This window comes from Musa acuminata, chromosome BXJ2-4 (genome assembly GCF_036884655.1).
Source record: "Musa acuminata AAA Group cultivar baxijiao chromosome BXJ2-4, Cavendish_Baxijiao_AAA, whole genome shotgun sequence".
NCBI lineage: Eukaryota > Viridiplantae > Streptophyta > Magnoliopsida > Zingiberales > Musaceae > Musa > Musa acuminata.
The window spans coordinates 19,828,919-19,901,007 of record NC_088341.1 but is presented as its reverse complement, the minus strand read 5'-3'; the positions used below and the strand labels follow the sequence as shown (position 1 = coordinate 19,901,007).

At 38.5% G+C, this 72,089-nt stretch overlaps 1 protein-coding gene across 22 annotated transcripts; it reads right to left on the bottom strand.

Annotated features, from left to right (window-relative positions):
- Nucleotides 1–45,885: 45,885 nt before the first annotated feature.
- On the bottom strand, nucleotides 45,886–69,845 carry LOC103998495 (probable serine/threonine-protein phosphatase 2A regulatory subunit B'' subunit TON2). Of its 22 annotated transcripts, XM_065104179.1 has the most exons (8): nucleotides 69,427–69,695; nucleotides 67,463–67,831; nucleotides 67,188–67,286; nucleotides 55,787–55,930; nucleotides 53,416–53,461; nucleotides 52,745–52,846; nucleotides 47,855–48,047; nucleotides 45,886–46,398 (listed from the first exon to the last, which is right to left on the bottom strand). In XM_065104179.1, the coding sequence occupies exons 6-8, from the start codon at nucleotides 52,842–52,844 to the stop codon at nucleotides 46,161–46,163; spliced, it is 531 nt and encodes a 176-aa protein (XP_064960251.1). In that variant the 5' UTR covers nucleotides 52,845–52,846; nucleotides 53,416–53,461; nucleotides 55,787–55,930; nucleotides 67,188–67,286; nucleotides 67,463–67,831; nucleotides 69,427–69,695; the 3' UTR covers nucleotides 45,886–46,160. The 22 variants fall into 22 exon arrangements, 18 of the variants coding, with proteins under 18 accessions (XP_064960251.1, XP_064960245.1, XP_064960249.1 ...); XM_065104173.1 differs by having other exon boundaries at nucleotides 53,299–55,930; XM_065104177.1 differs by lacking the exon at nucleotides 53,416–53,461 and having other exon boundaries at nucleotides 55,775–55,930.
- Between the last annotated feature and the right edge of the window lie 2,244 nt (nucleotides 69,846–72,089).

Genomic DNA, 72,089 nt, shown 5'->3' with positions numbered 1-72,089 from the left:
ATACTTCCAATCCTTGGGTAAGGATGTTTTGGAAGTGGATGCATCCAAGTTGCTAGTTGGAGATCGGGTTTCATTTAAATTCAAGGAATCAAAATTAACATCATCATCAAAATCGTTTTTCCTAATTTCGGAAATCTCATTGAAAACAACATGAATGGATTCTTCAATGATTAAAGTTCTTTTATTGAAGATACGAAAAGCTTTAGAAATCGAAGAATAACCAAGAAAGATTCCTTCATCGGATTTAGCATCAAATTTTCCTAAGTTTTCCTTTTCATTCAAGATAAAACACTTACACCCAAAGACTTTAAAGTATGAAACATTGGGTTTTTTGTTGTTCCATAACTCATAAGGAGTTTTGGTGAGTAAGGGTCTTACTAGAACTCTATTCAAGATATAGCATGCGGTGTTTACGGCTTCGGCCCAAAAATATTTGGGTAGGCTATGTTCATTTAACATGGTTCTTGTCATTTCTTGTAAATTTTGATTTTTTTTTCTACTACTCCATTTTGTTGAGGATTTCTTGGAGTAGAGAAATTATGGTTGTATCCATTGAGTTCACAAAATTCTTAGAAATCATGATTTTGAAATTCTCCACCGTTATCACTTCTAATTGACGAAATCATAGAACCCTTCTCATTTTGAACAAGTTTACAAAACTTGGTAAAATATCTAAAGCATTCATTTTTCTATTTTAAGAAGTAAGTCCATGTGTATATGCTATAGTCATCCACAACGACGAAGGCGTATTTACTACCTCCTAGGCTTGATGTAGAGATTGGTCCGAACAAGTCCATATGGATCAATTGTAAGGGCCTAGAGGTGCTTATTTGATTCTTAGATTTGAAACTGCCCTTAATTTGTTTACCTAATTGGCAAGCATCATATACATTATCTTTGATGAACTTGATATGAGGAATACCTCTTACAAGTTCTTTAGATGATATTTGAGTGATTAGTTTCATGCTAGCATGACCTAATCTTCTATGCCATAGCCAAGCATCCTCATTCAGAACCGAAAAACACATTTCATTACACAAATCATTGATGTCAATAGTGTATACGTTATTTTGTTTTAATGCAATCATAGACATGTTTTTGTGTGGTTTTTCAATGATGCAAGCATTAGATTCGAATCTGACAATGTATCCTTTATCACATAATTGACTAATGCTCAACAAGTTATGTTTTAAACCATCAACTAACAAAACATCTTTAATAAAGAAGTTGGATTTGTTACCTATGGTTCCTTTGCCAATGATTTTACCCTTGTTGTTGTCTCCGAAGGTGACATAGCCTTCGTCTATGCTAGTGAGCTTAGAGAATTGAGATGGATCTCCGGTCATATGCCTTGAGCATCCCCTATCAAGGTACCATCTCTTGCTCCTAGCTTGCGATGGTATAGGTTTCTACAAGAAAGGATGATTTTTAGGTACCCATTTGCTTTTGGGTGCCTAAAAAATAGATCTACATTGTTTATCATGTTGCATAGAATTTATCATGGTTCCTTTAGGAACCCAAATTAATTTATTCGGACTAATTTTCTTGAATGGACAATAATGCGTTTTGTGTCTAAGTTTGCAACAAAAGTTGCATTTGCTTTGGTGTCGAACATGTAAGATGGGGCCTTTTATGAAGGTGGTTGGATTTTGGTGAGGACTTCTCACAAATCTAATTCCACTTCTTTTGGGAACGTGACCCTTGTTTGCAAGGATCATGTTCAATGACTTGCTACCAACCTCGAATTTCTTCAAGGTGTCCTTAAGTAGCAAGTTTTCCTTTTGGAGAGTTTCTAGATCATGGCATTTTATGCATGAACTTAAACTATCATGATATTCAGTTTTTAACTTATCAAAATTACAAGTAAGACTATCATGCTCCTTTTTTAGCAATTTGTATTTTCTACTAATAATCTTGCATTCATCAAATAAGTCATGGAAGGCATTTAATAATTCATCAAATGATAAATCTGCATATATTAAATTTGTTACCTCCTCTCCGATGGCCATCAAGGCGTAATGAGCAACTTGCTCGGTGTTGGACTCCTCTTCTTCTGATGCGCTCGAGTCATCCCATGTTGCTTTGAGTGCCTTCTTTTTTGATGTTCTCTTCTTGACTTGGGGACAATCACTTTTGTAGTGTCCCGGCTTCTTGCACTCATAGCAAATAACTTGGTCCTTCTTGGGTTCAAATTTATTTTTTATCTCATTCTTAAACTTGTTTCTTTTAATAAATTTTTAAATTTTTTTTGTTAGAAGTGTCAAGTCATCATCACAGTCCTCATCACTTGAGTTTTCTCTCAAGTGGTCTTCTGAAGTTTTAAGTGCCATATCCTTCCTGTTCTTTGGAAGGATGTCTTCTTGCTCTTCATGAGCTTTGCAAGTCATCTCGTAGGTCGTTAATGACCCGATTAGTTCTTCAAGAGGGAAGTTACTTAGATCTTTTACCTCTTGAATAGCAGTGACTTTAGGATCCCAACTCTTAGGAAGGGATCTTAGAATCTTATTTACGAGCTCAAAATCCGAAAAACTTTTTCCGAGTCCTTTTAAACCGTTGACGACATCCGTGAAATGGGTAAACATGTCGCCAATGGTTTCACTTGGTTTCATCCGGAAAAGTTCGAAAAAATGTAACAGAAGATTGATTTTTGACTCTTTCACTCTACTTGTGCCTTCGTGAGTCACTTCGAGTGTGTGCCAAATATCAAATGCAGTTTCACAAGTCGAAACACGGTAAAACTCATTTTTATCAAGTGCACAAAATAAGGCATTCATGGCCTTTGCATTAATAGCGAAAGCCTTCTTCTCCAATTCATTTCAATCGATCATTGGAAGAGAAGGCTTCGAAAATCCGTTTTTGAAAAGATTCCAAAGTTCAAAATCCATAGAAATAAGAAAGATCCTCATTCGGGTCTTCCAATAGGTATAGTCCGTCCCATTGAACATGGGTGGATGTGTAATAGAATGGCCCTCTTGGTTTCCGGCGTATGTCATCTTTCTTGGGTTTTAATCCGTTAGAGAGTTAACCTCGCTCTGATACCAATTGTTAGGATCAAGAGCACTAAGAGGGGGCGGGGTGAATTAGTGCAGTAGAAATCTTACAACGATAAAGCACGTTCGAACGATAAAAACGATTTTGGTGTGAAAGCCGAATCTAAGATTACTTTAACTTAAGATCAATCGAGATGACGTTAAAATCAATCTATGAAGGTAGTTTGCAGTTATGATGAAAACCAGAGTGTAAGTGTAAACTGAAATACGACGTTCGTACGAAGAAGCTGATTTACGTCTAAATGTTGATTCGTAAATCACTTGATTAGGCGAGATGCAGTTTAAGCAAGTATATAAAGGCAGTTTGCAGTTATGATTGAAATCAAAACATAAATGCAAACTGAAATATGATGATCGTACGAAAAAATAGATTTACGTCTAAACGCTGATTCGAAAGTGCAAAGCTTGAAACCCGATCGTATATGCGCAGAAAGCAGTAAGCTTTAGAGGAGGTTTGCAGTAAAGATAATATGCTCAAAGTAAATGCAAACTGAGATTTAGAGTGGTTTGGTCAATCTTGACCTACTCCACTTTTGGCTTCCTCCACCGACGTCAACTAGAGGCCTTCCTTCAATAGGCGAAGGCCAACCACCCTTTTACAGTTTCACTCCTTTTGACGGGCTTAGGAGACAACCCTTACAGAATTTTCTATCCTCTCTTTACAATTCAGAACTTGGAAGAATAGAGGGAGAAGAACTTTTGGCCTTTACAACAGTTTTGAGCTCTAAGAATCACAGAAAAAGATCAAGATTTCGGTGTTAGTTCCTTGCTCTTTCAGTGCTGAATGGGTGGGGTATTTATAGGCCCCAACCTAGTTCAAATTTGGAGCTCAAAACTGTCAATTCCTGGAATTCCGGGATCAAGAGGTTGCACCTCCTGACTGGAGCGGTTGCACCGCCTGGTAGAGCACGAAGACTGAGCTTCTGGGCGGTGCTACCTCTTGTCAGGGGCGGTTGCACCTCCTTGCAGAGCTCGAAGACCAAGCTGAGGCGGTTGCACCTCCTGACTGAGGCGGTTGCACCTCCTGACTAAGGCGGTTGCACCGCCTGGCAGAGCTCGAAGACCGAGCTCAGGCGGTGCCACCTCCTGTCAGGGGAGGTTGCACCGCCTAGTCTCGCTCGGAGACTGAGCCCCAGGCGGTGCCACCGCCTGGCTGGAGCGGTTGCACCTCCCAGTCTCGCTCGGAGACTGAGCCCAGGTGGTGCAACCTCCTGCCTTGGGCGGTTCAACCGCCTGGCAGAAATCAGGGTCCGAATGGGTTGATCCATTCGGCCCAAATTGGGTTTTTCAGGGGCCCAATTGCCCCAAGATTAAGTTAATGGGATCACCTCCCATTTCCAACTTAATCATTGTGCTAACTATGATTTTTACTAAGACATTTACTGCAACTTGCTCCGGTGCGTCAATCGCTTCTTCCGGCGAGCTTCCGGCGAACTTTCGTCGATCATCCGATGATCCCTTGGTGATGCTCCTGCGGACTTCCGGCAAACTCCTGGACTTGCGACGATTCACTTGGCGAGTTCCGACGAGCTTCTTTGGCAAGCTTATGGACTTCTCGGATTTGTTCTCGTAGAACCTCCGACGACTGTCCGAACTTCCATCAAACTCTCGAACTCCCAACGTGATCATTGTCTTGACTCCGGCGCAACTCCTACTGCATGTCTTACTTTCATCGTAGTTTATCCTGCACACTTTAAACAAAACTTCGATCGAGACAATTAATCCTAAGCAATTAACCAAGTTGTCCGGCATGTCATTGGTCCCTCGACGCTTCGTCCGATTCTTCTGTGCATCGTCCTCTCTTGTAGCCTATTGCCCAATCGGCCAGTTGACTCCGCAACTCCGATATCCTTGGCACAATACCCGCTCTTCTTGGCCCGATGCCCGAGTCCACGACCCGAAGCTTTCTGTCGATACGTCGACCGACATGCCTGTTCTTGAACCCATGATCAAAGGTCCAAACTGATATTTCTGTCCATCCATGATCAAAGAATAACGGTTCTTGAACCCATCATGTATTACCCTTCGATCATACTAACAAGGTCTCCCCAACAACATATGACCAGCATACATAGGTACCACATCACACCAAACTTTGTCCTTATATCTACCAATTGAAAAAAAAACTAACACTTGCCGATTTACCTTTACTACACCACTATCATTCAACCATTGTAACTTGTAAAGTTTTGAATGCTTGATAGTAAGTAATTTCAGTTTCTCCATGAGCAAGGTGCTTGCCACATTTGTACAACTTCCACTATCAATAATCACATTACACAACTTGTTAGCAATCAAACAATGAGTATGAAACGGATTTTCACGTTGTTCACCATGTTCATCATTTTTATTTTGCAAACTAAGTGTGCATTGAACAACTAGATTTTCACCTTTAGCATACTCTACATCACTAGCATCCTCTAGAATGTCATCATCATCCTCTCTCTCACTTTCAGATTCAACAATTCTATCCCTCATGATCATAACTCTCTTATTAGGACATTCACGTGCCACATGTCCATGACCAAGGCACTTCAAACACTTAATACCTCTAGTTTGATTAGGTAGATTCTCACCTTTACCCTTGTTGCCTGATTCATTCTTGCCTTTAGTTTCATCAATTTTAGGCTTAATAATGGGTTTATCATCCTTTTTATTCCAATTTGGTTTCCAAGAAGAAGAACTTGAATAAGGTTTTGAATCATACCTTGTGCCTTTTCTTTTGAGTTGCCTCTTAATCTTCATGACCACATTCACCATGTCCTCAATCTCCAAATAATGTTGCAACTCTACAAGATCAGTAATGTTCTTGTTTAATCCACTCAGGAATCGAGCCGTGGTGGCCTCACGATCTTCCTCCATATTAGCCCTTATCATGGCTATCTCCATCTCCTTGTGATACTCATCAACACTCATGGAACCTTATGTCAAGGTTTGTAGTCGTTGATGCAAATCCCTATAGTAATAGCTAGGGACAAATCTCCTCCTTATGATTTGTTTCATCTCCAACTAAGTATCCATGGGCCTTTCACCATTTCTATGCCTATCTTTACACAATTGATCCCACCAAACAATAGCATAATCAAAAAAATTCAACAACGGCTAATTTTACATTTTTCTCTTAGGAGTAGTTGTGACATTCAAATATCATCTCCACTTTTCGTTCCCACTCCAAATAAGTAACTGGATTATTCTTCCCTTGAAAAGAAGGAATTTTCATTTTGATACTGCATATGTTTCTGTCCACACCATCAAAACGTCCCCTCCTAGTTTGTCTCCTAGGATTAACATATTGACCAATTAGAGTAACTTGGTCATCATCCACATCATCGCCACCATCATATTCATCATTGACAAAGGTTGGTTGTCTCCCATGCCGTGGTTCACCTTGCAATCTATTAATTGCCTCATCATGCCTTTCTAGATGATCTCTTACATCTCCCATCACTTTGAACATACGTTTAAATTGTTGCTACATTGCTTGAACTAAAATATCATTTAATGAAGAACTCACTTCTTTCTCTTTAGACATATATACAACCTAAAAATCAAAGTTAGAACAACCTCACCAATACTCCCTCACGTGTTTTGCTCTAGATTTAATTAACTTTACTCGTGTTTCATATAATTTTTGGCTTTTCTCGATACTAATCTCACCACTCTTACCTTTTACCTCTCTTGTTTTGTTATTTGAGTTCTTAGATCAACTAAGATACCTAAACAAATAATTCAGATTATGGCAATTCAAAAATAGTGAAATTGGGTAGGTTTAAAAGCAAACAAAAGATAGGCCAAGTTAAAGGTGTGTGTAATGCAATTTAATTATAAGCAAAGACTAGAATTCAAATACCAATTGAACAAAGGAATTTTTTTTTTTTTGAATGAAGAAAAATTTCCAAACTGAAACAAGACTTCAAATGAACAAAGATAGAATTCTATAATTTGCAAGAAATCCTTGAATCCATAATTTTTTTTTTATAATTTTGATCTCTCTTTTTTTTTTACCTTTGATTTTCTCTCTTTTTTTTTTTGACTTCTTGATCTTTTTTTTTTTTTTACTATAAAGTGCGGAATTACAAAGAAGAATAGTAATAACACAAGAAGCACAACAATGAAGATGAAGGAAGAACAATGATTATAGATATCATGCAAAATGAAGAAGATGAAGAAGAGAAAAGAAAATTCTAAAAGATAGCAAATAAATGGATATGCAAACCTCAAACTTGAACCTGGCTCTGATACCAAATGATTGAAATCATCAACTTAGCAACTATACACCTCGATAGCTAAAGAGTTATGATACATATGGAATGCAAATTGACCCCCTCCAACGAATTGAAATAAGACGGATCATTCAAGATTAAAGTTAGGGAAACTATTCTAATCACTTTATCAATGAAAATTTGATGAAGTAATTAGAATAGCACTTTGATTCCCTTAAAATGCCATAAACTAAGAAGCTTGATAAGTTGAAAGGAAAAACAAAGATTTTTGGGTTTTGAACGTCACAAGCAGAAAAGCTTGATAAGTTCTAAAGTTCATGCGAGAACTTAAAAACAAAACACTCACCGGTATTGAAAGTTGAATACACTTCTGAATTATCCTGCTTACAAAGGGAGTTAGCCTTGTTTATATAGTACAAAGGCCAAGTACAAAGGGAATGAATCCATTAAATACACTGAATAACATTCATATTCCTAATGCATGAATGTAGATTACTCATGAATCTACCTTGAATTGATTTGAATGATTATTCATGAATAAGCCCATAATTCTTAATATGGTATAATATGTTCGAATGACCTTTATTCTTCAAAATGGGCTAAAAATATATCCTTTTCTCAAGATTGGACTTTCTCTTCATGATGTGGATTGAATCAGGTTGACCATTTTAGGCTCTTCTTGTATCCATAGAACTTTGACCATGTTTTGACTAGCTTGCTCCTTCCAAATGTCTTCCACTAAATAAGTTAAGATTTTTTTCATCCTTTTAGCTTTAGCTCTTGTCATTAGTCCTCCATGAATAGTTAAAGGATCCTTAGCAGAATTATAATCAACTTGCTCATTTATATCACATTCTCTCTTAATCTAAATGACCTTGACCAAAGATTTGTTTGAGCAAGAATACATGGTATATTCCTCTCATGATATTTAGAGCGGATGATCCACTATTGATACTTAATAGCTCTCGTAAGGTTGGCAGTCACTCCTGATGATCGGTTGTGCTAAATCTAAAACTTCTAAACATATAAGTTCGGTATCAAAGAGTGAAGTACTCATACATGACATCCTTGGTGTCCCAAGTCTAAGGACCAAGTATACCACTAGGATGAAGGAATCATTGTCTGACAATGAGGTATTATCAACCATCCAACATTCCATGAGCGGATCAATTAGTGAACTCATTCTCCAATAAGCACCTGCACTATAGCCCTAGTATTCCCATACAAGTAGCTATAAGACCAGTCGCCTCCATCATATGAACGGATATACAGCACACCGGTCTATCCAGTTATCTCGATGTCCCTCTTGAGTGACCTATGACCATGATTATTTAAGGTCTGTATTTAAAGGTGAATCGATCTCATTATCATGATCTCATCATGATTTGCTTCTCATTGCACAAATCCATGGACATCACAATATATTTATGCAACAATTAATTTAAAATAAAAAAATTTCATAATAATAATAAGCAAAAGGAGTGCATGTTATGTCACATGTGTCATCACTCATGTGATTGGCTTGTAGGGCACCAATGACTAGCAGTAACTGAGGACAAATAAGTCTAAAGAATTGAATTCCCCTGTATCATCTAGGGATTATGACGTAGTGGCCTAGTATATCCATAGTCGATAAATCGAGTGAATTATTATCTCCATAATAATTCACTAATTCAGAAGGAGTTTTGACAGGGATGACTCACGGGTAGCTCGATATTGGGTTTATAGGGTCACACACATATGGTAGGTGTTGCGACGAGTAGAGGTTCGGATATGAGATATCCATTGGAGCCCCTATCTTATTGAATATCCAATAAGCCCCTAAATTATTAGATCCTATGGATGAGATCTAATAAGAGTCAGTGAGAGATTATTGGGTAGAGACCCACTAATCTAAAAGGCTTGGGTAATTGGATGGAGATCCAATACCCAATATGGTAGGATCCATTAGGGTTAAGTTGATAAGAGGTCTCTATAAATAGGAGGGAACCAAAAGGTCATAGGCTAGGCATTTTTGGTTGTCACTTCCTATTATCCTCCCCCCTTCTCCTCTTTAGCGAGTAGCCCTTATTTGGGGCATATAGAGATTTAAGTAGTGATTCGAGGAACATCTTTGTAGTCTATATCGTGTGGATCACCGCTAGAGATGAGGACAGTTGACCTCCTTCATCCTCTCTCACAGATCTACAAGAATTCAAGGATGTACGATATCTCTAGATAATACAACTATTTCACACGTGGTTTTCAATTTCGTGGGTTTTTGTACACTAATCTTCGCACGATGATGAATCCTTTTTGTGGAAATCTAGGATTTTTATTTTCTGTTCTTCCGCTACGCATGTAATGTTTGTTAGGATCAAGAGCACTAAGAGGGGGGGGGGGGGTGAATTAGTGCAGCGGAAAACTTTCGACGATTAAAAAAGTGTTCGTACGATAAAAGTGATTTCAGTAAGAAAGTCGATTCGTAAATCACTTTAAATTTTGATTAGGCGAGATGCAGCAAAGATATAAATGCAGTTTGCAGTTATGGCTCAAATCAGATAGTAGGCACAAACTAAAATATGATATTCGTATAAAAAAACTGATTTACATCTAAATGCTGATTCGTAAATCACTTGATTAAGCGAGATGCAGTTAAAGCAAGGATATAAAGGTAGTTTGCAGTTATGATAGAAATCAAAATGTAAGCGCAAATTGAAATATGATGATCGTACGATAAAACTGATTTACGTCTAAACGCCGATTCGGAAAGTGCAAAGCTTGAAACCCAATCGTATATGCGCAAAAAGCAGTAAGCTTTTGAGGAGGTTTGCAGTAAAGATAATATGCTCAAAGTAAATGCAAACCGAGATTTAGAGTGGTTCGGTCAATCTTGACCTACTCCACTTTTGGCTTCCTCCACCGACGAGGTCACCAACGTCAACTAGAGGCCTTCATTCAATAGGCAAAGGCCAACCACCCTTTTACAGTTTCACTCCTTTTGACGGGCTTAAGAGACAACCCTTATAGAATTTCCTTTCCTCTCTTAAAAGATTCGAACTTGGAAGAAAAGAGGAAGAACAACTTTCAACTCATACAACACTTTTGAGCTCTAAAAATCATAAAGTAAAATCAGAATTTCGGTGGTATTTGGGTACCCTTTCAGTGCCGAAAGGGTAGGGTATTTATAGGCCCCAACCCAGTTTGAATTTGGAGCTCAAAATTGTCAATTCCCGGAATTCTGGGATCTAGCGGTTGCACCGCCTGACTGAGGCGGTTGCACCGCCTGGCAGAGCTCGAAGACTGAGCCTCTAGGTGGTGCCACCTCTATCAAGGGCGGTTGCACCTCTTGCCAGAGCTCGGAGACCGAGCTCGGGCGGTGCCACCGCCTGAATGAGGCGGTTGCACCGCTCAGCTAGAGCTCGGAGACCGAGCCCAAGCGGTGCCACCTCCTGGCTGGGGCGGTTGCACCACCCAGTCTCGCTCAGAGACTGAGCCTAGGCGGTGCCACCGCCTGGCTTGGGAGGTTCAATCGCTTGGCAGAAATCAGGGTCCGAATGGGTTGATCCATTTGGCCCAATTTGGGTTTTTCAGGGGCCCAATTGCCCCAAGATTAAGTTAATGGGATCACCTCCCATTTCCAACTTAATCATTATGCTAACTACGATATTTCCTAAGACATTTACTGCAACTTGCTCCGGTGCGTCAATCGCTTCTTCCGGCGAGCTTCCGGCGAACTTCCATCGATCATCCGATGAACCCTCGGTGATGCTCCTACTGACTTCTGGCAAACTCCTGGACTTGCGACGATCCACTTGGCGAGTTCCGATGAGCTTCTTTGGCAAGCTCATGGACTTCTCGAATTTGTTCCCGTAGAACCTCCGACGACTGTCCGAACTTCCGTCGAACTCTCGAACTCCCAATATGATCATTGTCTTGACTCCGGCGTAACTCCTGCTACATATCTTATTTTCATCGTAGTTAATCCTGCACACTTATCTCAACATATAGATTAGATAACAAATGACAATTGACTTCATCATCAAAATCCGAGATTCAACAATCTCCCCCTTTTTGATGATGACAATCAATTGATAATGGAGTTAACCTTAACTCCCCTTGTCTATATGTCATACTTGAGATAAGTCATTCTTGAATTCAAAACCTTTGAATTCAAGAGAAATATTGATAAGTTAAAATTATTTAAACTTATCAATACTCCCATCATGATTCCCATCATGATGTTTCTCTCTGAAGATGATGTCAAGGCTTGACATTCATTTTCAAATTTTACATAACAAGTTTGAATGATGGTAATAGTAGCAATTCATCATATTGTAAGATATCAACATGTAAAACTACGAAGTAAGATTTTGATATCATTACATAATACAAACAAGGCATAATACAAATTATAGCAATCATAGCATCAATTCATATATCTCTTAGTGATGCAAGCATGGCATTAATACTCATGTATTTCTCCCCCTTTGTCATCAACAAAAAGTGTGGTAATTATGATACCAGGAGAACAATATAAGCAAATTTTGAGCATAAGTGTGATAGTTGTTCATGCCTTTACTAGGTTCATGTTATTTTCCAATAGTAAGTGATAGGAAATCAATTATACAAGCATATAAAGGAAAGCATGATATGTAGATTGCTTTGAATACTTCTTCCTTTTTATTTGTTATAATCTTTTTGCATGAAGGAGGAAGGCTATTTGTGATTTTACTTTGAGTGAAGTTAAAATCGTTGAGAGATTAAATCATGCTTCATTTTTACAAGGATCAAGATATGTATGTGAAACAAATCTTTGCAAGTAAAAACACTATCATCCATATTTCAAGATTGAATTTATAAGCAGGAATCATTTCATCAAATCCATTTCAGAAAAATATTTTTCATAAGTGTATGAGAAAATCCGATTGTTAGGATACCAATTGTTAAGCGAATCCGAAAATAAAATTAACACTTTCATGCATTCGGACAAGACTATGCTATATATATTCAAATACAATCATGAAGACAAAACATGCTTATTGTTATGGAAATTTTTGTATTCAACACATAATTTCCAACATGTTATTTAGGCATGTAATGGCAATCAAGTGATTTGATCATTCAATAAAGTCCAAAAAATAATTTTAACTAGTTTTTGTATTCTGACACATCAACATTCCTAATTCTCTTCTTATGAAATCAAATTGTTCTTCACTTAGAGTTTTTGTAAAAATATCAACTAGTTGATGTTTAGTGTTATGGCAATAATAATATCATGGCAATGTCATGACTCATCAACTGCATTGGTATATCATTTTCTCAAATCATATTTATCATGGAAACCAAGGCACAAGGTTTTCAAAGTAGTTATAAAAACATTTAGTTTCAATGTAAAATCCGACAATGAATAACGAGATTAAACAATGAGAGATGTTTGTAACTCTGCATATGCTCACAAATAAATACATCAGGTAACCATATCAAGGATCAAGGCAAAGGGCATCATGGTGAGTAACATAAAGAGTTTACAATAACAATAGGTGATTGTGTTCATATATACACATACAAGCTCATTCAGGAGGTGGAAAATTAAAGTGTCTAAATAAAGAGTCAAATTGTCGATGAATTTGCTGCAGCTCAGATAGGATTTGATCTTGTCGATGTTCAAGTCGTTCTTGTCTTTGTTCAAATTGGTCCATCCGAATCCTAATAACTTCGACAGATGATGTATGAGCTTGCTCAAATGAATGTGTTTCCTCAAAGGGGCAGATCGGAGGAGATTGAGTACCCCTAAAGACTGGTATTTCTGGTTCTGGTTCAGGTTGAGGGGGATCGGTTCTTCTAGGCATTCTAACCCAGTTACCGTTTCTATAAACACATCTTAATTGGTGAAGTAGATTTTTATTTATTATGCTAAACCTTTCTACTTTTATTACTTCTTCTTCCGGTGGTATTGGAATATCGTAGGCTTTCAGTATTCTAGTGATTATACCACCATATGGATGCATCATGTCTTTCTTAGATAGTTCTAACATGTTTTGCTAGATAAGATAACCAAGACAGATGTCATGTCCTTTCATGATCCAATACATAGTTCCTAATTCTATTTGGCTTGCTTCATCATGATGGTATTGTTTAGGGAGAATGATGCTAGTTAGGATATGATGAAGTACCTTAGTGTTTAGTGGCAGTAGATGTTCACAACTTTTAGGAACAAATGCTAAGTTGGGATTGACGAAAATTGTTCCTAAGGCTTCAACATATGTTGTCCCAACAATTTCATCATCCCATGATCCTCTAAAGTAAAGTCCTCTATTTTTTATGGGAATACCTATCATGTCGCAAATGAATTTATCCGTAATGGAGATGTGTTGTCCTAAGAGATAGGTAGACATTCTTTCTTCTTCATCTACTTGTATATTGTTGTAAAACAATCTAACAAGTCTTAGATAGATGGGTTCACTAATTTGTAAAATAGGGAGTAGATCTAAGTTGGCAAACCATTGGATTGTCTCTAAGTCTCTTAGTTCATTTAAATCTACATGTTTTCCCTTATTGACACTCCTAAGTTCGAAAGAGGAAAACTTTTCAGCATGATATTTTGAATCGAAAAGGGTAATATCAAAATCTTCCACTAATCTCCTCTTCCCTTTGTCCCTTAAGGATCTTCTAGACCCCATAACTACTGCTATTTAAGAGGATAGTAATAAGCAAGAGTAAATGAATCAAAAACAGAATTTAAGGGGTTCTTAGAGAATACCTTAGTGAGATCTTCAATAGAAGGAGAGATTATTGATCTTTTGCTTCAAAATGAGGAGTATTTGGGATGCTATGAGGGGTGAAATAGAGGTGGCGAAGCTTTGGAAGAGTAAAGAGGGGAAGGGAGTGAGTTGGGGTCGGTTCCACCGCCGGCCCTAGCTCGGGTTAAAAAGAGGCAGAATTGCGGGCGGTTGCACCGCTGGCTGGGGCGGTGCAACCGCTTGCAACACGTGATAGCTGGAGGCGCTACCTCCAGCTGGGGCGGTGCCACCGCCTGCAGGCGGTGAGCACTTGTTCTGACTGTAGTGTGATCTAATTTGAATGTTTTTTTTACTTGAGAAGAATTTTCATTTAGAGCAATCAACTTTACTTACGTAATTACGTAAGAATTTTCATTGTAAGATAAGAAATTTTGCATGATCAAGATAGATCTTGTGACGTGCATACTCTAAATGTCGTGCACATGTTTGTGATAGATTGTTCAAGTTGGTAAGCCTTGCAAGTTCATGACAAACTTAGTAAGTTCATGATATAGTTGGATTCGAAAGTAACGAACGGATGAAATCAATGGGTTTGAAAATCTAGAGGATATGTGAAGTGAGAATCATGGGTTTCCAATTCTGAGAGATCAAATAGGAGTGTATCTATATCGCATTTGTGATTTTAATTTTCTAATCCTCTTCTATTATTTAGGCTAGAGATCATCACGACTTCTTTTTGGATCTCGGGTCATGAATATCGAGAATCCAAAGAGCAGGATATTATTTCTTGCTCCCATCTTATGATGTTTTATGTCTTTACAAGAAAGGATGATCTTTAGGTACCCATTTGCTTTTGGGTGCCTCAAAAATAGATCTACATTGTTTATCATTTTGTATAGAATTTATCATTGTTCCTTTAGGAACCCAAATTAATTTGTTCGGACTAATTTTCTTGAATGGACAATAATACGTTTTGTGTCCAAGTTTGCAACAAAAGTTGCATTTGCTTCGGTGTCGAACATGTAAGATGGGGCCTTTTATGAAGGTGGTTGGATTTTGGTGAGGACTTCTCACAAATCCGATTCCACTTCTTTTGGGAACGTGACCCTTGTTTGCAAGGATCATGTTCAAGGACTTGCTACCAACCTCGAATTTCTTCAAGGTGTCCTTAAGTAGCAAGTTTTCCTTTTGGAGAGTTTCTAGATCATGGCATTTTATGCATGAACCTAAACTATCATGATATTCAGTTTTTAACTTATCGAAATTACAAGTAAGACTATCATGCTCCTTTTTTAGCAATTTATATTTTCTACTAATAATCTTGCATTCATCAAATAAGTCATGGAAGGCATTTAATAATTCATCAAATGATAAATCTGCATCTATTAAATTCGTTATCTCCTCTCCGATGGCCATTAAGGCGTAATGAGCAACTTGCTCGGTGTTGGACTCCTCTTCTTCGGACGCGCTCGAGTCATCCCACGTTGCTTTGAGTGCCTTCTTCTTTAATGTTCTCTTTTTGACTTGGGGACAATCACTATTGTAGTGTCCCGGCTTTTTGCACTCGTAGCAAATAACTTGGTCCTTCTTGGATTCAAGTTTATTTTTTGTGTCATTCTTAAACTTGTTTCTTTTAATGAATTTTTTAAATTTTCTTGTTAGAAGTGCCAAGTCATCGTCACAGTCCTCATCACTTGAGTTTTCTCTCAAGTGGTCTTCTAAAGTTCTAAGTGTCATGTTCTTCCTGTTCTTTGGAAGGATGTCTTCTTGCTCTTCATGAGCTTTGCAAGTCATCTCGTAAGTCATTAATGACCCGATTAGTTCTTCAAGAGGGAAGTTGTTTAGATCTTCCGCCTCTTGAATAGCAGTGACTTTAGGATCCAACTCTTAGGAAGGGATCTTAGAATCTTATTTACGAGCTCAAAATCTGAAAAACATTTTCCGAGTCCTTTTAGACCGTTGACGACATCTGTGAAACGGGTAAACATATCACCAATAGTCTCACTCGGTTTCATCCGGAAAAGTTCGAAAGAATGTAACAAAAGATTGATTTTTGACTCTTTCACTCTACTTGTGCCTTTGTGAGTCACTACAAGTGTGTGCCAAATATCAAATGCGGTTTCACAAACCGAAACACGGTTGAACTCGTTTTTATCAAGTGCACAAAATAAGGCATTCATAGCCTTTGCATTAAGAGCGAAAGCCTTCTTCACCAATTCATTCCAATCGATCATTGGAAGAGAAGACTTCGAAAATCCATTTTCGACAAGATTCCAAAGTTCAAAATCCATATAAATAAGAAAGATCCTCATTCGGGTCTTCCAATAGGTATAGTCCGTCCCATTGAACATGGGTGGACGTGTAATTGTTAGGATCGAGAGCACTAAGAGGGGGGGGTGAATTAGTGCAGCGGAAATCTTTCAGCGATTAAAAACGAAAGTTGCGTTCGTTCGATAAAAACTATTTTGATGCAAAAGCCGATTCTAAGATTACTTATGATTAAGTGCAGTTTATGTTTAAACACAGTTAGCGTCTAAACGTAGTTTGCGTCTAAATGCAGATTGCGTCTAAACTCAGATTGCGTCTAAGCACAGTTTGCGTCTAAGCGCAGTTTGCGTCTAAACACAGTTTGCGTCTAAGCGCAGTTTAAGCAGAAGTATAATGTGCTGCTATTGTACAGCTCAAAAAGTAATCTGCAAAAAGCAGATTTACGTCTAAACGTAGATTTACGTCTAAACGCAGATTTACGTCTTAAACGCAGATTTATGTCTGAACTTTGAAACTCGTTCGTAAAAGCGCAGAAGACAGTTCGCAGTTATAAACAGATTCAAGACGTAAATGTAAGCTGCAATGTAAAGATCGTACGAAAACACCTTTTGACGTCTGAATGCAGATTCGGAAAGATTAGAACTTAGAAACTTGTTCGTAAAAGTGCAGAGAGCAGTAGCTATGTAGGAGGTTTGCAGTAATGATAAAGTGCTCAAAATAAACGCAAACCAGAGATTTAGAGTGGTTCGGTCAGTCTTGACCTACTCCACTTTTGGCTTCCTCCACCGGCGAGGTCACCGACGTCAACTAGGGGCCTTCCTTCAATGGGCGAAGGCCAACTGCCCTTTTACAGTTTCTCTCCTTTTGACGGGCTCAGGAGACAACCCTTACAGATCCTTTCTCTCCTCTCTTTACAACTCAAGACTTGAAGAACAGAAAAGAGGAGAACTTTTGGAATTTACACAAATTTGAGCTCTTAGAATCACTGAAAAGATCAAGAATTCGGTGTGGATCTGTATATTTTCAGTGCTGAATGGGTGGGGTATTTTTATAGGCCCCAACCCAATTCAAATTTGGAGCTCAAAATGATCAAATCCCGGAATTCCGGGATCAGGCGGTTGCACCTCTTGACTGGAGAGGTTGTACCGCCTGGCAGAGCTCGAAGACTGAGCCCAGGCGGTGCCACCTCTTGACTGAGGTGGTTGCACCTCTCTGCCAGAGCTCGAAGACCGAGCTCAGGCGGTGCCACCTCTCTGTCAGGGAGGTTGCACCGCCCAGTCTTGCTCGAAGACTGAGCTCAGGCGGTGCCACCTCTCTGTCAGGGAGGTTGCACCGCCTAGTCTAGCTCGAAGACTGAGCTCAGGCGGTGCCACCTCCTGGCTGGGGAGGTTGCACCACCCAGTCTCGCTGGGAGGCTTAGCCCAGGCGGTGCCACCTCCTGGCCTAGGCGGTTGCACCTCCTGGTGCAATCAGGGTCCGAATGGTTAGCTCCATTCAGCCCAATTTTAGTCTTTCAAGGGCCCAATTGCCCCAAGATTAAGCTAATGGGATCACCTCCCATTTTCCAACTTAATCAATGTGCTAACTACGATTAGATCTAAGACAATTTCTGCAGCTTTGCTTCGGTGCGTCAATCGCTTCTTCCGGCGAGTTTCCGGCGAACTTCCGTCGATCATCCGATGAACCCTCGGTGATGCTCCTGCGGACTTCCGGCAAACTCCTGGACTTTGAGACGATCCACTTGGCGAGTTCCGACGAGCTTCGCTTGGCAAGCTTCTGGACTTCTCGGATCTGTTCTCGCAGAACCTCCGACGACCGTCCGAACTTCCGTCGAACTCCCAACGTGATCATGAACTTGACTCCGACGCAACTCCTGCTGCTTGTCTAACTTTCATCGTAGTTAATCCTGCACATGTAAAACAAAAACTTCGATCGAGAAAATTAATCCTAAGCAATTAACCAAGTTGTCCGGCATGTCATTGGTCCCTCGACGCTTCGTCCGATTCTTCGGTGCATCGTCCTTTCCTGTAGCCTATTGCCCAATCGGCCAGTTGACTCCGCAACTCCGATATCCTTGGCACAATACCCGCTCTTCTTGGCCCGATGCCCGAGTCCACGACCCGAAGCCTTCTGTCGATACGTCAACCGATCCACCGGCTCGACATCCAATCTTCTGACATGTTCCTCCGGCACAACATGATGTTCCTGCTTTAATTGTCTCATCCTGATCGAGGCATCCTGCGTCACTCAAAACGCAGATTAAATCATAAACATATATCAAGTAGTTTCATCATCAAAATACGAGATTCAACAATCTCCCCCTTTTTGATGATGACAACTACTTGATGACGGAGTTAAACTGAACTCTCGGAGTTTAAACAAACTCCCCCTATCAATATGCCATATTGATAGAAACTCTTAGATTCAAAAATCTAAGCAACATATCATAAACGGAGTTAACCTTAACTCCCAGAGTTTAAACAAACTCCCCCTATCAATATGCCATATTGATAGAACCTTGAATTCAAACTGAATTCAAGTCATTGCAATATTCATCATGAATACTTGCAACACGTCAACATGAACATATGCATAAACTTATGTCATCAACATACTTTCATCAACATACTTCTCCCCCTTTGTCATCAACAAAAAGGAGAAGTATCACAATCAAGCGTTTGTGATATTGGTTTAACTCATTGCATGAAAAACATAATATCAAGTTTTATCATCATGCAATTTTGCTAGAAAATATAGCAAGTTTTATAGCATACAAGATAGCACTTGGTATGAAAATTAGAGATGTTCAAGATAGCAAGTTCTACATCATACAAGCTAGCAAATTAGAGATGTTCAAGAAAGCAACTCTTGCTTCTTGAAATATGAAAATTTTGTCCACTTTGCTAGATGCGCAAGTTAGCATGTTTTGCTTCTTGAGATAGGCAAGATAGCACCTTTGTTCTTTTTTGTTTGGCAAGCTTGTGATGTTCAAGATAGCAATTTCTTCTCTTTTGTAATTTTTGCCCCCTTTTTTTTTTGAATTGTGCTAGCAAGTTATCTCCTCCTTAGTCATTGTCAAAAAGAAGGGAAAACCCTTTCTGTCAATTTCTAAATCATGACAAAGGTGAGTAATCATTCTTATTTCAAAATTCCATAATTGAGATAAACCTTGAATTCAAATCAAGGCAATTTTAATCAAGGTTCATATCATATGCAATACATTACGTAGAAAGCATAAGTATTGCATGCATCCTTTTAGCAACAAATCGGAGCATTTCATCACATGGCAAGATATCATCAAGTAGAATTACGATGCAAGTTCTTGATATCTTAACATGATGAAAATTCAAATATGGCACTTATAGTATCAATTCATATATTTCTCCCCCTTTATCATCAACAAAAGGAGAAGTAGCTCTAGCTATTTTAAAATATATGCAAGTTTTTATAACATGAAGCTATATTTTCATCACAACATATAATCCCAAAAGCATAGCAAGATTCTTAGGTTCAATCATGGCAATTCAACACTTGTTTCATGTGCAAGATTGCACTTGCTTTTCTTTGCATGTTCTAACTAGCAAAAGCTTTCTCCCCTTTGTTTTTGTCGAAAAGAAGGGAGAAATCAATGGCCAAAAATTTTTAATTATTATACAGGCCATATTACAAAATCTTGTCATGATATCAAGAAAGTTCAAAAAGGACATGATCCATTCAACAAATCCTTTTAATAGGGCAAAGGAATTATATAACCAAGAATCATGATTAAAATATTTCAATATCATAGATCAAGTCATGATTCGTGATTCATCATAAAGCAAATTAATTTTCAGTCATCACATAAGGCATTTAAAGAATTTTTGAAACATAAAAGAATGATTAATTTAAGCATGTAATGTTTCAATCAAAATCAAGTCATGAATACCAATACTTTCATATTGTGAGTATCAATTCATGAATACCAAAAGATATTATTTGTGATTTCAATTTTGCAAGATCATGATTATGATTTAGACATAACTTATTCAAATCAAATCGTCAACTTGAAACTCATAATCAAGTCATTAAAATTAATTTCGAAATTCATAAAATATCATGAAATCAAAAGACAAGTTGCATTTCATTTGAAGAACTCCTTTTTGATAAATGTAGGGAGCATAATGAACGATCTTGATTTATAAAGAGCTTCATGTTATAATTATCAAGATCATGATTTTAATAATTATTCTCTTTAGCAAAGAATCACAAAAGCACTTTATTTTTGCATAAGAAATCTCATTGTATTATGATTTATAAATTCTTTTTCTGCACATGAATCATAGGAGATATGTATGTGAAACAAATCTTTGCAAGCAAAGACACTATCATTCATATTTCAAGATGGAATTTATAAGCAGGAATCATTTCATCAAATCCATTTTAGAAAAATATTTTTCAAAAGTGTATGAGAAAATCCGATTGTTAGGATACCAATTGTTAAGTGAATCCGAAAATGAAATTAGTACTTTCATGCATTCGGATAAGATTTTGCTATAGATTTTCAAGTTCAATTATGAAGATAAAACATGCTCATGATCATAAAAATTTATGTATCCAAAACATATAATTTCCAACATGTTATAGTGTAAAATCATCATGGCAATTAAGTGTTTTGAACATTGAATCAAGAATGTCCGAAAAATAATCTTAACACGTTCATGCATTCGAGCACATTTTTGCCATAGTTTTTCAAATATACTCATGAGAATAACACATGCTTATCATCGGCTTAAAATCTCATGCATAAAATTGTTAATCAAAATATTTAATTTCATCATTATGCATTTCTTCAAATCAAACATGATCTTTAATCAAAATCGAGAAATAACAATGGAAATCAACGTAATGCACATTATTTCTTCTTAACCATGATTTAATATTTTCAATCAAGATCATTTTATTTGTTTATCATAAAATATGCAATATTATCATTTTCGAAATTACTTAGTATGATCATAATAATAATATTTTTTTTAACATGTAATTTTTAAGAAAATTAATTCTAAACTAAAAGAGAAAAATACATCATGAAAGCATCAAGTAATTTCAAAATAAATTAGGGGGATTTTGATTACCTCATTATTGTAGGCTGTTAAGGCGTAGTTTGCCGCCTTGCTTTTGACTTTCTCTTCTTCGGAGGAGCTCGATTCATCCCAATTTTTGTTCTTCTTCTTGCGTTTAAAGCAAGTAGTTCGATTCTTTTTGCTTTTTAATTTTCGTTTCATTTGTAGTTTAAGTTCACCATCACTTGAGCTTATGCTCGAGTGGTCTTCAAATGTTCTATGTCCCAAATCCTTCCTGTTCTTTGGAAGGTTGTTTTGTTCATCATTGTCCTCATCACTTGAGTCATCGCTCAAGTGGCATTCATTTGTCCAGAGTTCCAAATCCTTCCTGTTCTTTGGAAGGTAATTGTATTCAACATGTTCATCATGTGCATTGTGCACCATTTCATATGTCATCAATGAACCAATTAGTTCTTCAAGTGGTAAGTTGTTTAGGTTTTTAGCTTCTTGTATTGCAGTTACTTTTGAATCCCACTTCTTAGAAAGAGAACGCAAAATCTTGTTTACGAGTTCAAAGTCCGAAAAACATTTTCCAAGAGCTCTTAAACTATTGACGACATCCGTGAAACGGGTGTATATGTCGCCTATAGTCTCGCTTGGTTGCATTCGAAAAAGCTCGAAATCATACAATAAAAAGTTAACTTTCGAGTCTTTAACACTACTAGTTCCCTCGTGCGTGATTTCAAGTGTTCGCCAAATGTCAAAAGCTGTTTCGCACGTAGAAATCTGATTGAACTCATTTTTGTCCAAAGCGCAAAATAAGGCATTCATAGCCTTTGCGTTTAAAGAGAAATACTTCTTCTCCAAATCCGACCATTCGTTCGTCGGTTTAGAGGGAAGTTGAAAACCGTTTTCAACGATATTCCATAAATCCAGATTTAGATAAATCAAGAAAACTCTCATTCGAGTTTTCCAATAAGTGTAGTCCAATCCGTTAAAGAACGGTGGACGAAAGACCGAAAAGCCCTCTTGAAGAGCCATTTCTCTCGGGTGTAAATCCGAAATGAGAAATACCCCGCTCTGATACCAATTGTTAGGATCGAGAGCACTAAGAGGGGGGGGGTGAATTAGTGCAGCGGAAATCTTTCAGCGATTAAAAACGAAAGCTGCGTTCGTTCGATAAAAACTATTTTGATGCAAAAGCCAATTCTAAGATTACTTATGATTAAGTGCAGTTTATGTTTAAACACAATTAGCGTCTAAACGCAGTTTGCGTATAAAATGCAGATTGCGTCTAAACTCAGATTGCGTCTAAGCGCAGTTTGCGTCTAAGCGCAGATTGCGTCTAAGCGCAGTTTGCGTCTAAACACAGTTTGCGTCTAAGTGCAGTTTAAGCAGAAGTATAATGTGCTGCTATTGTACAGCTCAAAAAGTAATCTGCAAAAAGCAGATTTACGTCTAAACGCAGATTTACGTCTAAACGCAGATTTACGTCTTAAACGCAGATTTACGTCTGAACTTTGAAACTCGTTCGTAAAAGCGCAGAAGACAGTTCGCAGTTATAAACAGATTCAAGACGTAAATGTAAGCTGCAATGTAAAGATCGTACAAAAACAACTTTTGACGTCTGAATGCAGATTCGGAAAGATTAGAACTTAGAAACTTGTTCGTAAAAGCGCAGAGAGCAGTAGCTATGTAGGAGGTTTGCAGTAATGATAAAGTGCTCAAAATAAACGCAAACCAGAGATTTAGAGTGGTTCGGTCAGTCTTGACTTACTCCACTTTTGGCTTCCTCCACCAGCGAGGTCACCGACGTCAACTAGGGGCCTTCCTTCAATGGGCGAAGGCCAACTGCCCTTTTACAGTTTCTCTCCTTTTGACGGGCTCAGGAGACAACCCTTACAGATCCTTTCTCTCCTCTCTTTACAACTCAAGACTTGAAGAACAGAAAAGAGGAGAACTTTTGGACTTTACACAAATTCGAGCTCTTAGAATCACTGAAAAGATCAAGAATTCGGTGTGGATCTGTATATTTTCAGTGCTGAATGGGTGGGGTATTTATAGGCCCCAACCCAATTCAAATTTGGAGCTCAAAACGATCAAATCCTGGAATTCCGGGATCAGGCGGTTGCACCTCTTGACTGGAGAGGTTGTACCGCCTGGCAGAGCTCGAAGACTGAGCCCAGGCGGTGCCACCTCTTGACTGAGGCGGTTGCACCTCTCTGCCAGAGCTCGAAGACCGAGCTCAGGCGGTGCCACCTCTCTGTCTGGGAGGTTGCACCGCCCAGTCTTGCTCGAAGACTGAGCTCAGGCGGTGCCACCTCTCTGTCAGGGAGGTTGCACCGCCCAGTCTAGCTCGAAGACTGAGCTCAGGCGGTGCCACCTCCTGGCTGGGGAGGTTGCACCGCCCAGTCTCGCTGGGAGGCTTAGCCCAGGCGGTGCCACCTCCTGGCCTAGGCGGTTGCACCTCCTGGTGCAATCAGGGTCCGAATGGTTAGCTCCATTCGGCCCAATTTTAGTCTTTCAGGGGCCCAATTGCCCCAAGATTAAGCTAATGGGATCACCTCCCATTTTCCAACTTAATCAATGTGCTAACTACGATTAGATCTAAGACAATTTCTGCAGCTTTGCTTCGGTGCGTCAATCTCTTCTTCCGGCGAGTTTCCGGCGAACTTCCGTCGATCATCCGATGAACCCTCGGTGATGCTCCTGCGGACTTCCGGCAAACTCCTGGACTTTGCGACGATCCACTTGGCGAGTTCCGACGAGCTTCGCTTGGCAAGCTTCTGGACTTCTCGGATCTGTTCTCGCAGAACCTCCGACGACCGTCCGAACTTCCGTCGAACTCTCGAACTCCCAACGTGATCATGAACTTGACTCCGGCGCAACTCCTGCTGCTTGTCTAACTTTCATCGTAGTTAATCCTGCACATGTAAAACAAAAACTTCGATCGAGACAATTAATCCTAAGCAATTAACCAAGTTGTCCGGCATGTCATTGGTCCCTCGACGCTTCGTCCGATTCTTCGGCGCATCGTCCTTTCCTATAGCCTATTGCCCAATCGGCCAGTTGACTCCGCAACTCCGATATCCTTGGCACAATACCCGCTCTTCTTGGCCCGATGCCCGAGTCCACGACCCGAAGCCTTCTGTCGATACGTCAACCGATCCACCGGCCCGACGTCCAATCTTCTGACATGTTCCTCCGGCACAACATGATGTTCCTGCTTTAATTGTCTCATCCTGATCGAGGCATCCTGCGTCACTCAAAACGCAGATTAAATCATAAACATATATCAAGTAGTTTCATCATCAAAATACGAGATTCAACAGTAATAGAATGGCCCTCTTAGTTTCCGGTGTATGCCATCTCTCTTGGGTTTTAATCCATTTGAGAGTTAACCCTGCTCTGATACCAATTATTAGGATCAAGAGCACTAAGAGGGGGGTGAATTAGTGTAGCGGAAAACTTTCAATGATTAAAAAAGTGTTCGTACGATAAAAGTGATTTCAGTAAGAAAGCCGATTCGTAAATCACTTTAACTTTTGATTAGGCGAGATGCAGCAAAGATATAAATGCAGTTTGCAGTTATGGTTCAAATCAGATAGTAGGCGCAAACTAAAATATGATATTCGTACGAAAAAACTGATTTACGTCTAAATGTTGATTCGTAAATCACTTGATTAAGCGAGATGCAGTTAAAGTAAGGATATAAAGGCAGTTTGCAATTATGATAGAAATCAAAACGTAAGCGCAAACTGAAATATGATGATCGTACGATAAACGCCGATTTGGAAAGTACAAAGCTTGAAACCTAATCGTATATGCGCATAAAGCAGTAAGCTTTTGAGGAGGTTTGCAGTAAAGATAATATGCTCAAAGTAAATGTAAACCGAGATTTAGAGTGGTTCGGTCAATTTTGACCTACTCCACTTTTGGCTTCCTCCACCGACGTCAACTAGAGGCCTTCCTTCAATAGGCGAAGGCCAACCACCCTTTTACAATTTCACTCCTTTTGACGGGCTTAGGAAACAACCCTTACAGAATTTCCTTTCCTCTCTTAACAGATTAGAACTTGGAAGAAAAGAGGAAGAAGAACTTTCAACTCATACAACACTTTTGAGCTCTAAAAATCCCAAAGTAAAATCAGAATTTCGGTGGTTTTTGGGTGCCCTTTCAGTGCTGAAAGGGTGGGGTATTTATAGGCCCCAACCCAGTTTGAATTTGGAGCTCAAAACTGTCAATTCCTGGAATTCCGGGATCTGGCGGTTGCACCGCCTAGCAGAGCTCGAAGACTGAGCCTCTAGGCGGTGCCACCTCTATCAGGGGCGGTTGCACCTCTTGCCAAAGCTCGAAGACCGAGCTCAGGCGGTGCCACTGCCTGACTGAGGCGGTTGCACTACTCAGCCAAAGCTCGGAGACTGAGCCCAAGCGGTGCCACCTCCTGGCTGTGGCGGTTGCACCACCCAGTCTCGCTCGGAGACTGAGCCCAGGCGGTGCCACCGCCTAGCTTGGGCGGTTCAACTGCCTGGCAGAAATCAAGGTCCGAATGGGTTGATCCATTCGGCCCAATTTGGGTTTTTCAGGGGCCCAATTGCCCCAAGATTAAGTTAATGGGTTCACCTCCCATTTTCAACTTAATCATTGTGCTAACTACGATATTTCCTAAGACATTTACTGCAACTTGCTCCGGTGCGTCAATCGCTTTTTCCGGTGAGCTTCCGGTGAACTTCTGTCGATCATCCGATGAACCCTCGGTGATGCTCCTGCGGACTTCCGGCAAACTCCTGGACTTGCGACGATCCACTTGGCAAGTTCCGACGAGCTTCTTTGGCAAGCTCATGGACTTCTCAGATTTGTTTCCGTAGAACCTCCGATGACTGTCCGAACTTCCGTCGAACTCTCGAACTCCCAACGTGCTCATTGTCTTACTCCGGCGTAACTCCTGCTGCATATCTTATTTTCATCATAGTTAATCCTGCACACTTATCTCAACATATAGATTAGATAACAAATGACAATTGACTTCATCATCAAAATCCGAGATTCAACAATGTTGCCCCCTAGATTTCCCTACAGTAAATTATTTCATAGGCCATTAAAGATCTGATGAGTTTTTCAAAAAGAAAGTTGTTCAAGTCTTTTACTTTTTGAATTGCCGTTACCTTTGGATCCCAACTTTCTAGAAGAGACCTTAAAATTTATTAACCAATTCAAGATTAGTATAACATTTACCAAGAGTTTTTAAACCATTGAAAGCATCAATAAAATGAGTGTATATGTCACCAATAGTTTCACTTGACTTCATTCTAAATAATTTAGAACTATATACTAAAAGATTAATTTAGATTCTTTTACCCTATTTGTGCCTTCATAAGTAACTTCAAGTATGTGAAGTGTGTGTGTCAAATATCATATATAGTTTCACATGTAGAAACACTATTAAACTCATTTTTGTCTAAATCATAAAATAAAGTATTTATAGCTTTAGTATTTAAAGAAAATATTTTCTTATCAATATCATTTCATTCATTTATTGGTTTAGAAAATTTTTGAAAACTACATTCAATAACATTCCACAAATCAAAATCCATATAAATCAAAAAAATACTCATTCGTGTCTTCCATTAAGTGTAAACTGTTGAATCTTGGATTTTGATGATGAAACCAATCAATATATGTTTATGTTTTAATCTACGTTTTGAGTGATGCAGGATGCTTCGATCAGGTTGAGACAATTAAAGCAAGAATAATCATATTGGGCTGGAGGAACATGTCAGAAGATTGGACGTCGGGCCGGTGGATCAGTCGACGTATGGACAGAAGGCTTCGGGCTATGGATTCGGGCATTGGGCCAAGAATAGCGAGTATTGCACCAAGGATATCGGAGTTGCGGAGTCAACTGATCGATTGGGCAATAGGCCGCAAGAGAGAACGATGCATCGAAGAATCGGACGAAGCGTCAAGGGACCAATGACATGCCGGACAACTTGATTAATGCTTAGCATTAATTGTCTAGATCAAAGTTTATTTTACATATGCAGGATTAACTACGATAGTAAGGCATAATGCAAAATGAAGTCCCGGAGTCAAGGACACGATCACATTGGGAGTTCGAGAGTTCATCGGAAGTCCGGACGTTCGTCAGAATTTCTACGGGAACCAGCCAAGAAGTCACAAAGCTTGCCAGAGAAGTTCATCGGAACTCGCCAAGTGGATCGTCGCAAGTCCAGGAGCTTGCCAGGAGTCTGCTAGAATATTGCCGAGAGTTCGTCGGAGGTTTGCCGGAAGCTCGCTGGAAGAATAGACTTACGGACTTAGTTTAGCTTAGAATATGTCTTAGGAATCGTTGTTAGCACATAATTGGACTTGGATTGGGTCAACCCAATTACAAGCCAACTAGGCCCATGTAAGAACTGTGTTGGGCCCAATAAGAAGCCCAAACAGTATCCCAAGAAGACTCACCATCGTGGCACAGTCTTCGAGATTGTGTTAGGTGGTGGTACCGCTAGTCTGGGCAGTTGTATCGCCCCTAGCAGGGTGCCAGGCGGTGGTACCGCTAGTCTGAACAGTGGTACTACCCAGCACAGCCTCCCAGGCAATGGTACCGCCAGACCTGGGTGGTGGTATCGCCTAGGACAGTGTCAACCAAACTAACATTGGCCGGTGGTACCGCCCAACGCAGGCGATGGTACCGCCCGTGCCCAGGGAACCCAAGATGAGATGTTTTTAGGCTCCAAGTTTGAATCAACTTGAAGCCTATAAATACCCTTCTCATCCCTAGTTAAAGCACACAAGTATTGAGAGTAAAAAAGTATAGAAACGCTGCTGCAATCTTTTGTGAGCTCCTCTCATAGTTCTAAGTGTTAGAATAGTTTGAGAGAGGAGTGAGCGGGGTGTAAGAGTTATCTCTTAAACCCGGTAAAAGGAGAATTAAGTTGTAAAAGGGTGGTTGGCCTTCGCCTATTGAAGGAAGGCCTCTAGTGGATGCCGATGGCCTTGACGGAAGAGGAATCGAAGGAGTGGATGCAGGTCACGATTGACCGAACCACTATAAACAGTCGTCTTCTCTGGTTTACATTTATTCTTGCTATTACCTTACTACAAACCTCTTCAATAGCTTACTACCTTCAATACTTTTACGAACTCGCCTTCAAGTTAAGTTTTCGAAAATGGTTTTATGTCGGAAACGGTTTTATTGTACGAAAGTTTTTAAACCGACGTTATTTTACCGCTGCACTAATTCACCCCCCCTCTTAGTGCCAACTCTGATCCCAACAATTAGTATCAGAGCCTCATTTTTCATATTTGGTTTAACACCCAAATTGAAATAGCTCTTTTCGGCAACCAAGAGGGTCACGCTATCATTCGTCCTCCCTTTTTCAATGGGACGGACTATACTTATTGGAAAACTCGAATGAGAGTTTTCTTGCTTTCATTGGATTTGAATTTATGGCACATTGTCGAATCTGGTTTTAAAAGGTCTTCTCTTCCAATGAAAGATTGGAATGATTTGGAGAAGACATTTTCTTTAAATGCTAGAGCTATGAACGCTCTATTTTGCGCCTTAGACAAAATCGAGTTTAATCGGGTTTCTATTTACGAAACAGCTTTCGATATTTGGCGCACTCTTGAAATCATGCATGAAGGAACTAGCAAAGTTAAAGATTCAAAAATTAACTTTTTAATGTATGATTTTGAGCTTTTTCGAATGAAGCCGAGCGAAACCATTGTTGACATGTACACCCGTTTTACGGATGTCATCAATGGTTTAAAAGCCCTTGGCAAATATTTTTTGAATTTTGAACTTGTGAACAAGATTTTGCATTCTCTTTCTAAGAATGGGATTCAAAAGTAATGGCTTTACAAGAAACAAAAGATTTAAATATTTTTCCACTTAAAGAACTTATCGGTACATTGATGACATACGAAATGGTGCATAATGTACTTGATGAACATGATGAACAAAACTACCTTCCAAAGAACAGGAAGGATTTGGGACATAGAACATTTGAAGACCACTCGAGCATAAGCTCAAGTGATGGTGAACTTAACACACTAAGAAATTTAAAAAATTAATAAAACAAAAACTTAAAAAAAATAAACCTACTTGCTTTGAACGCAAGAAGAATACAAAGTGGGATGAATCGAGCTCCTCCAAAGACGAGGAGAAAATCAACAAAGGCGAGGTGGCAAACTACGCCTTAACGCATTTCGATGTTAAGGTAATCAAAATGCCTTTAATTTATTTCGAAATTACATGATGCTTTCTATGATGCATTTCCTTTTTAGATTTTTTTTTAAAATTGCATGTTTAAAAATAAAAATGCAAAGATAAAATTGGATCATGCTTACCTTTCTAATGATTTTAAAAAATAATAATCATGAAAAATACATATTTTATGATAAACAAGCAAAATAATTTTAATTGAAAATATGAAATCATGTTTGATGAAATAATGTAATTTGAGATCATGCTTAATAAATTTATATTTCGAAATTATACATGATGATTTTTGTGAATATCAAACCTTGCGATCTTTTGAAAGTTCTTTTTTCGACATTAATGAATGCATGGATTTGGCATAAAAGAAAAGAACAAGCATGTATGAAATCAATCAATAAGTTGAAACTAAAAGGAGGAAAATATTTTTCTTGAAAATTAATTTTCTCTATCTTATTTATTTCGATGAATCCATTTGTATCATTTTTATGAATCTCTTGGACGTTGAAAATGATTTTGATGATTTAAATTTGAATAATTTTTTATCGAAATCATGACCTTGATTTCTCGTGATTTATAACTTGAAATCGTTTATGAATCAAAATCTTGTTCTTTGAACTCCCATGTTTCTTCTTGTCGTTTACTAAAGAAGAAAATTTTTGAAATGAATCGTGTTTTTTTTTTTAATTATAATTTTTATGATTCATAAAGAATTGAGAGATATTATACATGAATTGTGATCATTTACGTGACATCTTTTTGCTATAGGAATGTCTATATCATCTTCTTGATTTCTCGATATTCAATACATGATATTTTTCTATGAATCAAGATTTTTCATACTAAAATTTCTCTTGATGAGATGAGATGAATGAGATGATATAAAATTATGCATGAAATACTCTTGATATTATTTTGATGCATGCAAATATGAAGTTATGATCATGCATGGTAGGATGCAATTTGACAAATTAATACCATCATGATATGAAACATTTATAATTTGCAATGATGCATGCAATACTTGTGCTTTTTAATTATGATATGATATATTGCATATGATGTGAATCATGATTTAAAATGCTATGAATTGTTGCCAAAATGATGTATCATAAATGTTGATTTAATGTTTTATATCATGAATGCTCTAAATAATGAATATTTGGTATCATGATCAAAATGTTGATAAATACTTAAAAATTTTAATGTTTTAGTATCATGTCTGATATGCTCATAATGATGATTGATTTTTCGGTATCGTGCATGAAAAATGAAATGTAGTGTTATTGAATTTGTTCATGTTGTAAATTGACACTATAATGATGCACAAATAAGAATGCTATTTACCTTTGTCATAATTTAGAAATTGATGTAAAGGGTCTTCCCTTATTTTTGCCAATGACAAAGGGGGAGAAAGAGTTGCTAATGAGCACATCTTAAAGAGAAAGATGCTAGCTTGCACAATTCAAGAATGAAGCAAAATTTTGCTAGCTTGCACTTGGCAAAGGAAGCAAAAAATAGAACTTCTCAAAAGAGAAGAAAGAACTTACTATCTTGAACATCACAAAAATTTGCTACCTTGTATGATGTAAAATTTGCTAGAATTGTTAGCTTGTGATCTAAAGAGAAGCAAAGAGTTGCTATCTCAAAAGAAGCAAAAGTGCTATCTTGCCTATCTCAAGAAAAGCAAATATGCCAACTTGCACATCCTTAAATTGCTAGCTAGTATGTTGCTATCTTACTACCTTGCATATCGATGATGATAGCAAAATTGCATGATGATAGAACTTGAAGATTTATTATGCAACGATTTGAACTCCTATCTTTTAAACACATGAGAATTGTACTTCTCCTTTTTGTTGATGACAAAGGGGGAGAAGTATGTTGTTGGTATGTCATGATTTGATCATGACATGTTGCTTGGATTTTTAAATCCAAGAGTTTCTATCAATATGTCATATTGATAGGGGGAGTTTGTTTAAACTTCGAGAGTTAAGTTTAACTCCGTCGTCGATTGGTTGTCATCATCAAAAGGGGGGAGATTGTTGAATCTCGATTTTGATGATAAAACTAATCAATATGTGTTTATGTTTTAATCTGTGTTTTGAGTGACGCAGGATGCTTCGATCAGGTTGAGTCTCGGATTTTGATGATGAAATCAATTGATGGGTTAATTGATCTAATCCATATTATTGAGTTAAGTGTGCAGGATTAACTACGATAACCAGAAAACACAAAGCAAGAATACCGGAGTCAAGATCGATGGACGTTTAAGAGTCCGAAGAATCGTCGGAGATGCTGCCGGAACCAACCGAGAAGAAATCGGGAACTTATCAAAATTTTTGAAAGTTCGCCGAAGAGATCGTCGGAGGTTCACGGAGATCACCGAGAAGGCTCGGCTACTCGTTAAAGTCATCACAAGATCGGGAGCTTGATAGGTGTCCGTCGGAAGAAGCTCGTCGGAAAGCTCGCCGAAACAAGACTCGACATTCGCGGTTGAAAGCTTGCTTAGGATGTGTTTTAGTTATGTAGTTCACTTGTAATTAGGAGTAGGATTAAAATATAATCCTATATCCTGGTTAGGGGCCAACTGGGCCCAAAGTCAGATATGGTTTGGGCTTAAATTAAGCCAAACTAGTGAAATCAGAGTGCCAGGCGGTGGCACCGCCTGGCTGGGCGGTGGCACCGCCCAGCACCCGAGAGCTGGGCGGTGACACCTCCTTGGCTAGGCGGTTGCACCGTCCAGCACCCGAGCGCTGGGCGGTGGCACCGCCTGGCTGGGCGGTGGCACCTCCAGCACCGGGAACCCTAAGAGAATTCAAATTTTGGAGCCCAAAATTTGAATCCTCTTGAGGCCTATAAATACCCCTCAAATCTCAGCTGAGGTTACAACTTTTGAGAAGCATTTTGATTGAGAGAAAAGTCTTAGAAAGTCTTAGCAAGTCTTGTTTTCAATTTGCTAGAGAGTTCTCCTCCTTATTGAAAATTTGTAAGAGGTTGAGCTGCTTGTAAAAGGTTGTAAAAGGGGTGTTTACCCTTCCATTTCAAGAGATTTGCTAGTGGAAGGTGGGAGCCTCATCGAAGAGGGGCATCGCAAGTGGAGTAGGTCATTTGACCGAACCACTCTAAAAATCGGCGTAATCTCTGGTTTGCATTTTATTATTGTCATTTACATTACTGCAAATCTTCTTACTGCTTTAGTTCCTTATTACCCTTGCTACGCAATTTTAAGAATACGCTTTCAAGTTAAACTTTTCAAGTTCCGTTCTTATCGTACGAAAGATTTTGTTAAAATCGAAGTTTTAATCCGCTGCACTAATTCACCCCCCCCCTCTTAGTGCCGCTCCGATCCTAACAAGTGGTATCAGAGCAAGGTTATCTCTCATATTTGGTTTAATACCCAAGAGAGATGGCTTACTCCGGCATGCAAGAGGGCCACTCTATTGCACGATCACCTTTGTTTAATGGGTCGGATTACACATATTGGAAGACTCGCATGAGGATCTTCCTCATTTCTATGGACTTTGAGCTTTGGTCTATTGTTGAGAATGGATTTCAAAAATCTTCTCTTCCGATGAGCGAATGGAATGAATCGGAGAAGAAGGTTTTTGCTTTAAATGCAAAGGCTATGAATGCCTTGTTTTGTGCATTAGACAAAAACGAATTTAATCGTGTTTCAATGTGTGATTCGGCTTTTGATATTTGGAGAACTCTTGAGGTCACTCATGAAGGCACTAGCTGAGTGAAAGAGTCCAAAATCAACATCCTTGTGCACTCTTACGAACTTTTCCGAATGAAACCAAGTTAGTCCATTGGAGACATGTACACCCGGTTTACGGATGTCATCAATGGACTCAAAGCTCTTGGTAAAGATTTTACTAACTTTGAACTAGTAACTAAAATCTTAAGATCCCTCCCTAAAAGTTGGGATCCAAAAGTTACGGCCATTCAAGAGGCCAAAGACCTTAAAGCATTCCCTCTTGAAGAACTCATTGGGTCTCTAATGACCTACGAAATGACATGTCAAGCTCATGACGAGCTCAAGAACCCCCTTCCAAAGAACAGGAAGGATATGGCACTCAAATCACAAGAAGACCACTTGAAAGGAACATCAAGTGATGAGGACAGTGACAATGACATTGCACTTTTGACTCAAAAATTTAAAAAATATTTAAGAAAGAACAAACTTAAAAATAATATAAAAAATAAATTTGAACAAAAGAAGGACCAAGTGATTTGCTATGAATGCAAAAAATCGGGACACTACAAGAACGATTGTCCTCAAGCCAAAAAGAGGACATCAAAGAAGAAGGCGCTCAAGGCAACATGGGATGATTCAAGTGCGTCCGAAGAAGAGGAGTCCAACACCGAGCAAGTTGCTCATTACGCGCTAATGGCTTTAGAAGAAGAGGTATGTGATTTATTTAATGAAGATTTATCTTTTGAAGAACTCTCTATCGCTTTTCATGAATTATTTGATGAATGTAGAACTGTTAGCAAGAAGTTAAGTATCTTAAAGAAAGAGCATGCTTTGCTACAAGATAAGTTTGATAGTCTTTAAACTCCTCCATGCTCTAAGTGTGAGCATTTAGAAGCAATAAAAAATGAAAATTTGCTTCTTAAGGAAACCTTAAAAAAGTTGAAGGTTGGTAGCAAAGGATTAGATATGATCCTTGCACACAAGGGTCACATCGCAAATAGAAATGGAATTGGATTTGTAAAAGGATTACATCAAAATCCTACCAGTTTCATAAAAGGACCTACATTACATGTTTCCTCTTATATGAAATGCAACTTCTGTTGCAAATCCGGACATATTGCCTACAAATGTCCATTTAGGAAAATTAGTTTACAAAAATTAATATGGGTTCCTAAAGGAACTATAAAGGATTCAAAAATAAATAACAAGGTTAGTGGGTCAATTTTTGAGGCACCCAAAATCAAATGGGTACCTAAAAATCATCCTCTTTTGTAGATAAACCCACAAGCTAGGAGCAAGAGATGGTATCTCGATAGTGGATGCTCAAGACATATGACTGGAGATCCATCTCATTTCTCTATGCTCACTAGCAAAGAAGAAGGGTACGTCACCTTCGGAGACAACAACAAAGGCAAAATCATTGGCAAGGGAACTATTGGTAACAAATTTAGTTTTTCCATTGATGATGTTTTACTAGTTGATGGATTGAAACACAATCTCTTAAGTATTAGTCAACTATACGATAAAGGTTATATTGTTAGATTTGAATCAAATATGTGCATTATTGAAAAACCAACTCATAACATGACTATGATTGCTTTAAAACAAAATAATGTCTATACCATCAATCTTGATGAACTAGGTAATGAAATGTGTTTCTCCGCCGTAAATAATGATGCTTGGCTTTGGCATAGGAGATTAGGTCACGCAAGCATGAAAACAATATCTAAAATCTCATCTCAAGAATTAGTACGAGGGATTCCGAATATGAAGTTTATTAAGGATAAGGTATGCGATGCATGTCAACTAGGCAAACAAATAAAAACAAGCTTCAAACCAAAAAATCAAATTAGCACCACTAGACCATTACAATTGATCCATTTGGACTTATTTGGACCAATTGATACAACAAGTCTAGGTGGAAGCAAATATGCTTTTGTGATTGTGGATGACTACTCTAGATACACTTGGACCTATTTCTTAGCTCACAAAAGTGATTGCTTCAAGTGTTTCTCTAAGTTTTGTAAACTCACTCAAAACGAAAAAGGCTTCATGATTTCATCAATTCGGAGTGATCACGGTGGTGAATTCCAAAATCGTGACTTTCAAAATTTTTACGAAGTTAATGGGTACAATCATAACTTCTCAACTCCAAGAAATCCTCAACAAAATGGAGTAGTTGAAAGGAAAAATAGAAACCTACAAGAAATGGCAAGAACTATGTTAAATGAACATAGTTTACCCAAATATTTTTGGGCCGAAGCCATAAATACGGCTTGTTACATCATGAATAGGGTCCTAATAAGACCATCTCTATCAAAAACTCCCTATGAATTATGGAATAACAAAAAACCAAATATTTCTTATTTTAAAGTTTTTGGTTGTAAATGCTTCATTTTAAATGAAAAGGATGCTCTAGGTAAATTTGATGCTAAATCCGATGAAGGCATTTTTCTTGGTTACTCCTCCGTTTCTAAGGCCTTTCGTGTCTTTAACAAAACGACCTTAGTAATAGAAGAGTTTATTCATGTAGTTTTTAATGAAATTTCTGATTTAAAGAAAAATGATTTTGATGATGATCTTGGTTTTGATAATTTGAATTTAAACGAACCCCCTCCTCAAAATAGCCATTTGAATGCATCTTCTTCCGAAATTTCTTTACCCAAAGAATGGAAGTATGTAGATGCTCATCCAAAGGAGCTAATTATAGGAGATACAACAAAAGGGGTTCAAACTCGTTCTTCTTTCAAGAATTTTTGTGCTAACGCCGCTTTCCTTTCTCAAATTGAACCTAAATGCATTGACGAAACCTTAAAAGATGATTTTTGGGTCATTGCAATGCAAGAAGAATTGAACCAATTTGAGAGGAATGAGGTATGGAAGCTTGTTCCTAGACCAAGTGACCACTTAGTCATAGGTACTAAGTGGGTCTTTAGAAACAAGCAAGACGAAAATGGTATCGTGGTTAGAAACAAGGCTAGATTAGTAGCCAAAGGTTTCAACCAAGAAGAAGGTATCGATTACGAAGAAACCTTCGCTCCCGTGACTCGATTAGAAGCCATAAGGATGCTCCTTGCCTATGCTAGTAGTAATAATTTTAAACTATTTCAAATGGATGTTAAAAGTGCTTTCTTGAATGGTTTTATTTCCGAAGAAGTATATGTCGAACAACCTCCCGGATTTGAAAATTCTCTTCTTCCTAATCATGTATTCAAATTGACTAAAGCTCTCTATGGCTTGAAACAAGCTCCTAGAGCTTGGTATGAAAGGCTTAGTTCCTTTCTTATTTTAAATAATTTTACCAAAGGCAAGGTTGATACTACATTGTTTATTAAATATTTTGAAAATAATTTTCTTATTGTGCAAATTTATGTTGACGATATTATTTTTGGCTCTTCGGATGAATCACTATGTGAATCATTTGCCAAATGTATGAGTCATGAATTTGAAATGAGTTTAATGGGTGAATTAACTTTCTTTTTAGGATTACAAATCAAACAACTTAGTGATGGTATATTTCTTAACCAATCCAAATATACATTAGAATTGTTAAAACGATTTAACATGGATAATTCAAAAGCAATAAACACCCCTATGAGTACTACGACTAAGTTAGATATGGATGAAAATAGTGAAAATTTCGATCAAAAAACATATAGGGGAATGATAGGTAGTCTACTCTACCTCACCGCGACTAGACCAGATATTATGTTTAGTGTAGGACTTTGCGCTAGGTTTCAATCTAATCCTAAATTATCTCATCTAAAGAGTGTTAAAAGAATATTTAGGTATCTTAAAGGAACTCCAAATTTAGGATTGTGGTATCCAAAATCTGAAAAATTCGATCTAATAGCTTATGCAGATGCCGATTTTGGTGGATGTAGGATAGATAGAAAAAGTACATCCGGAACATGCCAATTTTTAGGACATGCACTTGTTTCTTGGACTTCCAAGAAACAAAATTCAGTTGCACTATCTACGGCGGAAGCCGAATACATTGCTGCAAGTGCATGTTGTGCACAAGTCATTTGGATGAAAAATACATTAGAAGACTATGGAATTCACTTTAAAAACATTCCCATAAAATGTGATAATACTAGTGCCATATGTCTTACTAAAAATCCAATTCAGCACTCTAGAACTAAGCACATCGACGTTAGGCATCATTTCATACGCGATCATGTCCTTAACAATGATGTTGTTCTAGAATTCATTGACACAAAGCATCAATTAGCAGATATATTTACAAAAGCTTTGATTGAAGACCAATTTGAATTCATTAGAAGGGAATTAGATATGTTAAATTGTCCCTAAGAATAAACTTGGTTGAATGGATTTTCCATAAAGTTTTTCATTCTTCCTCCGTTCCTCGGTGACTTGTTAAATTATCTTATCCTATCTTGAGTCAAACACCGCTTCCATCTGATCAAGATTAATGATTTTATGATATTTTGAATCTCGAAATTGATTTTGATGGCTTGATTATGAGTTTCAAGTTGACGAATTGAATTTGAATGGATTTGTATTCGAATTATGATCTTGACTTATTGGAGTTACTACTTAAAATTTTTTTCTTATCCCAATCTCTTCTTTGTACATCTACAATTTTTGTTATTTATAAAAAGAAGAGATTTGATAATATGGATGAATGCTGAATTTTCCTTTAAGATGAACTCTGCGTAAATATTTTAGCATACTTAATTTTGAATGATAAAATCTTTGTATGATCAATGATAATATAGATGAGTGATGTATGATCAATGATAAAATCTTTATATGATAAATTATGTGCTTCAAGTCTCATTCCCTTTTTGTTGATGACAAAGGGGGAGAAAAGTGATGACTTGTATCATTTTAATAGCATGACTTATATGAATTGCAAAAGCTTGTGTGATATGAATGTCTTATATACCTTGCAAAATCCTTGAGAATATCACAAGATTGATTGATCATATTGAAAGCATGCCTTACATCGATATCATGAAATTCATGTTGAAAATCTTTATCTCCTATCGTAGTAAAAATTGTCCCATATCATTTGACTTATGATTTTCATCGAAGTTTCGCATTTACTATTGCTTAATGAGAATAACGATAAGCTCTACGGTTAGAACTTATCGGTTTATGCTTGAATTCAATGGATGAAATTCAAGTGTTTTCATCTTCTCATAATATGGCATATAGATAGGGGGAGTTATGTTTAACTCCGTTATCAATTGATTGTCATCATAAAAAAGGGGGAGATTGTTGAATCTCGGATTTTGATGATGAAATCAATTGATGGGTTAATTGATCTAATCCATATTATTGAGTTAAGTGTGCAGGATTAACTACGATAACCAGAAAACACAAAGCAAGAATACCGGAGTCAAGATCGATGGACGTTTAAGAGTCCGAAGAATCGTCGGAGATGCTGCCGGAACCAACCGAGAAGAAATCGGAAACCTATCGGAATTTTCGGAAGTTCGCCGAAGAGGTCGTCGGAGGTTCATGGAGATCACCGAGAAGGCTCGGCTACTCGTTAAAGTCATCACAAGATCGGGAGCTTGATGGGTATCCGTCGGAAGAAGCTCGTCGGAAAGCTCGCCGAAACAAGACTCGACGTTCGCGGTTGAAAGCTTGCTTAGGATGTGTTTTTGTTATGTAGTTCACTTATAATTAGGATTAGGATTAAGAGATAATCTTATATCCTGGTTAGGGGCCAACTGGGCCCAAAGTCAGATATGGTTTGGGCTTAAATTAAGCCAAACCAGTGAAATCGGAGTGCCAGGCGGTGGCACCGCCCAGCACCCGAGAGCTGGGCGGTGACACCTCCTTGGCTAGGCGGTTGCACCGTCCAGCACCCGAGCGCTGGGCGGTGGCACCTCCAGCACCGGGAACCCTAAGAGAATTCAAATTTTGGAGCCCAAAATTTGAATCCTCTTGAGGCCTATAAATACCCCTCAAATCTCAGCTGAGGTTACAACTTTTGAGAAGCATTTTGATTGAGAGAAAAGTCTTAGAAAGTCTTAGCAAGTCTTGTTTTCAATTTGCTAGAGAGTTCTCCTCCTCCTTTCCTATTGAAAATTTGTAAGAGGTTGAGCTGCTTGTAAAAGGTTGTAAGAGGGGTGTTTACCCTTCCATTTCAAGAGATTTGCTAGTGGAAGGTGGGAGCCTCATCGAAGAGGGGCATCGCAAGTGGAGTAGGTCATTTGACCGAACCACTCTAAAAATCGGCGTAATCTCTGGTTTGCATTTTATTATTGTCATTTACATTACTGCAAATCTTCTTACTATTTTAGTTCCTTATTACCCTTGCTGCGCAATTTTAAGAATACGCTTTCAAGTTAAACTTTTCAAGTTTCGTTTTTATCGTACGAAAGATTTTGTTAAAATCGAAGTTTTAATCCGCTGCACTAATTCACCCCCCCCTCTTAGTGCCGCTCCGATCCTAACAGATTGGTTGTCATCATCAAAAGGGGGGAGATTGTTGAATCTCGATTTTGATGATAATACTAATCAATATGTGTTTATGTTTTAATCTGTGTTTTGAGTGACGCAGGATGCTTCGATCAGGTTGAGACAATTAAAGCAAGAAAAATCATGTTGGGCCGGAGGAACATGTCAGAAGATTGGACGTCGGGCCGATGGATCGATCGACACATCGACAGAAGGTTTCGGGCCGTGGATTCGGGCATCGGGCCAAGAAGAGCGGGTATTGCGCCAAGGATATCGGAGTTGCGAAGTCAACTGGTCGATTGGGCAATAGGCCGCAAGAGAGGATGATGCGCCGAAGAATCGGACAAAGCATCGAGGGACAAATGACATACCGGACAACTTAATTAATGCTTAGTATTAATTGTCTAGATCGAAGTTTATTTTACATGTGCAGGATTAACTACGATAGCAAGGCATAAAGTAAAATGAAGTCCCGGAGTCAAGGACGCGATCACATTGGGAGTTCGACAGTTCGTCGGAATTCCGGACGTTCGTCAGAAGTTCTACGGGAACCAGCCGAGAAGTCACAGAGCTTGCCAGAGAAGCTCGTCAGAACTCGCCAAGTGGATCATCGCAAGTCCAAGAGTTTGCCGGGAGTCCGCCGGAATATTGCCGAGAGTTCGTCGGAGGTTCGTCGGAAAATCGCCTGAAGCTCGTTGGAAGAATAGACTTACGGACTTAGTTTAGCTTAGAATATGTCTTAGGAATCGTAGTTAGCACATAATTGGGCTTGGATTGGGCCAACCTAATTATGGGCCAGCTAGGCCCATGTAAGAACTTTGTTGGGCCCAATAAGCAGCCCAAATAGTGTCCCAAGAAGACTCACCGTCGTGGCACAATCTTCGAGACTATGTCAGGTAGTGGTATCGCCAGTCTGGGCGATTGTACCGCCCCTGGCAGGGTGCCAGGCGGTGGTACCGCTAGTCTAGGCAATTGTACCACCCAGCATAGCCTCCCAGGCGATGGTATCGCCAGATCTGGGTGGTGGTACCACCCAGGACAGTGTCAACCAAACTGACACTGGGCGGTGGTACCACCCAGGACAGTGTCAGCCAAATTGACACTGGGCGATGGTACCGCCCAGCGCAAGCGGTGGTACCGCCCGTGCCCGGGGAACCTGGGATGAGATGTTTTTAGGCTCCAAGTTTGAATCAACTTGAAGCCTATAAATACCCCTCTCATCCCTGGTTAAAGCACACAAGTATTGAGAGTAAAAAAGTATAGAAACGCTGTTGCAATCTTGTGTGAGCTCCTCTCATAGTTCTAAGTGTTAGAATAGTTTGAGAGAGGAGTGAGTGGGGTGTAAGGGTTATCTCCTAAACCTAGTAAAAGGATAATTGAGTTATAAAAGAGTGGTTGGCCTTCGCCTATTGAAGGAAGGCCTCTAGTGGATGTCGGTGGCCTCGACGGAAGAGGAATCAAAGGAGTGGATGTAGGTCACAATTGACCGAACCACTATAAACAGCCGTCCTCTTCCGTTTAATATAATTTAATGACTTATTTTTAATATAATTTAATTATTTTTCTTAAAAATTACATGTTTAATAATATAATGAAAATGTTAAAAAATTAGGATCATGCTTATTATTCTAGTAATTTTGAAAATGATCATGAAAATTACATGTCTTATGATAAATGAACAAAATGTTAGAATCAAAGGAGTGGATGTAGGTCACAATTGACCGAACCACTATAAACAGCCGTCTTCTCTGGTTTGCATTTATTCTTGCTATTACCTTACTGCAAACCTCTTCAATAGCTTACTACATTCAATACTTTTACGAACTCACTTTCAAGTTAAGTTTCCGAAAATGGTTTTACGTCAAAAACGGTTTTATCATATAAAAGTTTTTAAACCGATGTTATTTTACCGCTGCACTAATTCACACCACACACCCCCCCCCCCCCCCCCGCCCCCCCCTCTTAGTGCCGACCCTGATCCTAACATAATTCGTCCCACTAAACATATGAGGACGAGTGATAGAGTGACACTCTTGATTGTAAAAAAAAATCATTTAAACTCTCTTGGGTGTTAAACTAACTAAGAGAATCAGGCTTGATACCAATTGTTAGGATCGTAAAGGTACTAAGAGGGGGGAGGTGAATTAGTGCTTTAAGAATAAAATTTTGATTTAAAAATTTTAATAAAAAAATATGTATCGAAAATGTATTTAACTTAGAATGTGAGTAAGGATAGTGACTAACTAAATTAGTTAGTAATAGCAAAGAAAAGCATAAAGAGAAATGTAAACCAGATTTATAGTGATTCGGTCGTCCCGACCTACCTCCACTCCTGATTCCTCTTCCCTCGAGACCATTGACTTTCACTACCGATCTTTTTTTTAATGGGCGAAGATTAACTACCCTTGTTACAACTTTTTTTCCTTTTCACAGGCTTAGGAGAGAACTTTCATACCTCTCTTTTATAAAAAAACCTCACACCTCTCTTAGAATGAATGACCTCTTAACTTAAGAGGAAGAAACTCAACATTTTTCAAAAGATTTTACACACTTCAAATCACAAGGTTTCATGCTTTCACCAAGCAAGTATGAGTGGGGTATTTATAGACCCTAAATGGCTTCAAAAATAGAGTTAAAAATTTAAATGCCTAGATTTTAGGGGTACTGATGATACTATCGCCTGCACCAGGCGATACTACCACCATACATAGCCTGGGAACTTGAGCTTTGGTGATATCATTGCTTACTTGGGCGGTACTTTGTTTTAGGATTCCCGAAAAGCACAGTATGTGCTTTCCAGCTCACAAGCGGTACCACCGCCCAACCCAACCCCAGGTCACTAAATTGGCCTTCCAACAAGCCCAATTTGACCTTGATTCAAGCCCAATGGACTCTTAATCAAGTTGGCATAGTTATGCTCCAAAACTAACTCAATTAGACTTTAAATGACTTTGATCAAGACTCAACAACTCTAATTACAATCATAAAGCCTTTAGTACATTGTTCGGTATATTATCTTTCATTTGGCACTTCGTCCGAACCTCCAGCATATCATCCTTTCCTTCTGCATATTGCCCGATCCATTAGTATATTGACCTCCTATAACATCCAATCTTTTCGGTGCAATATCCGATCCTTCTAGCTCGATGCCCGAACTTATGGCACGAAGTCCATCCTCCGACATGTCGACCAATCCTCTAGCACGATATCCAATATCTAACATAATGCTCTCAAGCCCAACGTCTAAGTCTCTTACTTCTCTAATTCTCCTGCTTCATTGATTTGTCTTTTGATGATTCAAATCCATAATCAAAGTTTTTCCTACGTTACTTTTCTCAAACGCTTATTAATCTATAAACATACTAATTAATTTTATTATCAAAATCTGATATTTAACAAATAGATCATAATAAGTTTCTAAAAGATTGACCTTTTGCGAATTGATACACAAAGGTGAGCCATAATTTAAGCAAAATCAACTAATTTCGTAAGGGATCAGGGGTGAAGACGATGATCGAGAAAGAGCAATCAACACTATATAGAAGCCATAGGGTTTTATAATGGGGTGGAGGTGAGAGGATGAAAGTTGAGAAGGTGATAGATGAGGAAGGAAAGAATATTTATAAGATTAAAAAATAAAATATATTATTTTATTAAAAATAAAAATAAGGATACCTTTTGATAAAAAATAAATATTTTTTTTTTTCAACCAAATCGACCAATTATATTCTGCGCGAACATTTACTGGATCAGTTTGTTGCATCACAGATAAGATGTACATCACCAAGTCGGTCATGCAATGTCCTCGAAGATGGCAATCTTTTTAAGTCATATACCTTTTAGAGATTCCCCATGCATGGAGTCAAGGATAAGGGAATATTGGGAAAGGAGGAGCATGGGAAGGTTTGGGACCTCAAATTTGTGACACATGTAAGACTCCTCAATCCCAACTTGCTCACAGAATCCACTCTCTGAAAACCAAGTCTTTGTTTCTTAGCATGATGACAGTTCTGGCACAAGGGTATGGTTTCTTCATGCGAAGAATCTTGATATTTTGATGTGGCCGGTTAGATTTCTCCTATGATTGGATAATATCATGGAGAAATACGAGTATATGACTACTATTGCAATGTTAATATGTTAACATTGTATTGTTTTTTTCTTTTTTTTTTTTCAGAGATCGGCAATAAAGATTCGAGTTATAGAAATCGGTCTTTAGTTGTAGTATAAAGATAACTTTTGTATTTATTAACGTGTCCTAGATTTTATATTGATAATGGTAAATTGTATATTGTAAGTTTAACTAATTTAATTGATAAATAGTATACAGTAAAGTTATATGCTTGAATCCCATCTTATCAATTTATCCTTTGTGAAAAAAAAAAAGAAAATAATGGATTGTATATGTTCATAATCTTTTCTTTCACCCCATCACAACTCGAACTAATCTTAATATCTTTTATTTTTCTAGGGGATATTCTTTCACAGACTAATATTGACCATATGCCAACATTTTGGGGTGAAATTTAAGAAAAAGACATCTGAAATAGGACATAGATAGCATTGTTTTCCCAGTGGAATTAGATCCAATCCAACATCAAGTTCTTGAAGTCATTTTTGATTAGTTTAGTTTCTATTATTTTATGGACACATTGTTAGTTCATAAGATTATATGGTGAGATATACACAAATTTAAGATTTCAACAAAATCATCCATTATCTTCCATTTGTCCATAAATGTGTGTGTGTGTGTGTGTGTGAAAACCTTGAAAATGGGAGAAAAGAAAAACAGAAATCAAGATGCAAAATTGTTATCCATTGTATTGGATAGGGACAGAAATGAAACTATAAACTGAATCAACCTTAGTCACCAACTTCAAGTTGTATGGAACTCGCACATATTATAATTCGAACTCTCTCACCTTTCATTTAAAAACCTCAACTCATATATCGCCTTAATGGACGAATAGTCCAAACCTTGAAATGTTCACTCTTAGGTGACAAAGAATCTATTGGGGATGCTTAGTTTGTTATTCTTAAAGACAACTTTTATTCGTTGAGCAAAGAACTATTGAGAGATCTTTTCACTCAACTTTTTTTTTGCACATTTTTTTTATCAACTCACTCGATATTATCAAATCATTAAGGCCAATTATAATCTCTACTCGATGGGTGAGTCTTACAATCAACCTTCATTCTATCTGTCCACTCCAGAGCCAGTCATTTTTATGTGCTTACATTACCTTTTGGTATACTTACACCCCACATTTTTATGTGCTTACATTACCTTTTGGTATACTTACACCCCACAATAAAATTCTAGTTCTGGTTCTTCAAGAGTAGTGTCTTATTGGTGTATGACCCCCGAAAAGAGAAACTCGTATAATATACATGTATATTTCACTACCTTATGGCTGTATAATTGTGGCTGCAATTCACGAGGGCTTCGATCGTAAATATTACGACTCATCTACTATTGTAAATATTACTATCCCTTTTACGAATCATCGACTTTTGTAAATATTACTACCCCTTTCGATCGCAAATATTATAAATATTCAATCGCCAACTTTTGTCATTAGAACACCAACTTCCTTGAGCACATCCACACCCAATGGTACCATCCCAAATATTACGAATCAAGATGACACTACAAGCCAAAGCTTTAAACGTAGGAATCCCGCAGCTCTTACGCACAAAAATCCAGTGACAGTCGATCTCACGTAAACGATTCAGAAACCAGCCAACCTCACATAAATGATTCAGAAGAAACCATACCTCAAACAAGGCATAACCATACCTCAAATGATGTCACGTAAATGATGTCACGTAATCCAGTGACAAGTTTGAACCGTGCATAACCATACCTCAAACAAGGCACCACTGCAACAGCATACAGCCTACGAATTAAGATGGCATGTATATCTTGTTGGTATTACATGCCCCAGACAGCAAGATTTTGTCTTTTCAATGTCAAATCCAAGGAACCTGCATGTTTCAGCAATACCGACTGCCAGAGCATTAACATAGTGATCTGGAGCAGGAGATACCACAAACTAGAAACTAGAAACAAAATCACAGAACAAGAAGAAAGCCTGTGGTTTTCAAACAATGTATCAAAAGCATGTCATCAAACAGCCAGTGGCAAGGTTTAATGTGACAAACGGGGAGCTCAGGAACAAAAACCAACCTCATCTTTGATCTAATGCAACGAAACAAAAAAGAGAAACAGGAGCATATTTTTTTCACAACAGCCAAATGTCTGACACACTGTTATCTTTTTGTTTTTTGTTGTTTTCTGTATATGAGGAAAACACACGACAGCGAGCAGCAGTTTCCACTCGGTAATGCTTCTGCAGGAATATGAAGTCAGAAACCACTATGAAAACAAATATTTTCAAGAAGAGCAGTGATTAACAATTGGCTCTTCATTAAAATTTAGATATTAGAATATGCCAGTTCAACTAGTTAGCCCAGATATGCTTCAAGCAAATCACTCTTCCTCTAGTTCTTCCTCTTCCTGCAGTAGGTTTTCCCTGTTGTCATGGGCCCAGAAACCACATACATCCATAAACATGCCAGCAACTGTACCACCTTGCTTGCAGGCAAGAAGATCAGCAAGTGTGATCCTAAGAGGGTCCACTGGTTTGACCATATCCCAGATTTCATCTCTTACATCTTCGATACACAGATCATAGTGACCGCCCTCAATCCACTTTTGATGCACATCTCTGGCACAGAGAACAAAAACAACACATGATAAGGGAGATACGTTTCAAAGTCAGCAAAGCAAAACAGGAAGAGGAAACACTATATAGAAACTCTACATTACCCATTTCTATTGCTCATGGCTAACATGTATGCCCTTTGATCGGGCAAGGACCTAAAATGATTATGTACCATTGTGCCAAACAAAATATTAGATAAAAGACGACATTTATGAGTCCTTTATTATAGATAATGGCAATTGGATTATCATTTATCTGTAAAAAAATGATGTTTATATTGTAAATATTTATTTCACATGCAGGTAAAACATCCTCAAGTAGAGACATCTGTAGCATCTTATGCATCAGTCAATCTCTCTGGGTCAAAAAATTTGAAAAGCTCCTTATGATCATAAACATCATGAGGACAATTATAGATGAAAGATCAATAAAGTATCAACGACCAAGATGGCATGTAAGCTGTTACCCTTAGCTGTGCAATTCCAATTGCCACTAATTGACTGTCCCTTCAGTTCTGAATCAGTTCAAATACTTGAGTTTGCACAGGTATGCAACATCTTGCATAAATAAACTAAAACAGACAAAGAAGCAATTTCAGTAGAACACGGTAAGATACCAAACTATATGAACATTCAGATGACTTGAGAGTTCAGTCTGTTCATATCATTGCACAATGAAATTGTACTCGTTGCAGGAAAAAAAATGTTAGTCAAGTATAAGCTGGACCTCAACCAAGCATGGGTGCTCTCATCCAATATCATATTTTAGTACCTATACCACCCACGTGCAATCTAAATATTACACAGACACCTCATGATTCTCCTATGAAACCTGCTAGGCCTACACATGGTTTCAACTCTCATTTTGCACAATTGAGGTACTAAAGAGAACAGCTCCAAGTATAATAGGAGGGTCAGGAAAGCAACATGAGGACCACCTGCGTTCACAAATGTGCCAAAATACTTATCTAGTTGGAACTCACAAGTTTGATGTTATTCTTTCTTCTTTTCTTTAAAGGCAGATATGCCAAGGCCTCCTCAAAATCTAATTTCATTTAGTTGCATATCTCCAACGTAATATAGAATAGTACTTATTTGTATAATCACTTATGTCACTAAGGAAATGGTTTTCGCTGTAGTTTAGGTTTCATATTAATTAAAGCAATTCTCTATGTGACTATGGAAGTAGTACTTAGTGCTTTCTTTTTCTTCCATATAAATAAAGTTTATTACATAATAATGATGTTAATCTGTTTTAGTAGGCATAACAATCCCATAACAGGGTGAAACACCAAACTGTTGTTTCTTCAAGACCATTCTTTAGTCACCAATGTTGCTGTCATTTGGAGCAAAGATCATTGTTTTAACAATAACCATTGAAATCACAGAAATTTATATTATCATCAACTTCAAAAAAGCATAATAGTAATGTTACCATAGATATAAATGTCGAAAAAAACCTGAAGAGGGTATAAATTTCTGCTGTTGTAAGATAGCCTCGTCCTTGGAGATCAAGAGATTTGAATATGTATGTTAATCCTTCAGGAGTGACTTTGTTTTCCAGGGCCAAAACAAAATCCAGAAAGCTTTCAAAGTCCATTTCACGAGCATTACCCCCTCCAGTTTTACTCCAACGTACATGCTCATCAAAAACTGTGTGCAGGAATGAACAAGAATACATTAGAAGATTTGAACCTAGATTTATGGTCATAGAGGCAAAGGAGATAATATGAGAGGTTACCATAGCCAAAAATATGACTTGTGGCGGCTATTCATAGCCATTTTTGTTGAATGAGATAAAACAGTTCTCATTCAAAATCTTGTAACGATGAATAAAGGTTCAAAATAATATATATTTAATCAGAAAGATGACTAAATTTTACGAAGGCTTTAAGATTCATGTCAAAGCAGCTGCAAGGAACTTTTTATAAGTGAATAATGGACACTGAGATTAACAAAAGGTAAAGATAGGTAGCATGTGAAGGATCGATAGAAAATTATGCCAAACAAATCCAATCTTCTTTAGTTTTGCATAATGTTGCACTATGCAATACTATGAGAGTTGAAAACAAATGAATAGGTTGTATCTGGCTACATACTTCGCACAACTATAACTATCCTTTCTCTAGGTTAGTGCAAAATATTACTTTTCCAAGTGACAAATATTTACTCTTGAAGCATATCAAATTTGACAACCTGTGAATCAAGAAGGAACACAACAAGCATACTGATAGATTTCAGGAATCTATCCAATACAACAACAAAACCCAAGTCCCAACAAGGAATCTATCCAATACCCCAAATAAATGGTGTAAGATCATCTCTTGCCATATTTTGGCCAAATGACTCCAATGTATTTTGAATTTTCTTCTCTTCTGAAATGATGTAAGTACAGCAAAAACAAGAAAAGAGAAAAAGCCTTGGTCTGGCTTCTAATACATTGCTCCAAACCACCAACAATATGAGAGGCCAAGTGTTGGTGGCGAGTGGGCAACAACATGGGGATGGCAGCAAGGTAAGTCTCCTCTAACTACCACAAACAGTCGGTGCCAACAATGGCTACAGTTCCAACTGTGATAAAGATGCCTGACACTACTAACTCTTTCTCATACTCCCTGATTCCTTTCTTTTCTCTCGTTCTTCCCTGACTGCATGCACTAAATTAGAAGATTGTTGGATCTGGACCAACCCTGAGCAGAGCTACCATCTCTTTCTTTTTGCCTTTGTTCCTAGCCTTTCCTTTTCTTTCTCGTATATCTTTTCCCAATTGTGGAGGGATGGGCTGCAATCTCCACTGTTGGCAAAAGATTCCTGACAAGGATCAGACCTTTCATTTGGGATTGGACAATCTGCATGAAATAACTGAGTCATTCTCTCGAGCATTTGACATTCATATACACCATTGCTTGAACATCAACGAGCTTCCTAGATACACCATGCATCAATCGTTGCTCAAGATAAAACAAAGTTGCAGCTCAAATTACCCGTGATTGTTGTACCGCCCAAAACGGTATGGTACAGGTGGTATGTACCATTCCAGGCATGGACCGATACACGAACCACCCCCTTTTCGGGTGGTCCGATTAAAATAGCAAACCAAACAAAAAGTGATGGGCCCCAATCCACTTCAGCATTAAAAAAGAAAAAAAAAAGAAAAATAGGGCTTATGAATGCAATTGTGTATAATGTCACACTCTTCGGTGCTGCCTCTTCGCCATTGTGATGCTGCTGCTGCTTCCCAGGTATGTTGCCGCTGCACTTCTTCTCCTCTTTTTTCTTCTTCCACTTCCTGCTTCCTTCTTTCTTTCTCCTTCTTCCTCCTTTGTTCCTCCGTTGCCCCTTCCTCTTCACCCTCTTTTCTTCCTCGTCGAAACACTAGTATACACCGGCATACCATGTCGATACAACAGTACATACCATTCCAGCGGATTACTGAAATGCGTTTGGTACCCGAAAAGGCAAACCCTACAAATTACTAAGAAGTTTTTTCCTATGACTCTTGGGTATTAGAAAGGTAAGGGAGGACCAAATAAAATGTAAACGTGTTGAATAATTAAGGTTAAAATCAAGCAGCAGATTAACAGAATTCCAGCAAGTTCCTATGGTATTTGAACTATATGTGAGTGAGAACAATTTGTCAGCACTAAATCAAAAGGGCCCAAATCTATTTTAGTGCCTCTTAGTTGATGAGAAGGGTTTGGAGTTCTAAAAGAATATCATAATATTTAGCATATAGGATATAAAAGATTGAGTACATCAGAAATCAGTCTGAAAATTTCATGCTTGCAGTCCTACATCATGAGATATCTTATTTCATGAAAAATTGTATGTTTTTATTCTGTTATGCTTGCTTCTTTAGATATGGTTATTGTTATTATTCTCTGCAGCCTAGAAGTTGCTTTCTTTTTTGACAGCATTCATAGTTCACTATAGAAAGAACCCCAATTTTTATCAAGTAAATTATAGTGTGACCCATCAACAGGTTTTAAAATGCTTAATCATAATTGAAAGCAGGGGTTTAGATAGGTGCTCGGGTGAGGCAAGACAAGGCCTGAGCGCCTCACAAATTGGCTAGGTGGCATGCTTTAGTGAAGTGCCACCTAGGCGCTCTCCTGAACCCAAGCACTGAGTGCCTCGAGTGAGCGCCCGATTGAAACAATGCAACCTTGGCGCCTCTTGGCACCTTGCGCATTTTAAATCACTGATTGAAAGCAAGTATAGATGATGATAAGACATCTTATAACTTTCATTGTACAGCAGTAGGTAACATCAGAATATGTGTTTTTAATAGGCGCTCGAGTAAGGCGAGACGAGGCCTGAACGCCTCACATGACCTCGAAGCAATGTGATTCACTGAAGCGCCACCTAGGCACCGGGAGCCTCAGGCGAGCGCTCGAGTGACAGTGGCGTAGCATAAGAAATTAGAAAAGAAAGAGTGAGATTGGACGAGAAAGGGACACTGACTTGAAGGCGAATACAATGGCATCGATCATTGCTCGACAGTAGAAAATCGATCTGTGCTCAGCGAAGGATGGGAGGGCAAAAGATGTGAACTTGTAAAAAGACAAAATGTTCGGGTTTTGGAGGTGGGATGGGAGGGCAAAAGACGCGATGGATGGGAGGGCAGAAGTGATCTTATTAGAAGACGAAAAGATAAGGTTTTGAGGGTGGCGGATGGGAGGGAGAAGACTCACTGGAAGACTAATCTCTCTCCTCTCTCTTTTCTCTTTCACAATATACCTTTTCTCACACCTAGGACTCTCTCTCTTTCTCTTTCACAATATACCTTTACTCACGCCCAAGGCAGTAAATACACTGCATCCCCATCTTTTGAATCTGATCCTGATCTAGCTTGATGGACGTGAGAAGCAATTAATGCACTGTGAGAAGCAATAAATAACGCACTAAGTAGTAATAAGTGGTAATTAGTGCGTTGTGAAAAGCAATAAATAATGCACTACATAGCAATAAGTAGCACATTAAGTATTAAATTGTAATAAATAACACTCTTACTCTAATTCTTGCGTCAAGATGCCCATTGAGTCATCCATTTCTAGATTTAGGTCAGAAATCACCATATAAAATGGGATTAAGCTTAGATTATGAGACAACTTAGTCATAGCAGTCAAAGAATTACATCTCGTAATATATATTTCAAGTCAGCTATGTGATTTCAGTTTGATGTGGCATTTTTATTTTTATGATCATATTTACTAATTATAATATATTTTTTATATTTTAATATTTTAGAATGTCTCACTTCGCTCAGACGAATGCCTTGCGCCTTGGGGGTTTTAAGGCCTTAGTATATTTTGACGTCTAGTGCTTTTTAAAATACTAATCAGAATTTTTAATAATGTTTGAACCTCGAGAACTATCACCATCAGCATGCTAATGTAAAATTAGTTAAAGTGAAATCTATGTTCAGTTACAGAAAATAAACCAATGACATGAACTTATAAACTAGATTGAGAAAAAGCATTTTGGCAGTTATTGTAATTTCGTCTGGTTTAGCTCGTATTGACCATTAATTACTCGCCCAAGCCCAACACCCCTATTTTGGGTGCTTTGATCTGATCCATTAAAAATGTAAAAACTTTGTTCAAACGAAACTTATGATTCTCTCTACTCGTGACTCTTCCCTCACCACGAACGGAACTTCATTGTCTGCCATCATCACCTGCTTTCCTGTTGCCCACTGTGCACCTCCGATATGGTTTTGCTACGCTTCCTCCTCTATCGCTTCATCTTCTTCCTTCTTCTTCCTCTTCTCCCATACTCCCACTACCTCCTCTTCTTCCTTCCTCTTCCTCCACCACCAACTTTTCTTCCTTCCTCTTCCTCATCGCCACCGCTTCTTCCTTCCTCTTCCTCCATTGCCTCTTCTTCTTTTCACTTTTTCCTCCTTCCTCCTACTCTTCCTCCACAGTCACCTCTTCCTTCCTCTTCTCCTTCTTCCTCTTCGAGTCTTCATTACAAACCGATGTATCATATACCAATACACTAATATTGGTTGGTATGTAGCGGTCTAGTCGAGGACCAATATAGTCCTCTAGAACGAAATTGCAAAGTAACTAGAGTAGGTTTGATTTAGTAAATTATGCCTTTGTTTCTTGATTGTATTCTACAAGTGGAATTAAAGAAATAATAAACACTAAAAACTTCTCTCTCTTTTTTTTTTGCATACACTTGACCAAAAAAACAATTCTTTAAAAAACTTTAAAAAGCATTTGAAGCAAGCTGGTAAAAGAGTACTGACTTCACAAAATTCGGTTCCTAGGTAATAACAAAAATGACAGTGGAAGAGATTAATGAGCTTACTCCTTGATGCTAGAAGCCTAGAACCTAACCTCTCTCAATAAAGATTTCTGTCAGTGTCCCATCTGCATATTCTTTGAGATCCTGCTTGCTTATTGTTCCATTATGGTCTTTATCTAGTGCAAGAAACATATCTGTGCAGTAGTCATACAGTCAGTGAAATCTTAAGAGAATATATCTCTCAAGTGCTGCATCCTTAACCAGAATAAATATCCAGCGGAACTCCAAAAAATACTAATTATAAAAAAATTGCATTGCAAGTAGCCATAGATACCCCTTACTCATTCCATTACCAGTTGCACTACAGCTTAAATAACTTGCATTAGTAGAGAACACTTGAAGGAAATACAACCATCAACAGACGCTGGTTATGACATTCATCAGGACCACTTATCATCTATGAAAATTTTATATAAATTTCTTCAAAGAGAACATACAACAAAAGGCATGAGAAGTGTTTTGTTTATGGGTTAAAAAGTCATACAAATAGGACTTGTAATATTATGAAAAGATAACCTCCAGATTATGCTGCAATCTTAAGATGCCTAGTGTAGTCAAGTTAAAAAAACGAGCTGGTGATCCTTACCATCACATGAAAATGAACACCATATTCATCTAGAAATTTCTCATTTTCATCAAACAAAATCCACTGCCAACAAAGCTCAATTAGATCATAGTACTAACAGCCAACAACCCGTAATACCTCAATCATTTGGGGTCGGCCACAGGGTCTTTTGCCGTCATTGAGTCTGCACAAAGCTAAATTAAGAACTGTTAAATATTTATCTAAATTTTCTAGTAACATTTTATTAGATCTCCCTCTATCTTTTCCTCACACCACTAACAGACATCTATAACTCAATAGATACAGACAAAACTGTTCCTTTTTTATCTCCTATAATAACTCACATTCTCGTCTCAAAGATACCAACTTCTTATATATTGTTTCTTAACTGCCTAACACATATCCATAATGCATCAATGGTCTAATAACTTCATTTAGATTTCATTTTAACCTGTTATGATCACACAAAACTTTTGATCTCTCTTTCTATTTGAACTACCTGATTTTTCCTCTATGAATAATATTTTCATCAATTTCTCCATCTTGTTGAATAACCAATACAAAATATGAAAAATTTTACTTATTGGAGCTTGTTATCGATCCAACTTATTTATGTCTTCTTCTCTTATATTACTAAATTTACGTCTCATATATTCTGTCTTAGTCATAATTTAAAATTTTTAGTTTATAAAGTTTGTCTCAATAACTCAAAATTTATAATTTCATTTAAGCTATCATCAACGAAAATGACATCTTCATATACCCTATATATGACTAATAAATTTGCCCATTACTAATATAAAAAGATAAGAACTTAAAGATGATCCTTAATGTAATCTTATACACACTCCTAAAGTTCTAACACTAATGAATATACTCTCATACATATATCTTATAACATCAATATAGTTAGTGGACATATATTTCTTTTCCAAAAGAAACAATAATAAATCTCTAAGACTCTCTTAATTTTTTTCTAAATCAATAAAAACCATAAGTCTAAAACCATATTGTTTTCCAAAATATTTGTTGACATCCAATCCTACCTTCAATCGCTCTTGCCTAAAAATTCATAGGGTGGGGTGACATGATCTTAGTTCCTCTGTAATTAGAACTATTTTGGATATCTTCCTTTATTTTATGAAATCAATCATAATGTATAAGCATAAATGCATGTCAGTCATTTGAAGGTTGAAAATGATGTGCACACTATGCTGATTTGGCAAGACATATAATGTTCAATTTCATCACTAGTTTTTTGCAGAAATCCCTGGATAAAGAAAGAAAGAATACCAGATCTGAAAAGTTGAATATTTAATATTAAATGGTTTAATATTCATTAAATATTTCTTTTACTACAGTCAGCAAGATAAATGAACATGAAAAACCATGATAATTTAGAAATAAAGCATTTTGGTTGATGTCAATAAGCTTTCTACATAAAAATACAACAGTTTCATATGATATCAGCAATAATTTCATGATATAGATTTGACAACTACTATTGCAAATGCTTTATTAAGAAACAATTACCAAGTCATGCATCAAATACTAAGCTATTAAATTTTCTAACTATGCCTTTTTTATTATTTGTGTCAGTAGTAAAAGATGAATAATAGGTGATATAGTTAGTCCCAAAGTTCTGTTAGGAATCATGGTACTGATCTCCTCTCAGGTCAAACCAGGTCCATATGGTCAAATTGACAAATGGCCCTATTTTGACCCTTTAAACCCTCCTGCCTCCCCCTTCTCACTCACTCTCATTCTCTCTGACTCAAGTTTTCATCATTATAACCAAGAATTTTTATTTATTTATGGTTAGAAACACTTTATTATAATCTAAATATCACTTATGTACCAAGCAATTAGGGGGGAAAACCATAAACTATGGTTTTTTTAATTTTGGGCCCTTTTTTTATGCTTTTTTCCATAACACCAGCGTACCGACATATGGTACACCGCTACCAACAGGTATGTATCAGTCCAACCCATGACCGATATGGCCACTCAGCACAAGACAGCATTCCTCTGTCAGAACCAATAGAAAGATTGAAGCTTGTAATAAGAGAAAATATCATATACCAAATTTTATAGGATTTATATTACAACCTTCTTAATGAAACTGGAAGAAATATTTTGGACTGTAACTCATAACTACCAACAACAATGTTGGAAAATCACTACTACCAACAAAAATGTTGAAAATTCCCATCATGGTTTATGATACTGACCAGACCAAGATAACCACCCAGAGTTTATTGGTCCAACTAAGCACCAGCAACAGGTACAATAATTTGGTACCCCCAATATCCAATTTTCATTATTTTTTCCAGTGATATCAGGCAATATATGCAGGCATACTGCCTATTATATTGGTACTTTACCAATCTGATCACATATCAAACATGCATAGGACAGGCATTTAACTCCATCAAAAAATTCAAAATTCAGTCAGTATTAAAAAAAAAAAGTTCAACAGTAAAAAAATGGATAATACTGTTCGCATCACATAAAGATAGAAAGGTAGGGTTGTTCTTCCAGATTCGTCCTTTTCAAACTTCATAAAGTTTGAAGGGCTAAAAAATCATCAACATTTTGGACCAATTGGCTCCATGCAAATAGAGGCAATCTGACAGAAATCTTCATAGTTCATCTGAAAATGGTTAAGAAGCCATATGAATTACCAAAAAAAATTACATAGATGTCAAAGTATCAAATCATATATAATTAGGTCAACAACATATAATTGACATTGTGCATCAATTAAAAGTAAAGAAATAGCATGTACTTGTCATGACCACTAAAGATATTGTTCCTTACTAAGCATCTTGCCCAAAATTTCACACTGTTACTATTGCCATCAACATAGTTCGCCTTATTGGTCTGTACCGATGTACCGACCAACCATCGATACAGTATATACCCCAATATGTCGACACAAGGTATGATGGTATGTGTCGACAAACTGGTATATACCGCCTATACTGATCCCCTATCAGACTGGTACATAATGCCTATATCGGACGGCCTGCCACGGTACGACAAATCTTGGCCATCAACAAAGAGATGCAACAACCCATAATGCTAGGGTTGCAGATGAGATATTTGCTGATTGGCATAAAACATATCTGAATGTATAGGGTCAAGGACTTCAATCAGGACCTAGGTACAGCACCTCTTATCATAGTCCATAAAGATATATCTTAGCCACCAAAATTGACTCCATTCGGCTACTTTTCATAACCTTTGTTCCCTATATTCTCTTTCTGATCCCTTCTTACCTTTTCAATCACAAGTATGTTGTTTCCAAAATATCAGTATCTATTTGTTCTCTTAACCATTTTATTGAAACAATATACTAACCAGAATGACTTTAATTTAAAAACCAATTATGGCATTCTATAAACCCTCTATCCCATGCAATCTGTCACGGACTTAGCTGGTTTTACCTAAGTCATGCGGCACCCTTGCGTGTCCGTCCGCAAAAGCCAACCTCCCCGAAACCTCCTATGGTCCCTTAGGACCTACAAAAGAGAAAAAGGTTAAAGAAAGCGCCTCACTCGAGATCCACAAGCAATCATTTCAAAAAACACTTCATAGCCAATGCAAATTACAAACAGAATTTTACAAGCTCTGAACGGTCGCACAACAAAAGATCCAAAATGGTCCACTACAGATCGAAATCTCTCATAAGTGTCCACATGACATAACCTTTATTTACAAGCCTAAAATGACCACCAAACTGTTAGGACTCTAGCTTGGAGAGTCCTAATTGAGAGGGACATTCATGTAAAACTGTTAGGACTCTAGCTAGGAGAGTCTTAATTGAGAGGGACATTCTGTTAGGACTCTAGCTAGGAGAGTCCTAATTGAGAGGGACATTCTGTTAGGACTCTAGCTAGGAGAGTCCTAATTGAGAGGAGCATTCATGTAGGAGGTTTTTTCTTAGAGAAGAATTAGGAGTTGTAAGGGAATAGGAGTCTTGAGTAGGAGTCCTATTAGGAGTTGGTTAGAAGTAAGAGTCTTAAGTAGGAGTCCTATTAGGAGTTAGGGTTTAGAAGCCCTATAAATAGCCATGTATTCCTTCTCTTTTCTTAAGCAATAGATGAATCTTTTCTGCAGCCTTTGAGCAGCAACTTGGAGGGAGGAACCCCTATAGAGTTCCAAGGAGGCCGATCCCCTAAAGAGATCAACCCCAAGTTTAGAATCTACAAGGGTTCTAACACCTGGTATCAGAGCAGCGTTCTTGGCGTCTTGCTACCCTTCCACAGCCATCCATTAACCTCCACAACCGCCCAAAGCAATTCCCACAATTGCTTAAGAGATCGTTGCCAAATTCCGCCGTCATCTCCACCACCACGGATCATCCTTTGATCTCCCCGTGAATTGCAACAGGTTCTGGTTTTCTACCTTACTGCTGCTACAATTTAGTTATCCTTATTTGAAAATCCCAAAAAAATTATTCCTATATTGCTGCATAAACTTTTCGTCATAAAGTTTTCATCTCTACGACGAAAGATACATTGCAGAATTCCAACCGTATAGCACCGTCTTTTTTATTTTGCTACTGTACTTTTTCTATCCAAATTTCTACGAAATTTTTATGACATCTTTGACATTTCCTAACAGCAGATTTCCTTTGGTTTTGTCAAAAAATTCTCAATATAAACCATTGATATTTTACGTCTAATCTGCTATACTTGAAAATATGCACTGTAAAATTCAAGCCGCATAACACCATCTGTTTGATCTTGCTACTATACTTTTTCTATCCAAATTTTTATGACATCTTTGACACTTCCTAACAGTGGATTTCCCTTTGGTTTCATCGAAAAATTCTCAATATAAACTACTGATCTTTTATGTCCAATCTGCTATACTTGAAAATCTATGTTGCAGAAAATTTCAGCCGCATATTGTTGCCTTAACCCATCTATTTGCAATCTTTTTTGAATGAAATTTCTTATACACTTCATAGATCATCTTGGCTTCCATCTAAGATTAATCTATTGAGAAATTCATCTCTAAAAACGATTTTGTGTTGCTGCAAATTTTCGTCTTAAACCGCTGAAATTTTTCGACGAGAATTCTGCAATCGCAACTTGCACCAATTTCCTTGCTGTTATACTGCCGAAATTCTCTTGATTAAATTAGACATCCTTGCTGTCATATAAACTGTGATTTTGCTATCAATTCCCTCCTCGATTCTCTCAAGTTTTTGATAGAAATTACATCGAGAAACCATTGTTTCTTCGACGACAATTCTACTCTTACAAGACAGCACATACTTGCTGCAACTTCCACTGATTTCTATCAAACCTTTGCTGCCATCTACCACAGATCCAAAACTTTCATCCATAGCCCTAAAACTCCACCAAACCACACCCTCAAACTGCACCCAAAACAGCCACAAAACAAGCCTAAATCGTAGCCTACATCCCACCGATCCACCAATCCTTTCGACCATCACTTCTCTCAACTATACATGCCTTTAACCTGACAACAAAAGAGAGATCTTAACATCATAGATTTGGAGGCATATACTATGGCATTTAAGGAGACAATCAATGCTAAATTCGAAGCCTTGGAGGCACGAATGGAGGATAAGATTCGGACGCTCTTTACCGAACTCAGATTGGGCCGACCACTAAGCCCGAAAAAATCATATCACGGAGAGAGCTTTGCCCAATCGCACCAGGCCCGAAGAGATGAGTTTCAAGGGAGGGGAGGCTCTATGACTGAACCCAACTATCCATGCATGAGAGTGGACTTCCCTAGATGGGAAGAAGGAGACCCGATTGGTTGGATCTCGCGCGTGGAGCGATATTTTCAGTACCACAAAACCGGGGATGCATCTATGGTGAAAATTGCAGCTATACATCTTGAAAGGGATGCTATACAGTGGTTTGACTGGTTTGAACATACTTATGGAGCCCTTTCATGGCAACAATTCAAAGAAGGACTGCTGATCCGCTTCAGACCAACCGATTACGAGAATATTGATGGACAACTAGCAAAGATCCGACAAACTTCCACCATTCAGGAGTACCAAACCAGGTTTGAAAGGTTATCTAATCAAACTCATGATTGGTCTCAAAAACAACTATTGAGGACCTTCATTGAGGGCTTGAAGCCGGAGATCCGAGGAGAAGTTAAAGCGCGACAACCGTATACACTTATGGCAGCCATCTCTTTCGCACGACATCAAGAGGAGCAATTGAACCATGAAGCTCGGAGGACTAGGGTCGCTCCTCAACCAGTAATATTGAAGCCCTCAGCCCCCCCTACTAGACCAAGTCCCTACACCAAAGAGGTTAACAAGAGAAGAGCTTCGGGAGCGATATGCGAAGGGGTTATGTTGGCATTGTGACGAGCCGTGGAGCCGTGAGCATCGCTGTAGTAAAGGAGGACTTCTTATGATTGAACCGATAGAAGAAGAGGTCATTGAACATTTAGAAGAGAGCCTTGAACATGAAGAAAAAGATGCAGAAGAAGAGCCACAACCGACCGAAGTTACGGTACATACACTAGCTGGCTACTCAAACCCGCAAACGATGAAAGTTGGAGGCCTTCTCAAACAACAACCGATCACTGTTCTCATCGACACGGGCAGCACTAATAACTTCCTAAATGGTAAGGTTGTTGTCCATATGAACTTACCTATTGAGAATTGCAGCAGGTTTGTCGTTAAGGTCGCCAACGGACGGATTTTGAAGTGTGATCATAGGTGCCCGCAGGTGAAACTGTTGCTGCAGGACCAAGAGATAATTGCATATTTCTTCCTCCTCCCTCTTGATAATCATGAGGTCATACTCAAAATTAAATGGTTGATGACATTAGGTGATATTTCTTGGAATTTTATGCAACTATTTATAAAATTTTACAGTAAGGAGAAACAGGTGATACTGCATGGGAAACGTGAGGGCGATGTAACGATGATTTGCACACAACAAATGGAGAAGGTTTTGCATAAAGCATGCAGGGGCTTTTTGGTACAACTTGAGCAGCAAATTAAAGGAGAGCCAATAGAATTTGAAGATCCAAACCTATTTCCTTTGCTTGCTGAATTTTCAGATATATTTGACGAGCCGCACAACCTACCTCTTACTCGTCGGCATGATCATTGTATAATGATTTTTCCAGTCAAGTCTCCAGCAAATACTCAGCCATATCGGTATTCACATCTCCAGAATGATGAAATAGAAAGGATTTTAAAAGAGATGCTTGAAATAGGAGTTATTCGGCCAAGTTGTAACCTCTACTTTTCACCGGTGCTACTTGTACAAAAGAAGGACGGAACATAGCGAATATGCGTTGATTACCGAGCTCTCAATGGCATAACCATCAAGAACAAATACCTTATTCCAATAGCAGATGAATTGCTAGATGAAAGGGAGCACAAATCTTCACAAAGCTGGACCTTCGATCCAGGTATTATCAAATACGAGTGTATGAAGAAGTCATACCGAAAACCGCCTTTCGAACACACAACGGCCACTACGAATTTTTACTTTCTTCAACAAAAGGTGAAATATCTTGGGCATATCATATCAGAGGAAGGTGTGACGGTGGACCCCTTCAAAATTGAAGCAATGCAAAACTGGCCTACCCCGAGGAACATAAAATTGCTACATGGCTTTTTGGGTTTAATAGGCTACTACCGTAAGTTCGTGAAAAACTATGGAAAGATCAGTGCACCACTTACTTCCTTACTGGAAAAAGATGTCTTCCAATGGTCGGACAGAGCCTCCACTGCCTTCGACAAACTTAAGGCAGTCATAACGACGATGCCGGTGCTAGCGCTACCAGATTTCAACCGACCCTTCATCATTAAGGCCGATGCATCTGGAGACAAAATGGGAGACGTTCTCCCCCCTGGAGACAGAATGCAAGATGGTCGACCACTCACATACATTAGCAAGACATTGTCTCCCCCCTATCAAAACATATTAATATATGATAAGGAGATGCTCGCCATTGTGCACACAGCAACGAGGTGGAGATCGTACTTGATCAGGCGATACTTTCAAATCAAGACCGACCATAAAAGCCTAAAATATCTCGTGGAGCGGAAGATATCTTCCTGCGAGCAACAAAAATGGGTAACAAAACTTCTTGAATTTGATTATGAAATAACTTACAAAAGGTGGAAAGAGAATGTTGTTGCAGATGCGCTTTCGCAGCTACCTGAGCAAGCTGAATTTTCGATCGTTTTACTTCCAACCAGCAACTTCCTTGAGGATATTAAGATAGAATAGCAGGAAGATTCGGAGACCAGTAAAAAAAAAAAAAAAAAAAATAGAGGAAGCACCAAGCTCCGTGGCTCATTACAATCGGGACTCAAAAGAATTATGCTATATGGGACGCATTGTGCTTGTGACAAATTCTACTTGCATCTTCAAGAGCAGATTTTGGACAAAGTTATTCCATATGCAGGGTACTAAATTGAAAAGGAATACGACATATCACCCACAAACCAACAGCTAGACGAAAGTTTTAAATAGGTGCTTGGAGACAGCCCAAAGCCACCCACCAAATATGACTACCCAAATAGAACTCCAGACCCAGCCAAGTGCCATTATTGATCGACAAATCGTGACTCGACGACGACGACCCACTAATAAAGTACTAATACAGTGGGTGAACCTACCAATAGAAGATGCCACTTGGGAGAACTATGACGACTTGAAGATCAAATTTCCAGAATTCACGAATCATCAGCCTCGAGGACAAGGCTGATTTGAAGAGGGCGGGTCTGTTAGGACTCTAGCTTGGAGAGTCCTAATTGAGAGGGACATTCATGTAAAACTGTTAGGACTCTAGCTAGGAGAGTCCTAATTGAGAGGGACATTCTGTTAGGACTCTAGCTAGGAGAGTCCTAATTGAGAGGAGCATTCATGTAGGAGGTTTTTTCTTAGAGAAGAATTAGGAGTTGTAAAGGAATAAGAGTCTTGAGTAGGAGTCCTATTAGGAGTTGGTTAGAAGTAAGAGTCTTAAATAGGAGTCCTATTAGGAGTTAGGGTTTAGAAGCCCTATAAATAGCCATGTATTCCTTCTCTTTTCTTAAGCAATAGATGAATCTTTTCTGCAGCCTTTGAACAGCAACTTGGAGGGAGGAACCCCTATAGAGTTCCAAGGAGGCCGATCCCCTAAAGAGATCAACCCCAAGTTTAGAATCTGCAAGGGTTCTAACACAAACCCAACTAAATTAGGGTTGTTAAGCCTTCGACCGTCCCTCAACATGCTGTGCAAAGCATGAACAAACCAAAATATAGGGACATACATGAGCATTGCATTAAACACCCTGTTTATAGTTTTGTCTGTGACATTCTCCCCCACTTATTCCTTCGACGTCCTCGTCGAAGCCTTTACCGACACTACAACTCCTCGCCTTTGTTGAGTCTTCAATCTTCTGCTTCAACTGCAATGCACCTCTTGGCTCCCAACTGCTCTTCGCTACTGTTGTTGAGTAGTCAAACTTTTGATCCGCCATGCTGCTTTAACTCGCCAATGACTCTGACTCTAGTGTAGGGTTGGCTGAGCTGTGTTGATCCCTGTTGGTTCCTGCAGATCCTTCAAATGAAGGAAAAGACCAACTTTACTATGCACTAGTCTCTCAAATACCTCATGCTGCTTAAACTAGGTGGATGCTTATTGGAGCTTTAACAAGCATCGTCTCGCAAACTTTTGAAGTTTTTGGGTCGTTCCTCCACAAAATTTGTTCATCGACTCTTCTTTCACTTAGTTGTCACTTCCAAGTAGGTTCGCATCACTTCCGCTTTCGATTGGTATTCTATTGGGAAATGAAGTGGATAATCTACTCTCAATAGCACTAATCACCATTGGTGAGAATTTGACAACTATTGTTTTCCATTTGGTTTCTTCGAAGAGTCTTTGAACATGTACAAAACTCCTCTGCTAGATAGATAAGAGAATTGAGGTACTCGGTTTCGCTCATTCTCTTAAGAGTTGAGAAGACAAATGTTACTTGACTTCGCCCACCTCCTCAAGTGTTGTACTCCATGCATCGAGCTGGTTACTGGCCTTCGCTTGCTCTTTGCTCACACTTATGAAGCACTTGAAGTATTTACACTCCTTGCGTTGAGTTAACTACTGTGATTCACCTTCTCAATGCCATCGAGCTTCTGAAATACAGGAAGTTTTCACTCCAACTTAGAGTAAGTCTTTAATAGTTTTGGTCGCCTTTGGGATTGTACCGTCTTCTCCATCAACCCTGTCGCCTACTCCACAGAGTAGCAAAGGTACAGCACCGCGTACTGCCTGCTTAGTTCCTTGGTCGTGCACTCTTGCACAACCCGAAGTCCTTCACTTTCGGCTATCTTAATGAGAAGCTCATTGCACCGGTCTTGCAAAGTTCCCTGGCCTCTGCCCTTTAGTCTTGTCTCGGTACTTGGAGTTTGCCTCTGTATTCTACACCTCCTCGGCCCCTTTGACGACCAAGCGCTCTCCCATCATGAGAGCAAGGGATCGATGACTTCACGGAAGTCCCGCCTCTGCGGTACCATGGCGTTGTCATGCCCATTGCCCTACTATCCGTCGGCTCACATCTACATCTCTTTCTTCACGATCGGTAGATCTGCCTCTGTGGCACTGTGGCACTCCTCCGAGTCCACCTTCATTCTAACCGATGCTTGGTTTTGGGTAGCTAAGTCCCTCGGGACTCGTCGTCGCTTCCTTGCCCCTTTCGACCCCCTGCTTCAACACCTCTGTGTTCTCCAAGCAGTTCCCCTTGGTCGATGAAAAGGACAGACTGCAACTCCCATGCATGGTCTCTGCCATCATATTGCAAGGTTCACACCGATTCTATTCTCCTTAGCTTCCTTGGTAGCAACGTTCGCTTACTCGGCCTCGTCCTCTGACTTACCAGGCTCCCTTAAGCGAATATAAGCTCTTGGGCAGTCCAACTCTCCAGCCGCTCCGATCATACCTCTACATAATCAAGTCCCTCCCATGGGACTCACTGGTACTTGCATTCGAACTTTTCTCTCTGTATTACACAGCCCTCATATGCTGATGACCAAGGCTTTCATCCGATGCAAAATTCGATACATGCACGGAAGACCCACCTCTGCTGTACCATGGCCTTCACTCCTTGAATCCATAGTCATTTTTGCCGTCATGTTGTTCACCGAAGTGGAGCTCCCAATAGCTCCTGATCATACCTTCGTATGATATAGTCCCTCACGGGACAAGATTCGTGTGTATCGCATTGCCATGAACTGTTCCACCACGATCCGCTGCACCATGTCACCTCCTGGTGACATCTTCATTGCATTCTGTTCCTTGTGGGATGAACTCAGGTTGTGATCCCTCCATGTGTGGCCTCTGCCAACACATCGCAAGGCCTCTTCCACCTTCGATTGTGTTTGCTCCTTTGGCAATCGACCTTCGTCCACCCGGTCTCGGGTCACACTTAGACGAAGTACAGCTCTAGGACAATCCGTCGCTTAGTAGCTCTCGAAGTCCACCGACTTCGCTGAAATTGGTGCACCATTATCTGGATCCTGGGCCTCTGCCCCTACCAGCACAATCCCTGTTGTGCAATGCTTCCTTTATGACAACTTGAATGGCAGCACTGTGGCATATTCTTCAAGAGTACTCGCCTCCACATCCTCTTGCCTCGTGCCAAGGCCTTCTGAACCCAACTTCGCCTCCGCAAGTTGAGACGCCTCAGTTCCTCTATCAAATGCTTCTCCGAGATAAGGTACATGTGCCTCGAAGCTCTCTTCATCTTTGGCACCATACATGATGAGTCTGCTCCATCAGAATGAAGGACCCATGGAACGACATGATCTCGCTCTTACCTCTGCAAGAGTTCATGTTCTTGACCTCTATCCAAGGAAAGCTCTATGCTTCCGCTCCATATTTCATCTTCTATGCTGGCTCCTTTCATGCGGCCTGGGTACTTCGCCAAGTTACACCCAAGTTGCTCCACTCCTCGTTTGGCATTGAGTTGATGGTGGCCCTCGTGCCCACCATTCCACGGGTCAGTCCTTCGTTGAGTCCGATCTTCATATCGACTCCAAGTGTGCCTTCATTTGTGTTGCCTTGCATCGCTCCCCCACTTGATCTCACAATGCATCCCTCAATGCATTATCTCAAGCGAGCTCATGCAACGACTCCTCGCCGCTCGCTCGGGCCGTTGAGCTTTGTGAAGTTGTTTTTTAGGTACTCCTCATCTACATGTGTGATCTATTGCACATGATTCTCCCTCTGGAGAGCCGGGACTTATCCCCCCTGGATATCTATCCCATTGTAGCAACTTCTCTCTTCGCTTCCTTCTCTATGAAAGTTTCGGAGACCACCATCCCCTTGGACTACTACGCCTTGCTAAACAAACTATGCATTGTTCTGCCTCCCGCAAACGCACTTGCAAGATTGCGACTCCACGTCTACAGCCCCCGCTGCACCCCTTAAGGCCTAGCAACATGTTGAACTCGCTGCACACTTCAGCCTCCTATGGGCGTATCCTTCTCATGCTGAAGAGAGTTTCAATGCTCCATGGCATCGAGTTTCGGTCGCCTTGGGATGGCCATGAACACTCCATCGTTTGCATACAAGTCTTTGCATGAGTACCGAATTCTTCGAGTTAGTAATTACCCTCACCTCTGTGAGCTTTGCACAACTCTTTCGGTCGCTGAACAACCCATTCCACCTTACATTGTCTCATCCTTTACCAAGCGTCTCGCTTGCCTTGAGCACCATCAAGTATGGTTGTCAACGTTGAGTCGTAGCTCAAACTCAACCATCCCAACCTTTGTGCGCTACGTATTTTTCCCAGTTTGCTTGTCCTCGTGGTGCCTCTTGCGCGAAGGGTTGACCATTCCTCTGAATGTCAATCTCAGATGCTCGCTCCTCTGAGTGACTCCTTTTTTTTCTTACATCTCAATGCTCGTTTTCCCCCCAAACGGTCGTGCATGCTGGCTGCCCTCAACGCAGCCCTACTAGGTCCCCCACGTTTGCATGTCAAATGTTTCTATGAGTGCTTGTCCCACTCTGATACCATCTGTCACGGACTTAGCTGGTTTTGCCTAAGTCGTACGACATCCTTACGTGTCCGTCCGCAAAGGCCAGCCTCCCCGAAACCTCCTATGGTCCCTTAGGACCTACAAAAAAGAAAACGGGTTAAAAAAAGCGCCTCACTCGGGATCCACAAGCAATCATTCCATAAAACACTTCATAATCAATGCAAATTACAAACAAACTTTTACAAGCTTTAAATGATCGCACAATAAAGGATCCAAAATGGTCCACTACAGACCGAAATCTACTACAAGTGTCCACATGACACAACCTTTATTTATAAGCCTAAAATGGCCACCAAACCTAACTAAATTGGGGCTGTTAAGCCTTCGACCGTCCCTCTACATGCTGTGCAAAGCATAAACAAACCAAAAGACACAGACATACATGAGCATTACATTAAACACCCTGTTTACAGTTTTGTCCATGACAAATCGTTCATCAAATAGTATGAAAGCACATTACGAAAACGATTAAAAAGTATTGTGCTTCTACCTATATTTCTACAGAAGGATTGACATATATGGTCTGTAGGAGGCAAGCTGGCAGACCAATACTCTATGTTAGTATGTTAAGAATAATTTCGTATACAGCTGAAAACAAAAAATTATTGTGTTGGTATAAGGCAGTATGATGAAAACGGCACATACCAGTTTATCTTCTAATGACCAATACTAATACTTGATTGGACTGGTAAATACCAATCCATACCGACCAATACAGTTGAGGTTTGAAGCCTTGCTGACTTATATGCAACAGTTAAGGTGATGTGCACAGATATCAATTGCCAAATATGACATGATGGGGTCTATGAAAATGTACAAATATAGAAATTGCCATTGCTCTAGGAATACATATATCTCTACCTTTTCATCTCCAGTAGAATCATCAATAACACAATTTTCCCTCAAGCGAACCCATATTGCATCTAGATCATCAGCATTTAGTAAAAGTACGGACTGCTTCTGCAGGTTGAAGGGGAAAAAATATAAAGTACGCACACACAGGAACTGGTACACAGTTGTCAAAACCATCAATGAGGTGGTCAGCCTTGTGCTTTAATACCAGATCTTAGGAGACAACACAACAATAAAAGTCCTAATTCTAATAGTTAAAGCAACCAATGATCTTTCTGGCCTACCTTCATAAACCGGTGCTTCGCCAATCTTTGAACCCTATGACTGATTGATCCTTCTTCAGGCTTCTGCTTCACAAAGCAATATATTATGGAAACAGATCTGAAAAGATTGTATGAAAAGAAATTATATTTGTATGTAAGGAACACAAAGCACACGTAAAGCAACTTTCAAGCAAAAGAAACATCTTTCAGCAAGCATGTCTGAATGCTCGTCTGCACATTCTTGAATATATTGATAGAACTGCATAGGAGACCACAAAAAACTATCCAATTGACATTGCTTCTTGTAGTAGCTAGGGACTGAGCCAGCTTGAACATTTCTCTGTTGTCGTTCCTTGAAAATCTCAAGCAAAATCCTTTTTGTTTCAAGCTCTGAAAATTAAAATGTTTATTTAGGAAAATTCTTAACTTATGTGCTTCAAATACAGGAAAAAAACTAAAAGAATATAGACAAGCCATGAAGATAGTTTCTGCACTAACGGTTTCAAAAAACCTAGATAGGCAAAACATATAGCTACGAAGTGGATTGGAATCTACGAACTATATTTCCATTGTTTGGGAATCTCTGATCCTTAAAGTTCAGAATATGACAAGGGTACATAAACTGGCATCTACTTTCTTCATCCTTACAATGAAAATTTCAATATTTATTGTTACTTAGATCATTACTAAATCAGGAACTCTGAGACTTCATCAATATTTAGAAACATTTTCTTGTCCCCTTCCTTTGGAGGAAAGAAATCTACATATATAGCCCTGAGATTCATCCAAGTATGCATTATGCAAGATAATCAGATTTCTTAAAATTATGGAAAAAAAAATTATGACAGTTGCACAAGTAATTTTCTTAGTCATGTGATAAGACCCTAAAGTCTTATCGTAAAAAAAGAAGAAGAGAAAGGGGATGATCACTTCGAGGGGATCGGCCCTCCTTGATCGCTTCGAGGGGATCGGCCTCCTAGGGTTTGTCAAAAGACAGAATAATATTTTTCATAGATGATCGAAAAGAAGCAGTTACATCCCTATTTATAGAGTTCCGACTTTGGCTAAATTAAACAGACTTAATAAATATGCAGAAAATAAAAAGAAAGCACAGAAAATAAAAGAAAAAATAAAAGGATCCTAACATCATGGTAACTTATACTTATCAATCTAGCCAAAAAGAAATTACATGATAGCCGAAACTTAGGTAAATGGATTTCAGTACAATCTTATCCACAACAGTTAAGCTAATTCACCAGTGCTCCTCTCCTCTGACCTAGTGTGTACACATGTCCTAAATTTAGTCACTTATGTAGCAAAACAAGCCCTGCTTCAGAATATAGATGAGCCAATAAATCATTTGTGTAACAAAACGAACCCTGCTTCAGAAAGAGTGGACACTAAAAGTTGATTCTGAAACCCCAGCATTCGTGGACTCTCCCTGTGTTTTGGTGACACACAAGTGCAAGATTCCATAACTGGTTAGAAGGCAGAATAGAAGCTATCGGCTTGCAATTAACATTCCTATTCCTCTAAAAAATGCAAATTAAACTGCCGTAAGTTCGTCAAGCATCTACTCGTGACCAGTTGCAACTGTACTTTGGGTGACTTACCTCAAGTTATATCTTACGCCAATTTTCCAGATTCCTTAAAACTGTATGGTTCATCATAATATCCTCGACTATCACACATCTTGATTCTAATGCCATCATATCTATCTGAAGACTTTACGGAGAAAGCCAAAACATAAATTAACTAGGTCACAACCTAATTTACACCAACCTTTCGTTTGTGATCTACGTTGACGAAAGGGCACGAATATTCATCAAAATTGAGCCGGTATGTAACCAGAACAGATGATCAGTACTCCATAACTCGGTTTCCAACAAAATAATAACGTTCAATTTCCAGCAAACAGGAAAACCCTATCTAAGAAAAAGAATTACCAAGTGCAAGACAGACGGAAGTGAGGGAAGGGAACTGACCCATAAGGGCCTCGGAGCCGGTGCCGGTGCCGGATCCGACGTACCGGCGGAGATTCCGGACCCAGGGCATGGAGGACGCGGCGGGGATCTTCTTGGGCGCGCCCCGCCTTTTCCGTCGCTGGAGACGTTGTACATCGCCGCAACCGATCGAGTGTCGCCAAGGGGGAGGGGCGCGTGCCCTAGTCGTTGTACCCACAGGACATTGACCGACGGAAGCGGTTGCTCTTTCGACTGGTTCAAGGTGATCTCCTCCCTAAAGAGAGAGGGCAAAAAAAACAAAAAAGTGGCAAGAGCTGCTCTTTTTAATTTTGATTTTTTGATTTTTTGATTTTTTTATTTTTGATTTTTTTTATTTTTATTTTTATCTTAAATTTAATCTTGATTTTAGTTTTAGGCAGATTTTCTGAAAAAATTTTACAGCGCACCTCAACTTCAACATATTTCATAATCGAGTTTCTATGTGTGAAACGAGTTTTGATATTTGGCGAACACTTGAAATCACGTACGAGGGAACTAGTAGAGTCAAGACTCGAAAGTTAACATTTTATTGCATAATTTTGAGCTTTTTCGAATGCAATCAAGCGAGACTATAGGCGACATGTACACCCGTTTCACGAATATCGTCAATAATATAAGAATTCTTGGTAAATCTTTTTTTGAATTTTGATCTCGTAAGCAAGATCTTAAGATCCCTTCCAAAAAGGTGGGATCCTAAAATAACCGCAATACAAGAGATAAAAAATTTAAATAATTTTTTATTAGAAGAATTAATCGGGTCATTAATGACCTATGATACTTTTGGAACATTTTGAACCCGATGAGCACTTGAACCACCTTCTAAAGAATATGAAGGATTTGAAACTTCGGATACATGAATACCACTTGAGCGATAACTCAAGTGATGAGGATAATGATAACTTGAACTTCGAACACTATATCTTAATAAGTTTATTAAACAAAAATCTAAAATAAACAATAAACTTGAACGGAGGAAGAGGCCAAAGAAGAGGAAGGCAACCAAGGATGAATCAAGAACTTCCAAAGGTGAAACGGCGAATTGGGCTTTGACGGGCTTCGACTACAAGGTAAGTAACTCAACTCTCTTGAATTATTTTGAAATTACTTGAAGTTTTTCATAAGTGCTTAATTTAGATAGTAGGAATAGGAAATAAAAAAATTATTTTTCAAAAATTATATCATGTTTTTCTTTTTAGCATCTTTAAAAGATTAAAAATTTGATCATGAAAAGTATATTGCTAAGGTTTCATGCATGTTATGTTTTGAAATGTTGAATGATGTATACAACATTAGGGATGATAATTATATGATATGTGATAATGCTTAGGATTAATCCATGCATGTGTATCTTGATGATTTTATGTCATGCATGAGTTTTTGAAGTAAATGTTGATTTGAAACTCTCATTTTAGATTAACATGTTTTTGGTCTAATCATTTTTATGACGAATTAAGATGACATTCTCATGACATATTAAGATGACATAGTGCATGTACATCTATGTATGAATTTCTTGATAGTCTTTTGATGATAGATATGATATCATGATGTGTTTGGTCTTGATGGTTTCATGACGAAACTTACGTTTCGATTTTAAATGATGATATATGTTTTCACAAAAGACTTGAATACCCTCACATGAAATCAATTGTATGAAATGAAAATGAATTTTCTATCCTATTGAGATTAATGAATTTATTTTACCAATCTTGTGAATCTCATGAAAATAAACATAATGAATATTTTGAAAATAAATGAGTATATCATGCATTTGGTCTTAATGATTTCTCTTGAACATATTTTTTGAAATCATACTTGATGATGAATATCAAGATATTAAAAGGATGTTATCATGGAATCATGCTTAATAATTTGTTTTATGATATTTACTTTTCCGTTTTAAATGTTGACACTTGTTTTATTAAAGGTAAATGCATGCTTATAAGAAGCAAATCACATGAATAGAAATTTATAAAAACGAAATGTGATCCTCTATCTTATCGACTTTTCAATAAATCTATGCTTGTCATGTATGAATTTATTGAATGTGACTTTGAGGATGATTTCGGATTTCACAAATGCTTGATTCATACTTATGACATGAGATATATTTTAAATATGAATCATGTTCAATGCTTCAATCATATTATATCTCCCTTAATTCATTTTGTTCTCCTAGATTTATTTATCAAAGAGGAGAATCTTCCGAATTAATGAAACGATACTGTTAGGATCGAGAGCACTAAGAGGGGGGGGGGGTGAATTAGTGCAGCGGATATTTTTCAGCGATTAAAAAGCGAAGGCTGCGTTCGTTCGACAAAGACTATTTTGATGCAAAAACCGATTCTAAGATTACTTATGATTAAGTGCAGTTTACGTTTAAGCGCAGTTAGCTTCTAAACGCAGTTAGCGTCTAAATGCAGATTGCGTCTAAACTCAGATTGCGTCTAAGCGCAGTTTGCGTCTTAGCGCAGATTGCGTCTAAGCGCAGATTGCGTCTAAACGCAGATTGCGTCTAAGCACAGATTGAGCAGAAGTATAAAGACAATGTGCTGTTGTTGTACAGCTCAAAAGGTAATCTGCAAAAAACAGATTTACGTCTAAACGCAGATTTGTGTCTAAACGCAGATTTACGTCTAAACGCA

What these genes read in the sequence shown, in the direction of transcription:
- LOC103998495 (XM_065104171.1), bottom strand. Translation starts at nt 69,496, where the DNA reads ATGCCCTGGGTCCGGAATCTCCGCCGGTACGTCGGATCCGGCACCGGC. An exon ending in AGAAATCTTTATTGAGAGAG is followed by an intron (nt 48,048 to 52,744) that starts GTTAGGTTCTAG and finishes TCCTGCACACAG; the next exon opens with TTTTTGATGAGCATGTACGT. An exon ending in GAAATTTATACCCTCTTCAG is followed by an intron (nt 46,399 to 47,854) that starts GTTTTTTTCGAC and finishes TCTCTGTGCCAG; the next exon opens with AGATGTGCATCAAAAGTGGA.